Source organism: Anomaloglossus baeobatrachus, chromosome 2 (assembly GCF_048569485.1).
Source record: "Anomaloglossus baeobatrachus isolate aAnoBae1 chromosome 2, aAnoBae1.hap1, whole genome shotgun sequence".
Lineage (NCBI taxonomy): Eukaryota > Metazoa > Chordata > Amphibia > Anura > Aromobatidae > Anomaloglossus > Anomaloglossus baeobatrachus.
Genome location: NC_134354.1, coordinates 636,580,466 through 636,652,554, shown reverse-complemented (window position 1 = coordinate 636,652,554; position 72,089 = coordinate 636,580,466). Strand labels below are relative to the sequence as shown.

Genomic DNA, 72,089 nt, shown 5'->3' with positions numbered 1-72,089 from the left:
TTTTGCGGCACATTCAACCCTTTACAATTAAGGGAGCCAAAATTAAGTTGCGTCATGCCGAGCACTGGGGTCCCACACCTAAGGATAGGGGTGAAGAAGGGGAAAGAGAGATGACCAGAGTAAGGAGCAAGAAATGCAGCAAGAATCAAGAAAAGATTAGGCTGTGAAATAGAGAAAAAGAAAAGGGAAAACAAAGATTACAAACTGTAAGCCCAACAAATGCGGTAATTCCTGGGTATTGCTTTCAAGCGTCACTCAATCCGCGACGCGTAAACCCAAAACAGGCGTGTACTTTCCAGGACGGAAGCCCCCCCCCTCCCAGGCCTCATTATAAAACCCAAACCACAGACAAACCCCAGCTCATATGCGCACCCTGCAATCCCCCCCCCCATGACCCACCCCCCTCAGGGGAAGGAAGGGAGGGAGAAGCGAGAGGTAGAAAGAAAAGAGAAAAGAAAAAAAAAAACAGGGGGAAAGGAAAAAAGGGGGGAGGAAGGGGGGGAAGTAGAGGAAAAAAAAAAAGGGGGGGGACGGGGACAGGGGGGGGACAGAGGGCCACAGGGGGCAAGAAGAAAGGGGGAAGAGAGAGGTCGTGGAGCACGGGCCCGAAAAGAGGCGATAAAAGGCCAAAGGGGACACAGAAGGAGGAAGCGGAAGGAAACATGAAAAACGGGGGGGGGGTGTTAATCATAACCATACATGTCCTATATGAAACTGCTAGGAATTCTGTAAAAGCATGAAACTACAAGAATCGGGGGCAGGAGGGCAAAATTGTAGCGGCAGAGAGAGGGAACCGTTTCGACTCACGTCAGTTATTATATCTAGCGTTAAACCTCTCCCATGACTTCATTAACTTAAACGTAGCCCCTCAATCAGCCCTCCGCATCCAACCCCCAAATAACAATACTACTCAAGTACAGTATAAAGAGTGAGAAGCATACAAGCCCCGTCTTGACGAATATCAGTCCTTGGTAGATGGACGACCTCCTACTCCCGTCTTCCTCTCCCCGCGATTACTTCTTGGAGGACGCTGAGGAAGCCCCCGCGAGAATTCTCTTGGAATAGAAGGCCAGTCCTCGATTTCAACTCTGGGGAGATTCAAGGCCTCCGAAAAGGGTGTCAGATCCTCTGGTGAATGAAGAACGTGCATTCGGCTGTCACTGCGGACTTGAAGGCGAAAAGGGAAGCCCCAGCTGTACACCAAGTCCCGTGACCGAAGGAGCTCCAACAGAGGCCGTAGTGCTCTCCTCCTCTGGAGAGTAAGACAAGAGAGGTCGGGTAGGATCTGCAACTTAATCTTTTGGAAAAGGATCGGTACCCCTTCCCGGAGCTTCAGCAGAATAGACTCCTTTTGTAAATAATGGTGGACCCGACAGATCACGTCCCGCGGGAACACCGAGTCCGCTGGTTTGGGCACCAAGGATCTGTGTGCTCTATCAAGTTCAATCTCCGTGGCTGGAGGGAGCCCCAATATCTTGTTGAAGATTCTTTGGAGGACACGTGGGAGTTCCCTGGAATCAACGGACTCTGGCAGATCCCGTACTCTTAAGTTGTTGCGTCGTCCTCTGTTCTCTGCATCGCCCAGTGCTTCAGTCAGGTAGTGGAGCTGGCGAGATTGGGTCTCTAGCAACTCTTTATGAGAGGATAAGTCCTTCTGCATTTCTTGTAATTGGGTCTCCTGAGACAGGACCCTTGCATCTATATTCTGCACACTGGAACGCACTTCTGTCAGCTCTGACCTGCACGCCTTCTCCAATCTGGAGATATAGCCTTCCATGTCCTCTCTGGATGGGATGCTGATGATTCTTGCTCTGAGCTCCCTTAGGTCCCTCAGGACACCGGAACCTTCCTGTCCCAGCCCCAGAGTGCTGACATGCTGAGAAATCTGGCTGGTGGAGTGCTCCATACTCTCCATATCTTCTATATTAGCTCTGACCTCTGTGCCTGTCACAGCAGCTGCAGAGGCACTGAGTAGCAATGGGCTGGAGGTCCAGGGAGCCCCATCCTCCTGTCCCTCCTGGAGCTCCATTGACAGTGAAGGGCTCAGGGGCAAAGTCAGATCCCTCTCCCCTCTTCCAGAAGCTGCAGAGTCTGCAAGGCCCAGGCCTCTCACCTGCCGCCCGTCCACCTCCTCTCCCTCTGCCAGGACCTGCTCCCCATGCTGTGAAGACACCAGAGCCTGCTCCCTCCGAGTACCTGGCTCCTCAAACCCCACTTCTCCAGCTGCACAGGGTCTGTCACCATCTGGATTCCTGCCTCCACCTTCTGCTCCTCGGGCTGTTCTCTGCTGTGGGCCTCTGACAGGTACTCTGTGCGCCCCCTCCCCCGCTGCCACTGCTGCATAGCTGACAAGGCCAGCGGCCATCTTACTTCCCTCCTGCTCCATCTGTGCCACTCTTGGTTTAGCCAGAAATCGCTGGATGCTGCCTCGATTCTGCCTGGAAAGGTGTCCCTGAGCTCCCCTCTGCCTCCTTGTGCTCATAGTCCGGGATAGAGGGCCGAAAAAATTAATGTAGTAGCTGATTTCCTGGGAGATAAGGGGGAGCTGAGGCAAAAGCACAACCTCACTCCCTCATGGCCAGGACACGCCCTCTATTTTATTTATTTTTACTGTATGATATAGACCCACAGACCGTGCCTGTGATTGGTTGCAGGCAGATGCTGTCACACAGACTGCAGCCAATCACAGATGTCAGGATGGCCGGTGGGCGGGGAAAGCAGTGCATATGCAATGAAGGTAATGAGCAGCCCTGAAAGTGAATAGGTGGCCAAGGGAGCAGCTACAGCCACGCTGGAACCTCGGTAAGTATGAAGCACTTGCTTTACTCTTATTTTCTTTTTTTTTTTTTCCTTTATTTTTTTTTTATTTCCTGAGTTCCCGGATTCAGATTAACTCCCAGAATCCCGGGCCCGGCACTCGAGTAAGTTTGAAACCGCGCGGATCCAGACTTTTACAATCCGAGTCTACCCATCACTAGTCATGAACACTGACCTTAACATAGACAAGTGAGGTCTGCTGTTCTTTAGATGTTGTTGTGGGGTCTTTTGAGACCTCTTTGATGAGTCGTCGCTGCGCTTTTAGGGTCATTTTGGTCGGCCGGCTACTTCTGGGAAGGTTCACCACTGCTCAATGTTTTCACCATTTCTGGATAATGGCTGTCCCAAAGCTTGCCAAAGGTGTGATAAACTACAGTTAATTTATGTTACAAGTAGGGCGTGGAAATCACTTTTTTACACAGCTATAGCATCGCTCTGATCAAGATAAATGCTGATCTCCTGTGAGTGCCAGCGCTCTGCCGCCATTCAAAGGAAACACGTCAGGGCAGTGACAGGGGTCATCATCTGATCCTATGCTGTCATGGCAACACATTTGTGTCCTATGATTGCTTCACGGGTCTGCCAATGGTGGTGGGGAACAGCGCGATCCCTGCCAGAGCACGTTATATCGCTCTATCAGAGTTTGACAGCACACTCTAAGACATTAACAGGCGTGCGTGGATCGGAGATCGACCCGCGCCTGTTAGCTGCAGATCAGCAGAGATGTGCAGGGAATAATATGTCTTGCCGCTCAAGCCCATATTAAAGCGACAAACATGGCCAAGGACATATATAGTGTATACGAGCTGTACGTGCTTGGTCATGACAGGGTTAATACTAGAGACAGGGTAGGACCATCCGCTTTGGGTACTCCTTGTTGCAGTGGAATAGCTTTTATGCTTTTTTTTTTTTATTATTATCAAAATAGTGTTAGCCGAGTACCCTAGGGTTTATGCTCATTTTTTTTTCTTGGGTTTTATCTGTGAAATGGCCACAGTGTGAACGTACTCTTACACATTGCACGTATAGCAACGTATGCTGCAGCTCATTTCTTTGGGTTTAATTTGCCCTTTACGTCGCTGATTTATTCGCAATGCTGGAGAGTAAGGCTGTTTTCACACCTCTGGTTTTAGCAGAGCCGGCCAATCCGGCTCTAAAACCTATGCAACGGATGCGGCGACAAAACCGCATCCTTTGCATAAGTTTTTGACATGCGGCCCGTCCGGTTTTTGTCGCTTGCGGCAGGCTACTGAGCATGCGCAGTGGAAAAAAACGCATGCGGCGGCCGGATGCGGAGTTTGCCACAGGACGCCGCATGTGGTGTCCATAGGCATGCATTGCAAATCGGATGCGGCGCAATGCGTTTTTTTTTTTGCTGGACAAAAAAATGTGCCAGGCAACGTTCCATCCGGCCGCCGCATCGGCTAAATCTGCTGCATGCGGCAAAAACCGGACGGAACGCAAGCCCATGTGGCACAATACAGCACTAATGTAAGTCTATGCAAAAAAAAACGCAACCGGCGGCAAAAAAAACCGGTTGCGTTTTTTCTGGAAAGCGCCGGATTGTGCCGCACAGGAAAAACTGGATCTGCAGGTTAAGGAACATATTGTCTTATTTTCTGGATACTCGTTCTGTGTATTTTCAACAAAAGTCAACATTGTACCATGTGTTTGCTAGATATAGTATTCTGTTTTGCAATAGATACATCATCACACCAGGCCAGCCACGTAGAGCAATATATGCAATTTGTCTGAAACTTGTAACATCCAAGTATGATGCAACAATAGCAATTAGACTGGTAATATTTGCAGTGTTAACAGCCGGGCTTCTTTACTGGAGTGATTTGTAGCTATTGTCTCAGCACTTACTGCCAATTCACACTTCTTACCATGTAAAAGCTCATAATCCCTTCATATCTCCAGATTAGATTTTTAAATCTTTCAGTTAAACCCCCTGAAAAATGGCTCTTCACACTGCTACAAACCTTTAATATATATATATATATATATAATTAATAAAAAATATATAAATAATATATTTAAAATATTAAGCTGTAAATAATTCTAAGAACTTGTTCTCAAAACATATTCATTAATAATAGTATACAGTATACACTGCTCAACATTGAAATTGCGACACCGAAGTGTAGTGGAAATATGGAAATCACAGGATAGATCGGCATGATCTGGATATGCAAATGATGAAAAAAAAAACCAAACAACATTTTCATAATATTTTGATTTACTCTGTATTATGAGTGCCACATCACGTGCAGACACACACAAACTTGCACAGTTTGGCAAGCTATCAGTGAGGGTATTCATGGTTGTTCTGCCACGCTGAATGCACTTGGGCACGCAAATTGTCAAGATCCACTGCTGGCAGCTCCTTTGTAATTGCTGAGCAATGACATTCCATATGTGCTCGATGAAAGACAAGTGCATAGACGCTGCAAGCAATAGTGACATGTTTAGACCACGCTGGCTACTTACAGTGGCATGTGCAACAAGCAGGCATGTACAAGTGCATCTCAATAAATTGAATATCATCAAAAAGTTAATTTATATCAGTAATTCAATACAAAAAGGGAAACACATATTATATAGAGTCATTACACACAGAGTGATCTATTTCAAATGTTTTATTTCTGTTAATGTTGATGATTATGGCTACAGCCAATGAAAACCCAAAAGTCATTATCTCAGTAAATTAGAATATAATATAAGACCAAGTGAAAAAATTATTTTAAACTCAGAAATGTTGGCTACTGAAAAGTATGTAGAGTAAATGCACTCAATACTTGGTTGGGGTTCATTGCATGAATTCCTGCATCAATGCGGCGTGGCATGGAGGCGATCAGCCTGTGACACTGTTGAGGTGTTATGGAAGCCCAGGTTGCTTTGATAGCAACCTTAAGCTCATCTGCATTATTGGGTCTGGTGTCTATTAGGGCGCTCTCACACATCCGGCTTTTCGCCGGTTTGACGGATGCGGGTCACATGCTCCGGTCACATGACAGTACGTGACCAGCGCTTGTTGCACTGCCAGTGTACTGTATACACTGTACTGGCGTGCGCCGCATCCGTCAAACCGGCGAAAAGCCGGATGTGTGAGAGCCCCCTTATTTTCCTCTTACGATACCTCATAGATTCTCCATGGGGTCAGGCGAGTTTGCTGGCCCATCAAGCACAGTGAGATACTGTGGTTGTTAAACCAGGTATTGATACTTTTGGCAGTGTGGACAGGAGCCAAGTCCTGCTGGAAAATGACATTTCCATCTCCAAAAAAAGCTTTTCAGCAGAGGGAAGCATAAAGCACTCTAACATTTCCTGGTAGATGGCTGCGCAGACTTTGGTCTTGATAAAGCACAATAGACCTACACCAGCAGATGACATGGCTCCCTAAACGATCACTGATTGTGGAAACTTCACACTAGACCTCAAGCAGCTTGGATTGTGGCCCCTCCACTCTTCCTCCAGACTCTGGGACCAAGATTTCCAAATGAAATGCAAAATTTACTTTCATCTGAAAACAACACCTTGGACCACTGAGCAACAGTCCAGTTCTTTTTCTCCTTGGCCCAGGTAAGACACTTCTGGTGTTGTCTATTGGTCATGAGTGGCTTGACACAAGGAATGCGACAGTTGTACCCCATGTCCTGGATACGTCTGTGAGTGGTGGCTCTTGAAGCACTGACTCCAACAGCAGTCTTCTTTAGCAATGACCTTTTGTGGCTTACCCTCCTTGTGGAGTGTCAATGACTGCCTTTTGGACATCTGTCAAGTCAGCAGTCTGCCCCATGATTGTAAAAGGAGAAGAGTTGGATCCAGCACCAATTCCAATACCATAAAAAAAATCTTTATTGAACCATATTCTTAAAATAGAGGAAAATCCATAACGCAAAACAGAGAGCATGAGTAAACTTGACGTGTTACGGACCCTACAGATTAAAAACAAAAGTCCTTAATCATAATTAAGTCTTAATCTTTTTTTAATATGTAGGGTCCAAAACGCGTCAAGTTTACTTACCGCCACTGGAATCCTCTTCCATCCTCTAAGACAGGGTTCCCCAACTCGTCCTCGAGGGCCGCCAACAGTGCATGTTTTCAGGATTTCCTTAGCATTGCATGGGTGTTAGAATCATCAACTGTGCAGGTGATTAAATTATCACATGTGCAATACTAAGGAAATCCTGAAAACATGCACTGTTGGCAGCCCTTGAGGACTGGAATTGGGGACCCATGCTCTAAGACAACATCATGGAGCTGGTGGATGTTAGAGACCTTGCTCCTCCACCTTACATTTAAGGATACTCGACAAATGCTCAATAGGGTTTAAGTCTGGAGACATGCTTGGCCAGTCCAGCACCTTTAGTCTTAGTTTCTTTAGCAAGGCAGTGGCAGTCTTGGAGGTGTGTTTGGGGTCGTTATGTTGGAATACTGCCCTGCAACCCAGGTTATGAAGAGAGAGGATCATGCTGATCGTGCTATGCTTCCGTATGTCACAGTACATGTTGGCATTCGTGGTTCCCTCTATGAACTATATCTCCTCACAGCCAGCAACACTCATACATTCTCAAACCATGACACTCCCACCACCATGTTTGACTGTGTGAAAGACACATTTGTCCTTGTACTCCTCACCTGTTTGCTCCCAAACACGTTTGACACCATCTGAACCAAATAGGTTTATCTTGGTCTCATCAGATCACAGGACATGGTTCCAGTAATCAGTGTCTTTAACAAACATTTTGCAGGCTTTCTCATCATCTTTACAAGAGGCTTCCTTCTGGGTCAACAGGTATGCAGACCAATTTGAAGCAGTGGGCGGTGTATGGTCTGAGCACCGACAGTCTGACACCCCCCATTTAACCTCTGCAGCAATGCTGGCAGCACTCATTCATCTATTTTGTAAAGAAAACCTGCGGATGACACTGAGCACGTGCGCTTAACCATGGTGAGGCTTGTTCTGAGTGGAACCTGTCTTATTGACCCACTGCATGGTCTTGTGCACCATGCTGCAGCTCAGCTTCAGGATTTTGGTGAGTGAGACTACATTGTAGCAAAGTGTCATATCTTCAGTGTTGTCCCATGAAGATATAATAGTGATGGGTGTACTCACTCTTGTGAGCACACACATACACCAGGGCTGAGCGTGCATGTATAGTGCATATAGCAATGTGTATGCTACAGCCGGTGTGGATTAATAAAGAACTAGACACCTGTTTTGTACCTATCCATGAAGTTTCCCATCTACTTGAAAATAGAGGACTGTGAATATAAGTCAAGTTGCACATTTCATTATTTTACAACATTAGAGGGGAATACATGTAATAGCAGAAACTGCTGTGTGAATACTGACATGAAAAATCCAATAGCTATATGTAAGATTTTTCATGTCAGTATTCACACAGCAGTTTCTGCTATTACATGTATTCCCCTTGCATAGTCACTGGTGTGCATACCTTATCTCCATATAGTAGAGTCAGTCAGTATAGTCTGTATAATTATCCTTTCTACAACACTTTCTTAAATAATCTAATATATTAGTTCAGGAAACTTAAGTGATTATTTTTTTCCATCTATTGAAGAAAAAAAACTTCACTTGTATTAATTTATTTATTGTATTTCTAGTTTATCATTAATTTACACACTTTACGAACATCAACATAAGGGTCTTCATTGGGTGTCTATGGAGTTTGGGAGGAAACCCACACAACCACAGGGAGAACAAACTTATTTTGCATACTTTCTTTGGTGGGATTTGAGCACAGGACCCCAGTATTGCAAAGCAACAATGCAAACTACAGTATTTCCATGCAAGCTTATTATACAACTAGTATTGAGCGAGCACTTCCATGCTCGGTTACTCGGTACCCCTTAAGAGCAGTTGGATGCTCGGATGGGCATGAATCGAGCATCTGAGTATAATGGAAGTCAATGGGGGACTCGAGCATTTTTCCAGAAGATTTCCCAGAAAAATTCTTAAGTCCCCTATTGACTTCCATTATACTGGAGTACTCGAGTCGGGCCCATCTGAGTAACCAACTGCTGTTAAGTTACGAGCACGGTAGTGCTCACTCATCACTACATAGAACTTCTTTAAGAAAGTCACCATCTCCATAACAGGTTTCCTTTTTCAGAAAAGTTTCTTCTAGAAACTAGAGTAGTAAAAAAACAAAACCAAAATAACATCCTACCTGGCACCAACACTGTCTTGCTTTCTATGCAGTGCTGAAAATCACATTGATTGACTGCAGCGCTGCAGTCAGTAAGGTCAGCAAATCTGTCTGTGTAGATCGTATGAGCCACTGAGCACACCGATTGGCTATAGCACTGTCAATGTCACATCAGGACTACAGACGAACAACAGACCTGGACTGCAGCAGAAAGCGAGCGCTGGAATCAGGTAGAGTAAGGCTGCTTTCACATCTCCGGTTTTAGCAGAGCCGGCCAATCCGGCTCTAAAACCTATGCAACGGATGCGGCGACAAAACCGCATCCTTTGCATACGTTTTTTTACATGCGGCCCGTCCGGTTTTTGACGCTTGCGGCAGGCTACTGAGCATGCACAGTGGGAAAAAAAACGCATGTGGTGTCCGGATGCGTTTTTTTGCTGCAGGATGCCGCATGCGGTATCCATAGGCATGCATTGCAAATCGTGCCGCCTCGGCTGGATGCAGCGCGATGCGGTTTTTTTTGCCAGACAAAAAAAAACAGCGCCAGGCAACGTTCCATCTAGCCACCGCATCGGCTAAATCTGCCGCATGCGGCAAAAAACGGACGGAACGCAAGCCCATGCGGCACAATACGGCACTAATGTAAGTCTGGAAAAAAAACCGCAACCGGCGGCAAAAAAAAACGGTTGCGTTTTTTTCTGCAAAGCGCCGGATTGTGCCGCACAGGAAAAACCGGATGTGTGAAAGCAGCCCAAGTAAGGCTATGTGCGCACTTACCGGATTTTGCCGCAGATTTTTCGCGGATTTGCTGCATGTTTCGCTGCAGAAAATGTTCATAACATCTCTGCAGTGAATCACCAGCAAATCCTATGGAGAAAAAAAATCCTGTGCGCACTGGGCGGAATTTGACAGCTGCATGTTTTGCTGCGGGAATCCCGCAGCAAAAACAAGTGCATGTCACTTCTTTTCCGCATATCGCTGCGGGATTTCACTCCATTGACTCAATGTTAATCATGAAATCCCGCAGGGAATAACGCAGGCAGCAAATTCTGTGCGGTTCACTGCGTTTTCCTGCGTTATTCCCTGCGGTATTTTGCGGTTTACCTCCGGTAATGTACATCACTTGCTTGCGGTTTTGCAGGGAAGTGATGTCATTACAGGAAGAGAAAGCCGTGCAGAGTAAACACACACAGATCACACACACAGACATCACAGACATAGAACACAGACACAGACACATAGAACACACATAGAAAGAAAACGGAAATATAGAAAAAGAAAAAAAAAAAAAAAAAAAGAACGTGGTCTCCGCTGTATATTCACCTTCCAGCCGAGGTAAGCACACAGCGGCGGGCCGGTATTCTCAGGCTGGGGAGGGAGAGGGGCAGGGATAATGTCCCCCGCCTCACTCCCCCTCCCGCAGCCGAGAATATCAGCCGCAGCTGCCCCGGGACTGTCGCATGCATTATGCGGCAGCACCGGGAGTGTCCTCGGCTCTTCCTGCCGCCGTGTAGCAGTGGCGGTCAGGGTAATATAACAAGGGGTTAATGGTGATGGGGGACCACCGCCATTAACCCCAGGCTTGATCATGGCAGCGTCTATGTGACAGCTGACATGATCAACCCGTAAGTAAAGTGAAAAAAAACACAGACACCGAAAAATCCTTTATTTTAAATAAAACCAACAAGCCTCGTTCACCATTTTATTAACCCCTCCCAAACAAAGCTCCGGCGTAATCCACAGCTCCGGCTCCTGCGTCCTGCACTGCTGACATCCAGCCGCGACTGTCACAGACACAGGCTGAATGCAGCAGACAGCAGAGGTAATTACCGGTCATTTCCCACGGCCGGTAATGTGAACTCACTGCCGACCGTGGGAAATGCAGCTATCTATCCCTCTATCTATTCTTCTGTCTCTTTATCTATCTATCTACTATCTCAGAATTAAATGACTTTTTTTTTTTTTCAATGTGCTTTATTGCATTGAATGCAATAAAGCACATCCCAACCCGCACGCGGCAAAACCGCGGCAATACCGCGAATAATACCGCGGTAAAACCGCAGCAAACCGCATGCGGTTTTCGGGTGCGGTTTCCCGCGGTTTTTTACCGCGGGTGCGGTAATCTTTGAGAGCATGCGGAATTTTCTCAAGGAAATTTCATTTCCCAGTGCGCACAGAGCCTAATACTGTTTTTTTTCCACCCACAAACTTTGCAAAATATAGAGTAGCATTTTCTAAAATAAAAACCGCTCTAAATTCAAGGGAGGAGGGTCATTAGATCACATGACCCATAAAAAAAAAAAGGAATCCATGAAATTTCAAACCGAAGAGGAACAAAGTAAGGAAATACTGGCCAAATTATATACACTAGGGAACTAGTTACAGGATAAAGTTTCAATACCACATAATGTTGTTAAAAGGACCAGTCACATATCCTAAATGTTTGTTTTGTTTTTTTTAACCTGGTGTAAATGTCACTGTTCTCTCGAATCTCTGTTCTAGAGATAAGACCCTTTTTTACCTGTATAAACATCTAGTCTTATCAATTAAGAAGGCAAGGTACCAAAAAGATGCCCACAGAGAGAAGTTGAGGATCACACGCCCTTACTTGAGAAATCTAGTTACATATATCGAGGTGGACCATATAAACAAAGTCAGATTTAGAAGAACTTTGGCATTTGCACAAAGTAAAAAAAAATCCTACATATTTAAAAAGGCAGGTGAACGGTTTTCCTTAAATGAGCACCTAAATTCTCAGTTTAAATGAGTACACCCAAACTTTGAAAAGTAAGATTTTAGTTAATATCTCACTGAGCACAAAAACAAACTTCCAAAATTGCGTTTAATAGAACTTTTTTTTTTTTTTTTTTAACCCATAACAGTAAAAGTTAAGAATTTAAACTTTCATTACAAAACCTTCTGGTTTTACTCAAATTTTTTTTTTTTTTTTTTAAATCAGATAACTTCCGCATAACAAAACAAACCCCCTCCCGACCCCCTCCCAAACAGAATCCACTATTCACTCAACAATCAGTATATTCATTTGTATATTTTACATTCAAAAATACATTTAGGCATAAATCGGTAACCAAACAGCAACTAATAGAATATCTGACTGGAACATCTGCAATCAGACCCAACATTTTGATCCACTCCCATGCAGCCGGGCTACAAGAGGTTCGCCATCAGGGCTCTAGCCCAGGTCAACGTCGCCGGAGCCAGATTTGGGGTATCAAGCCACGGCGCCCACATATCCTCAAATTTCTTGTACTTATCTTTTCTATCTTTTGATAAACATATTTCTCAAGCCGAACGGTGTGATTTACCCTGTAAATTAACTCTTTAATATCGAGGACCTTGCTATATTTCCAGTACCGTGCAATGACCTTCTGTGCCTGGTATAGTATATGCGCGATAGCAATCTTATGGCTCTCCTGGATAGGGAGTTCCGCAGAATACATGTCAGAGATCCACGGTCCATACGGCAGTCATACACGAAATCAATAAGGTCAAGCACCCCCACCCAGTATCTACTCAAACAATTCCACATGAAATGAATCAGGTCAGCAACCGGAACTCCACACTTCCAGCAGCATGAGTCTGGGCTAGCGCCTACTTTGAATAAAAAGGCTGAGGTCCTATATTTCCGATGTACTAAGAACACTTGTGACAGCCTTTGACTCACTGACCGACAATAGCGGAATATTTTGCAGTACCTACTCCCATACTTCCTCCAAAAAATTCCCTAGGTCTCTCTGCCACCTATCCCTAAGGCCGCAGGTCATCACCCTGAATTTGGCATCTTGGAGATACATGTAATACCAGAAGATCGCACTCTTAGTGTCCTCAGTCGCCACCGAGACATCTAATACTGGCGTCCGATTCACCGGTGACAAACTCATAGATACCGATTGTACCTCACACACATGCCGCACCTGAAGGTATTGGAAGAACCTGTTGTTCGGGATATCAAATTCCCTTCTGAGCATTACTCAAACTTTTGATGTAAAAATAACATCCTATGCTTTTTAGGGTTTGCAAAATAAATCTTGTTTGCAATCAATGGCACAGATTTGTGGGAGTATTTTGTAGTTTATCATCCATTTAAAGAAAAAGAAAAAAAACAAAAACCTTATTCTGTAAGAACACGGAAAGGTTTTCTGACAAAATCTGTTGTGGTGTACTCATTTATGCTGAGCTGACCACTGTATACCGTTAAATTGTATCTGCCTAATTTTATGGCTTAAACACCATTTAGTATTCTCATGTTATTAAATTGATTAACTCAGACAGCATGAACATAGATTGCAATTGACTTGTTTTTCCATCTGCTGTCATTCTTCTGCAATAAGAGCTGTTATCTTACATCATGTAAAGCTTGTTTTCATGGAGCTTGGTCACTAGTGCCTGACTCAGTGTGCGCAGTAATTACATTCCATGAGAGGAGTTAACTGCTAAGGCTAGAGTCACACTTGCGAGTGCCTCGTGCGAGTCTCTCATTGACTCATCCGGCACGGACTCGCACTCTCCTGACAGGAGTGGGTCGGTTGCATGTATGTCTATGTAGCTGAGATGCTCCTGTCCTGAGAGTACGAGTCCATGTCGGGTGATTCAATGAGAGACTCGCAAGTGTGACTCTGGCCTAAGGGGTACTTCTCACATAGCGATATCACTGCTGAGTCACGGTTTTTGTGACTCACCAGTGACCTCATTAGCGATCTCGCTGTGTGTGACACTGAGCAGTGATCTGGCCCCTGCTGTGAAATCGCTGCTCGTTACACACCGTGCTGGTTCATTTTTTAGATGTTGCTCTCCCGCTGTGAAGCACACATCGCTGTGTTTGACAGCGAGAGAGCAACGATCTGAATGTGCAGGGAGCCGGCGTCTGGCAGCCTGTGGTAAGCTGTAACCAAGGTAAATATCGGGTAACCAAGCAAAGTGATTTGCTTGGTTACCCGATATTTACCTTGGTTACTAGCGTCCACCGCTCTCAGGCTGCCAGTGCCGGCTCCCTGCATACGTAGCCAGAGTACACATCGGGTAACTAAGCAAAGCGGGATGCGCTGGTAACCAAGGTAAATATCGGGTAATCAAGCGCTTGGTTACCTGATATTTACCTTAGTTACCAAGCGCAGCATCGCTTCCACGCGTCGCTGGGGGCTGGTCGCTGGTGAGATCTTCCTGATTGACAGCTCTCCAGCGACCATGTAGCGACGCACCAGCGATCCTGACCAGGTCAGATTGCTGGTGGGATCGCTAAAGTGTGACGATACCCCAAGATCCCAGCCACCTTTCTACAGACCATTGCTCTCTATAAGGCATTGTGCGCACACTATTTTTTGCTGCATTTTTTTGCGTTTTTTGGGTGCAGTTTTGGTCCCAAACTGCATGCATTTCCTTCCCCCAGCAAAGTCTGAGATTTCATTTTTTGCTGTCCGCACGTTGCGGTTTTTTTTTTTTAACTGCATCTTTATGGTGACCACTAAGATGCAGAATGTCAATTCTTTCTGCGTTTTTGCCAGCATTTTTTGAGCCCTTCCAGGCAATAGATTTGACTTAAAAACGCACTGGGCAAAAACGCTGTAAAACGCAGAAAGAAATGCATGCCAAGGGAGGGTTTTTTTTGGGACCAAAAACATGCATCTTTGTGGTCACCACAAATCTGCAACGTGCGCACATAGCCTAAAGCAGTTACCTACTCACCTCTTTCCCCATCCCTCAGCTGCTCTAATCACTACTCTCACTTTCCTGAATTGTGTGCCTAGTCAAATGCCCAGTAATTTATATGTACAGTGATAACATTGTAGACTCAGAACAAACTGAAAGACCATTAACCCCTTCACGACTGGCCGATTTTTCGCTTTCCGTTTTTTTTTTCACCATTCTTCTTCCGAGAGACGTAACTTTTTTTATTTTTCAGTCAATATGGTCATGCGAGGGCTAATTTTTTGCGGAACGAGCTGTACTTTTAAATTAAACCATATGTTTTACCATATACTGTACTGGAAAACGGCAAAAAAATTCCAAATGCGGAAAAATTGCAAAAAAAAAAAAAAAAGTGTGATAGCACTATTGTTTTTGAGATATTTTACTCACTGTGTTCACTATGTGGTAAACTGATGTGTGGGTGAACTTGCACTGACCTGAGGCATCACAGACACCAAACATGTATAGGTTTACTTTTATATAAAGGGGTTAAAAAAAAATAAAAATCTGAAGTTTGTCTGAAAAAAGTGGCGCACGTTTTACGCCATATTCCATGACCAGACACGTTCTCATTTTTCGGGATCTATGGCTCAGTGACTGCTTATTTTTTGCGTCTCAGGCTGCCGTTTTTGTAACTACCATTTTTTTGCAGATGCTACATTTTGATCACCTGTTATTGCTTTTGCGCAAAATTCATGGCGACCAAAATCTGTAATTTTGGCGTTTGGAGTTTTTTTTACGCCATTTACTGATCAGATTAATTTTATATTTTGATAGATCAGGAGTTTCTGAAAGCGGCAATACCAAATGTGTTTATTTTTTAACCCTTTAATTTTCAATGGGGCAAAAAGGGGGGTAATTTTAACTTTTACGATATTTTTTGAGGTTTTTTTTTTTAACTTTTTTAATTTTACTAGTCCCCCTAGGGGGCTATATGGAGCAACAATCCAATCGCTCTGCCATATCTGCAGATCACAACTATACAGCTGTAAACAGCAGATATGCTCATTTTCTGCATCACCCAGCTCCGGGCCGGGTAAAATCGAAAGTAATTCATGTGAGCTACAGGAGTTATCACATGACCCTGTGCTACCATGACAACCACCAGATGTCACGTGATCACGTCATGTGACTTCCGGTATCGGCCGGTAAGTACATGTTTACCTCCGATGCCGTTATAATGGCGTTGAGACACATTAACAGCGCCATTTAAGGGGTTAAACGGTACAAGCAGATAACTATTCTGCTTGTGCCTGGCAGGCACACATCTCAGCTGTGAAAATCATCTGAGATGTGCTCCGATCGCAGCAAGCTGCCGGCAGCAGACCGCGGGCAGTAACACAATGACCGCTAGGACGTAATATAACTGCCTGCTGTGGTTGTTAAGGGCTTAATATGTCATAGCATAAAACGGCTCACCAGAATCAGTCACCAAAAGTGGAAAACCCACCCCCAAATCAAACTTGGAAAAAATAAACAAACAACAGACTTCTATTCAATAAAGATGACGCGTGAGGAGTTCAGTAATTTTTATTTTAGTACTTTTAAGAATTTGTACAAATTAATCCATAGTTTGGTATATTAATCAAAAAGTTCCACTGTGTTCACAGTCAGAGTTATGTCAAATCACTGCACTAGAAAATAAAGTTATTTTGAAAACATGTTATACATTTTCACATAGAATTTTCTTCTTTATTCAACGAACTTCTTGGCACTGTTTCTAAAGCAGCTTACCGTATCCCTAAAAGCATGCAGGGGTGAGGACAAAGGTTGGGTAGGGACAGCAGAGGAAAGTAACACTTTAATCCAACCTCCTGCACAAAGTCTTAGACCTTAAACTGCTAACTGGTTACACCTTTGAAAAGTCATAAGAAATGCTTTGAAGTGGATTACCTTGATGACAATATGAGGGTGACTGAACGTACTGTAATGCCATCACCGCAGTATGTACTGACAAATTCTATCTCCTTACCCAATGAGTATTCTCTCAAATGGAGGATCATTATTAAAAAGGATGGAAAACAAGGAGAGAAGAGAGGTTGCCATATTCCATTCACGGCAAAGATGGAACTTGCAGAAATCCAGCCAATAGGCCTGAGGAAAAGCTTGGCCAGATCTGTCATTTCATCAAAGAGAATGAATTTCCAAATCAGAACCCCGTCACTTTTGGATAAAATGTGAAGATCTGGGCAAGTACTGCGAGCTTACAGATCCAGACAGTAGAGGATGGACTTCATCTATACAATACACTTACACTGAAACAGTTGTTACCTACTACTCCTAAAGCCTGTCTACGAAACCTAAGACTACATGGAATTACAGCTTATCAATACTTTTTGTGCAGGGGTTTCATTTGGATTTGCCTTCTTACATAATAAGCGAGGACACAAATGGGTTTTGTGTCTTGAGATCTTCAATGTTAGGACACGTGATCCCGGCAAGCTGGCAATGCCTAGATATCAATGATGTCAAGGGGAGGAGGGACTGTACAGATCTTTTAGCTCTAATATTTATACAGTGCTTAAATCATTCCTACTTCCTTCATGGGATGGCACCTTAATTGTTGAATAAACACAAGATTTGGCAGAAAGCAGAGGAGTAAATACAGCTTTTACAAAATCAGGTTTGAACGACTGTTTCAGCCAAGAACGCACACAGCGAAGTGACAGATCCTTTACCAGACCCATTTTTAATTTTTTTTAGAAGGGAGCACCAAAATTATCGACTGTTAGTGCAAGTGGTTAAAAAGCTAGTAGCACAAAGGGTTAAACTAAGTCCAAAAGAGACTGCTCTCAGCAAAAAGAAATCATTCAATTCCAGTAAAGTTGTAATACCCTGCACATGTCTGTGGTCCTGGTGGGAAATCCTTACTTGTCTGATCATTGAAAGCGCAAGAGAACAGTAGTGCACAACTGGAAAAGCTAAACCCACCTCGGTCAAAACTCATGAGTATTCAATGTGCCATATGTGAAGCTCTATGTCAGATACAATAGGGATTTAGAACAGCAACTTACAGATGATGCATAAATTCCAGCAAAAACGGGTCAATTTTGCCTTCCAATGAGACTTGCTGAGAAATATTGTGCCTCAAATATGCATTTAAAAAAACCAATGTCATCTGTTATATTCCAATTTTTGTGCATCATGACAATAAAACTGATATGAAGCTTTAAGCACAAGAAAAAACAAAAACAATGGAAATAAATCTCATAAGACAGGCAAATATTAAAAAGAACTAAGAAAGAGGGAAAAAAAAAAAGGAAGTACAAAAACATACACAGGCGTTTATCCTAAGCGTTTCATTACACCATGGAACACAGAGCCAACAAAAAAAGACGAAAAGAAAAAAAGTAAAAGAAAAAAAAATGGCATCAGTAAGTTAATGGGTTCCCGGCTGCTTATTTTCTCTCCTTCTTCTTATCCTAGAAAAAGAGAATCAATAACCATTATTACACTAGCTATCCACAACAAGGTCTAGGGTTTCCCACGAACAAAGAGTATTATTCCAAGATCTATTGATTAAAATGATAAGTTCCATAACTGGATATGCCAAAAAAATATGTAATAAAAAAAAATAAGTTCCTGTGCTGATAAAAACTTCTATATGTGCCTCTGCCATGTACTGTGTAATGGCTGTGTCTGACCGTACAAGGACATGATCTGATCATAGCACATCTCCTGGGCAGGGAAGTTAAAAAAAAAAAAAGAAGAAGTATGCAGACATAATTCTTTGAAGTAAAACAAAAAACAAAGGCAGTTTTACCTCACAGGAAGAATCAGCTATGATACCGTGCTGTAATGTCTTTATACTCTTTTGCATCCTCCCTGGCCCAGGAGATGTGGTATGATCAGACCATGTCCCTGTACGGTCAGACACGGCCATTACACAGTACACAACAGGGACACATGTATAAGATCTCAGCACAGGAATTTTTTATTTTTAAAACATCCAATGGTCGAAATTATTATTTCAAGATCTATTGGGTAAATTTAAAATTAACTTTGATCGTGGGGAAACCCCTTTAATTATTTCTAGGCCCAAAAAAAGACTAGATTTAAAAAAAAAAAAACAAAAAAAAAAAAAACAACACACCAAGTGTTAAAAACTTCTCTTTTTTAAATAATGCCATACTAAAAATGTTTAAAGGAATATTACCACCACTAGATAGGTTATCATTTTATGGTAAATGGTGGTCTGCCTTCCGGGCCTTCACAGCACCTCCTTAACAACAGACTTTCCAAAAAATGAAGGAGAGGGTGGATGTGAACCATCGCTGCAAGCAGTGCAGAAAGGCCCGGAAGACATGCGGTTTATTGGAAACAATTATGTACTATACAACATTTTGCACAAAATTATAGCTAATCCAAATTAAGTAATGGCACGGGTGCAGCTCTAGAGGGTAGACACGGGACAGACAACGCAGCTCTACCTCACCCCTTTATTCATAGGACTCATCAGGGCCTCAGATCAGAGCCTACCAATATGCAATCACTATTTAAGATGGCAATAACCCTTTAAGCTAATAAGTGAGAACTGCTAAAGACTCCATACCTTCTCATTCATAGCCAAGATTATCATGAGTTTCCTGAAGATGGTGATGAAATCAAGAAACAGGTCTACACAGTGCCTTTAAAGAGGGAAAAAAACAAAACAATTAAAAACACACAATACCCATATTCTCTTTAAAAACTATATGTTACAATAACAATAGTAGAGTACAGCTGTTAAAGTGAATCTGTTGAGTGTGTACAAGAGGAATAGCAGTATTTCTGGACATTATATGGCTTTAATTGCCTTTACTTGAATTTTGTACCAATTTTGCCCTTTGCAACCTCTAATTTTCTGTTGTCTGAGCTGCTGGGTAGATATTAGCTGCTATATCTCGCTCACTTATCTCTTAGTGCAGTGAAATAAAAGCTTACTATAAATACCATCTGTTTGCCCATCTCACTGATTCACCCTCCCTCTCCATAGACTCAAATAGACCTTATAGAGCAGGGGTGGGCAACCACCGGCCCGCGACTACCTTTTCTGCGGCCCCCTGGTCAGATTCCCAGGAACCACAGTGCTCAGGCGGCAGCCACATCTTGCTGACTGCTGGCCCTTTAAATCCTGTACGGCGCATTCAATGCTGAATGCTGAGACGCATCTACGGTTGAGCCTAGAATGTATGGGCTCCTTCCAGGATTACGTCCTTAGGCTGGCCAATGCCAGTGTGAGGATCTACTTTGTGGGTGGGGTCTCCTGTGAGGTCTATGCCCCCCCCAGCCCCTCCTGTGACGTACATGCCCCCCCCAGCCCCTCCTGTGACGTACATGCCCCCCCCAGCCCCTCCTGTGACGTACATGCCCCCCCCAGCCCCTCCTGTGACGTACATGCCCCCCCCAGCCCCTCCTGTGACGTACATGCCCCCCCCAGCCCCTCCTGTGACGTACATGCCCCCCCCAGCCCCTCCTGTGACGTACATGCCCCCCTAGCCCCTCCTGTGACGTACATGCCCCCCCTAGCCCCTCCTGTGACGTACATGCCCCCCAGCCCCTCCTGTGACGTACATGCCCCCCAGCCCCTCCTGTGACGTACATGCCCCCCCAGCCCCTCCTGTGACGTACATGCCCCCCCAGCCCCTCCTGTGACGTACATGCCCCCCCAGCCCCTCCTGTGACGTACATGCCCCCCCAGCCCCTCCTGTGACGTACATGCCCCCCCAGCCCCTCCTGTGACGTACATGCCCCCCCAGCCCCTCCTGTGACGTACATGCCCCCCCAGTCCCTCCTGTGACGTACATGCCCCCCCAGTCCCTCCTGTGACGTACATGCCCCCCCAGCCCCTCCTGTGACATACATGCCCCCCCCAGCCCCTCCTGTGACGTACATGCCCCCCAGCCCCTCCTGTGACGTACATGCCACCCCAGCCCCTCCTGTGACGTACATGCCCCCCCAGCCCCTCCTGTGACGTACATGCCCCCCCAGCCCCTCCTGTGACGTACATGCCCCCCCCAGCCCCTCCTGTGACGTACATGCCCCCCCAGTCCCTCCTGTGACGTACATGCCCCCCCCCAGCCCCTCCTGTGACGTACATGCCCCCCCAGTCCCTCCTGTGACGTACATGCCCCCCCCAGCCCCTCCTGTGACGTACATGCCCCCCCAGCTCCTCCTGTGACGTACGTGCCCCCCCAGCTCCTCCTGTGACGTACGTGCCCCCCCAGCCCCTCCTGTGACGTACATGCCCCCCCCAGCCCCTCCTGTGACGTACATGCCCCCCCAGCCCCTCCTGTGACGTGCATGCCCCCCCCAGCCCCTCCTGTGACGTACATGCCCCCCCAGCCCTTCCTGTGACGTACATGCCCCCCCCAGCCCCTCCTGTGACGTACATGCCCCCCCCCAGCCCCTCCTGTGACGTAGTTCCCCACCCTTGTTAGAGAGCAAGTCCATTACGGATCATATGAAATTAATTTACTATTATCAGACCCTCTGAACCTGATTAAAGCCATACTAAAGACTATTTGCCCAATTTTATTGTAAAGAAACGGTTAGTGACATGTAAATAGGGTCATGTCTTACCATACATAATCTTTATCTCCCTTCTCAGCTTTATCGATAATGAGTTGAGTGTCAAATAGAACAAATCCACACATAACCAGCAAACCAACGTACATGTGCATCTGAAATAAACATATGGAGTGTATTTATAGAATTAGTATTTGCATTCTGGCAAAGCTATAAATTGTAATGGTTACAACTCATTTAACTAACGGGCAGGTTTCAGTATTAACAAGCAAAGTACTTTTCCACCATGAATAATAGATAATCTATCCAGACAAGACTGTACCATCCCACTAGGTCAAATATGATCTCTCAGCAATAGTGTTACTTACTTTGAACAGAAAAACTGATCCAATGAAGATATTCACCAAGGAAGAGATGGTAAGGAGGCTCAGAGCAGACATCAGAATACCTGAGGAGAGGTCAATAAGGCATGGCGTGTAAATTTACTACAGAACAGTCTCGACATTCAACAGATATATATACAACCTGGGCGGCACGGTGGCTCAGTGGGTAGCACTGCAGTCTTGCAGCGCTGGAGTCCTGGGTTCAAATCCCACCAAGGACACCATCTGCAAGGAGTTTGTATGTTCTCCCCGTGTTTGCGTGGGTTTCCTCCGGGTACTCCGGTTTCCTCCCACACTCCAAAGACATACAGATAGGGACTCTAGATTGTGAGCCCCAATGGGGACAGTGTTGCCAATGTATGTGAAGCGCTGTGGAATTAATAGCGCTATATAAATGAATAAAATTATTATTATTATTATTATTATAACCAACACTAGGTTCTTAAAGGGGTTATCAAGTGTTGAAAAAAAAAATAAAGTTCAAATGCTCCGTTAGAAAATTCTGAGTATAGGGGGTCCCCTGCTCCAGATGCTCATCTCTTGGCCAGAGACTGGTTACATATAGGACCTGCCCTGTCCTGCATTACAGAGACAGCAAATATGAATCTTCTACAGGACAATTAGACCCCTCCAGCAAACTGTGTGGTAGTGTTCAGATGGTGAAGAAAGAAAAAATAAATCAATAAATAAAATAAAAAAGAAGGATCAGACCATAGCAATATTTATATGCATATGACCAGCTTAAAGGGAACCTGAAATGTAACAACACTATTAACTTGAACAGTTGGATTAATCTAAACGTTAATAGCGTTCTAAAAGGATGCCGCACTGTGCTCCACTGCCAGGAGGAAATTAACCTTATTACTCCTGGCAGCCAGGAGCTTTCAGTCATAGGGACACGTCTGGCATGGTTTCAGTCACTCAGCATAGCGAGGGGCCACTGTAACCACGGCCCAGCACTGACAGCTGTAGAGAGCGGGCTGTCTGACGGTACCGGGAGCCAAGTTACAGCAACCACTCACTATGCGCAGAGCAGTGACTGAACCAGCCACGTTCCTATGAATAAAACCTAGGTTGCTGGGAGGAAAAAAAGTTAGCTTCCACATGGCAGCGGGGCTCAGTGCGACGGCCGCACATTGTCAGACCCCAATAAACCTGCAGATTAACCCTTTTTTACATGGCAGGTTAGCCTTTAACAGCAAATGAATTCTCATAGTTAACATTAACACAGAAGGTCTCAAAAGAGAGACTGTTTGTGTTTTGCATATGGTCTAATAAGTGTTAGTTGTCCCAAGTGAACAACCCCTACCATCTACTTCACTGAGGTGCCACAGAAGAATAACACTTACCTCCCAGGAAAAGGAAGCTGCGATTTCTGGAATACAGGGCACTTAGTGTGAAGCAGGTGAAGATCACGGCTGTGCCCAAGAAAGCGGTAGGAATGATGCTGTGGGGAGACCAGATTGTATGATCACATGAGTGGAGCATTTTATTGACCAATATAGCATTTTAAACTGCACTGTCAGGCTCAAATGCACCATGTATCCCAAAATATATCAGTTTTAGAAGGGTACTTAATCTTCAAAGTAACAGTGTTAACCCCTGAACGTCTTAAAACTAGTCAGAGCCACAATGTTACATGCTTATCAGCATATCATAGCATTATAAAAAAAATTTGGGGGGGGGGTTTGCTCTAGATTACAGTGCGATAGGAGATGTCGCAGAATAGGAACATCTCGCTACCAATGTAAAAAGAAAATAAAAAACGGAAACACCATTGAGTGACCCCGGCTTTGAAAATGTAGATTTGTCCCAAACCAAAGAATATTTTTTCATCAACTGGAAATCTAAACACTAAGCAACAACAACCTGCAAACAAGGATGATGAGGAGATCTGCTTATGGGCCACACGTAGAAACGAGGGGATCTTGGGGTCAGACACTTTAATCTAAATGTGCGTCATCTGATCAGCCTTCATTGCAGAAACTACAAGCGGCTGTTAAATGCGCACACCCAATATTACTGCTTTACTTACTAATGGAAATGTGAAAATAAAGTGGAGCACACCCGCTTCCCCCGCCTACTAAAATAAGAATTTCAAAAAACACTACTTTTTAACATGCCAATACCTGGGGTTAACTGCAATACATAGGTTTAAGATGGGACCCAAGCCACAACCTGGAAGACAAAATGGACATTAACATCATGAATTTCCATTAAGGTATATTTTTAAAAAAGGTTAAAAGATAAACATAATGCAGGAGAGGCTGTGCCGACACCACTGGAATGGACCCAGAGGTGATTACAAGCGCTATTATTTTACAATGGGAAACAGACTGATTGAAAAGGGGTTATCAGAGTATTAGAAAACCCCTTTAAATGAGACATCTTAAAAAGGGACTGTCACCAGGTTTTTGCCACCTAACCTTAGAGCAGCAAAATGTAGTGACAGAGATCCTGATTCCAGCGATGTGTCGCTTACTGGGCTGCTTAGCGTAGTTTTGATAAAAATCACTGTTTAATCAGCAGTAGATCATCATTAGAGGACTACTTGGTGTCCAGCATATTCATGAGCTCTGTATAACTGCTAGATCTGCAGCAGAAAAAACATTGATTTTTATTAAAATGGCAGCAAACAGCTCAGTGAGTGACACATCACTGGAATCAGGGTCTCTGTATTATGCTGCTCTCAGATGAGGGAGCAAAAACCTGCTGAATGATTCCTTTTAAAAGGGAAGTAAGTATCAGACACCAGCTGTATGACCTCAGCTGTGTATGTTTGCCGCAGTGTTTCAGAGTCAAACAAACATGCCTGAATTCACATAGCCAGTGCCCAATTCAGGAAGCCATGGCTCGAGCAGCATGTAACAGCTATGCGATTCCCTTTAAGAATAGGCAATCAATATCTAATGTACTAGACATCCTTCTAATAAAAAAATAAAAAAAATTATATATTTTTGGATGATACATTCTTTTTAAATCAAAAGGTTTATTTGAGCTATCATTATCACTTAGCAAAATGAGCCTGAGCTTTAGTTGATTAATGGAAATGTCATTTATCAAATTTATGAGAGGCTAAATGTGTGACAAGAATGTGCTGGGTAGAGGTTACATTCTGGCATTAATTCAGGCATGCTGATGCTAGGACTCCAAGCGAAGCTGCTGCACCTTCCATCAGTGGACTCGGCTGGAAATCTGTGCTAGAAATGCTCACCAGAGAAAAAGGCAAAAGCAGATAAGATTCCCAGGCGCTTCTTCTCATTCTCATAGCTGTGAGGGGTAAACATCAGCCATAGCATGGTGCCCAGTGTGCCCGCAAAGGTCAGGAAGTTGCCCTGTATTGAAAGATTAAATGTGATATATAACACTTCACCATTACACAAATGCAGTCAAAGTGTGACCATATATGAAGCTGCTGATCATCTCTAGAAGCACCATGTACCCCACTGTGCCCCCCACTATGTCTGCGCATTTTGTCCATCTTCACTTTGTCTACCCTTCAGAGTATTAAAATGATTATACCTTTCCTTCAATCAACAACTCAAAATGAAGCCATGTACTAACATGTGGCCCACGCAGCAGCCGTGCGCTGGATACAGGTCACCTGGCCATGCTGCTGCTGGAAATATCAGCTTTGTGATGTCTGGGATCCTGACAATGTGCCCTCCCCCCACCCCAGCTCTCCACCCAGAGAATACAGGCTGTCATTATTAGCGTTCCCCTTGCAATAAGGGGGCAGAGAGGGAGTAACAGAGAATCGCGGCACAACTTGTTTATAGAACTAAGAACAGCGGCAAAAGTGGGCAGAAACGGCAGCGCTAAGATTACACCAGGCTTTACACAGCAGACACAGAACCCAACACATCAGCTGCATGAGTATGTGTCCATGCCATACATGTTCTGGGTTTTTTTTTTTTTTTTTAAATTGTGCAAAACCTATATGGACCCTTTTATAAATCCACTTGAATGCACCCTCAGCAAAATAAAACAATAAATCTTTATTTTTAGATAGCGCTAACATATTCCACAGCGCTTTACATACATCAGGAACACTGTCCCCATTGGGGCTCAATCTAAATCCCCCATCACTAGGTCTTTGGGGTGTGGGAGGAAACCGGAGTACCCAGAGGAAACCCACGCAAACACGGGGAGAACATACAAACTCCTTGCAGATGTTGTCCTTGGTGGGATTCTAACCCAGGACCCCAGCGCTGCAAGGCTACAGTGCTAACCACTGAGCCACCGTGCTGCCCAAAGCAAACACCCCCCCAAAAAATAATGCTGTCAGCAGCACTTTATACTGTACTGCAACAAGTGACATAGGATTTCCTCCTGTCTCCTTGTATATGTGCAATGGTATGAAACGATAATTTATTGCTATCACCCACCTGCAGGAACCCGAACACCACATTTGCATAAGCACCGGCGGCAGCTACCAGCATGCACAGGGCAAAGCTGCTGTACACTCGCTTCAAGTGCTGCTGTGTGGAATGGGAACTGCAATGAAACAGACGGAACAAAAGGGTTAAATTGGGAATTAATCACAATAATCAGTAACATATTTCCTATGTTCAGGAAAGCCTGAACAAGGCGTTTTCCCAGTTTCAACTTTCTATCTAAAATACTTGTCCACATATTAAAAATAAAAGAAGCCAGTTCTCACCCTCCCCAGGTCCAGGGCTGCATTTCCACCACTGCTCCAGTAATTGCTGCAACAGTCAGTGATGGCACGTCAGCAATGCTGCAGTCAATCACTAGTCTGTGCTGTCTACATGGGACAGACCTGCAGACCTGAGTTGTGAGCGATTTGATTAGGAAAATCCCTTTTAATGTGCCCATACACAGTTAAGAACAAACATTTCAACATGGTGAATTATTTGTCAGCACAAGAGATAAACCGATGTGTGGTCGGAGCGTACTGCCGCTCTTCCATGGATTTCACACATAGGCTCTGCAGTGTGGTGGTAAGAATGGCGAGAGATAGAGGTGTATGGGCATCTTCATATGTGGGCAGCCACCGGCTTACTGACTGGCTGAGAACCCTCACATGGCTTCCATATTAAAGGGAACTTTAAAGACTAAAGGCTGCTTTACAAGCAACGACGTATCTAACGATATGTCGTCAGAATCACGGAATTTGTGACGCACATCCGGCGTTGTTAGCGAGGTCGTTGCGTGTGACACCTACGAACGAGTGCCAACGATCAGAAATACTCACCTAATCGTTGACACGTCGTTCATTTTCAAAATCTCGTTGGTCATTCTGGACATAGGTTGCTCATCGTTCCCGAGGCAGCACACATCGCTACGTGTGACACCCCGGGAACGATGAACAACAACGCTCCTGCGTCCTCCGGCAGCGATGTTGCAGCGTGTAAAGCGGCCTTAAGAATCAGACATGCTCCCATGAGTATTCCGCTTTGTCGTTTAAAAAAAAAACAAAAAAAAAAAAACAAAAAAAAAAAACTGCCGTAGGCCGTGTCCGCACGCTGCAGTTGTGTTCACCGCAAAACTGCACCCTGTGGCCACAAAAATGCATCTTGTGGCAAAAACCCCCAAAAACATTAAACAAGCATGCGTTTCTGATCAATGCGTTTTGCTTTTTAACACCAATGGATGAAGAACGCAAAAAGAATTGACATGCTGCAGCATTGTGATTGTGATCAGCACAAAACTACAGCTAAAGAAAAAAAAAAAAAGCAACGTGTGTAGCAAATCTGAAATCCCAGACTTTGCTGGGGAAGGAAAAACGTGCCGTTTAGTCACCACAAAACTGCACCAAGAACTGCAGCATGCGCATGGGGCCATATGGTTCCAGAGATTTGTGAATATTTATTTTGTGCTAGGTTTTCTGGGTTTTTAGGTTGCTTTGAATTATAAACCTGTGAGTAACACATTTTATAAATTGTGTTTTTTGGCAAAAATCATAAAAATTAGCACTGAATTAAAAAAAACAAAAAAACAAAAACCCCATATATTTGGATGACAAGGTGGATTTGAAAAGAACACAGAGCAGAATACTCAAGGAAGCAAAAACTGCCCACTTTTCCTGTAGTGACAAGTCCTCTAACTTGGCGGATGACAGTTTCAGGGGCCCAGGATGGACATTTCAAACTTGACCCGTCTAGAAACAAGAGCTCGAGCACTTTAATACGGCGCCATGCTAATACACTTTTTAAAGAAAATTACAGGATTACCGTATTTATACCAGTATACCGACCACATTATATAATGGCCAATCCCTGCTCACAAATAGCCTGGGGCCACATGAGCACAACTGCGAGTGCATCGCATGATACTCTGCTCCCGCTCTGCTGGAATGTAAGCCGAGTGCAATGCCACTGAGATAAGATTCTGCGATCGGAGCACAGCTGTGGAGGAGAGGGAGGGATTAATCCCCCCCCCCCTATCTCCATTATCAGCCGATGCGTATATCGCACTGCACTCCGCTGTAATGTGAGTATAATGTGATGATTCTCTAGCACCCATAGACTTGTATGGGTGCGTGTGAAAATTAATCAGCTTCTACCCGCAGCATGCTGATTGTTTTTTCGGTCCGATTAGGTGTGCCCTTACTAATATGCTGTATAACAGCTACTTATATTACGGTGATTGCATAAAAATCAAATTGCATTGTATTCATAAACATTGTGCAATACATTGCAATCACTGTTACAAAATCAGGTTTTACAGGCAATGATTAACTGAATAAACCGGGTTGAACTTTTCTCTCTTTTGTAGGAGTAAAAAAAAATACAGATATGGACTTTATCTACAACCACCAGCTCACAATCATTTTAAAAGTATCTGCGTTTTGTTTTCACCGCTGGAGTGCTTCTTTAAATCTAAGCCGCCTTCCTCATCTAATACTTACAGCATTTTCATCAATTTTTCAGTGTAGCTCTGGACCTGCAAAGCCATCTCGAGCCGTAACTTCTGACTGACTGGAAGTCAGACGTTACATCACAAGTTCTCAATACAAGTCTATGAGAGCCAGAACGAGGCTCTCATAGACTTGTATAGAGTTATGACCTGCGGCGCACTCCATGACACATTGGAGAAGCCGACACGTCACAAATTGCCAGAAACAGACCAGAGTGGCGGCAATAATAGAAGAAGGCGGCAGCAGGTGAGTATAAGATGGTGCAGGGGAGTTCAATTTAAAGCTCCACTCCAGAGGTGAAATAAAGAAATGCTGGAGTGGTGCTTTAACTCAATGACTAACCTAATATTGAATGCCATGCAAGAGCACTCAATTTCTGATTTAGTAAACCTTTCTAAAATAAAAAAAAAAAAAAAAAAAAAAGTAAATTAAAAAGGAGTTGTGTCAGGGCCTGCTGGAATAACCATGCCAGAGTGGATCAAAGCAAAAAAATAAATTGTGCCACAAACGCCTTAAAGGACTAAAGACTTGTAGAAGCCCAAATTGTAGCAAGACACGGAAAATATTACACCCCTGTATAGCGTGATGTAATGCCCCACAGCAGGTGATGTAACACTCCCGTCACTGCAACCTGATATCAATCCTTAAATCGCCTTCAAAAGACAAAGAATAAAGCAGGAATCCAGCTCTAAACACACGAGGAGTCTTCCTTAATGAATCGATATAGATGGCATTGCAGACAAAATTTCACGCGTGGGTACACATCCCTCAGACACTAGACTATCTCCATCTCGCAACGCATTTCACGTGCGTATAGTACTCTTAATCGTGATGCAGAGGAGACAACATTTTTTCAAATACACCCCCCAAACTTCTGCGATACAAACCCAATGATAGCAAAGCAAAATACTTACATGTGTGAGAACTTTAGGAGGGCATCTAAGTTGATATTCCGGTCAAGAAAATCCATGTTGGAAAAGGTTGAGGGCCTTCCGCCTGAACGCCTGTGGAGTTGAGAATAAATGGAGTTAAAGAGGGCAGTGGCTGGATATAAAGGTGCGCGGTGCCCGGCGAGGGGAGAGGGCGTCCTGCACACCCGCTGTACGAGGAGAGCCTGGGCTAATGATCGCACTGGACTGTCTTCCAGGTGACTCACAGACTTCTGCAGGCCCAGGGGGATCTCGTGATTTAGATGGTGCAATTATTGCAGACTGTTACAAGAAAGCTATAGGCTCAGGCTTTTCCAAAGAGAATAGACATCACTCTCGGCTGTAAAGTCCCGCCCCGTGACAGTCATTAATGCTGCTAATGATTTCCCTTGGCAACAACAATGCACACGTGTAGCTAAGGAATGGTAAATTAATACTTGTCATTTATAATCAAATCCGCGTGTAAATCTCAGAATTATCAAATACGGAGGTCACCGATTCCTTATATCAGGAAGAGTCAGGGTGTAATAAGCAGGCTGGTGGAGATGCTGAATATCAAAGACTAACTATACATCAAGGAGACCCTGGAGCCGGAACATAGAATAAAAAAGCTAAAATTTATCAGGAACCCGACATTTATACAGACCACAGTGCGGAGATACAAGTGTGGAAACATCGGCCCCAATTCATTGTATACGAGCTTTCTTAAAGGGAATTGTCACCAGATGTTTGCTTCCTCATTTGAGAGCAGCATAATGTAGGGACAGAGCCTGATTCCAGCGATGTGTCACTTACTGAGCTGTTTACTGTCATTTTAATAAAAACAAAATGTTCTCGCTGCTGGAGATCCAGAAGTTATACAGAGCTCATGAATATGGTGGACTACCTAGCAGCAGACCAGGTAGTCCTGTAATGATAATCAACTGCTGATTAAACAGTGATTTTTCCAAAACTACATAAACTAGCCCAGTAAGTGAAACACCACTGGAATCAGGGTCTCTGCCCCTACATTATGCTGCTCTCAGATTAGGTGGCAAAAACCTGGAGACACTACTTTTAAAGAGAGATTGTACACCACTTTTAAAAATTATGGCCTTTTCTTAGAATAGGTCATCAACAGCTGATGGGCCGAGGTCCAACACCCAGCACCCACACAGATCAGCTGTTCTTGATGTCGCCGGCAGCAGCAGGAAAGGTTCAGTTCCGGAGCTGCCCCATCTTCTGATGGTGGCTGGGTAGTGCACATCCACATCCCATTCAAAGCCATAGGAGGCAGATGTGCAGTACCGGCCGCTATCAGTTGATGCGGCAGCTCCGGAACTGAGCATTTCCAGACGCTTCTTGCCGCCAGCACTGACCAGCTGAATGGTGGAGGAGCCGAGTGTTGGACTCCGACTGATCAGACATTTTTATGACCTATAGTATGAATAAGCCATCAATGTAAAAGCAGTGGAAAACCTCCAAGGCGGGCTTTGCACACTACGACATCGCAGGTGCAATGTCGGTGGGGTCAAATTGAAAATGACGTACTTCTGGCATCGCATGCGACATCGTAGTGTGTAAAGGCTCGATGATACGATTACGACGCTTTTGCGCTCGTTAATCGTATCATCGGTGCAGAGTCGGCGTAATCCATAATTACGCTGATGCGACGGTCCTATGTTGTTCCTCGCTACTGCGGCAGCACACATCGCTGTGTGTGAAGTCGCAGGAGCGAGGAACATCTCCTACTGGCGTCACCGCGGCTTCCGTAGGATATGCAGAAGGAAGGAGGTGGGCGGGATGTTTACATCCCGCTCATCTTCGCCCCTCCGCTCCTATTGGCCGCCTGCCGTCGCAGTGACGCCGCACGACCCGCCCCCTTAATAAGGAGGCGGGTCGCCGGCCAGAGCGACGTCGCAGGGCGGGTGAGTCCATGTGAAGCTGCCGTAGCGATAATGTTCGCTACGGCAGCTATCACAAGGATATCGCTGCTGCGACGGGGGCAGGGACTATCGCGCTCGGCATCACAGCATCGGCTTGCGATGTCGCAACGTGCAAAGCCCGCCTAAGGCTATGTTCACATTTCCGTTGTTTATGATCAGTCAAAATCCGCCACTTGATAAACAACACAATCCTTTAGTGATTCCGTTGTTACCCATAGACTTGTATAAGCGGCGGATTGCGAATGATGCCCTTGCGCTGCATTTGCCACCTGACTGATCAGTCGTGGAACGTTGGACCATCGGGCGACAGGAACGCAGAGTGTAATGTCAGCTGATCGTTCTCACAAGCCGGCCGCCGTCTTTTGAGCGATCAGCTAATCTCCCGGCGGCCGACTTTTGAGAGCGATCAGCTGATTGTTCTCTCTCTCGTTTTACAACGGACTCCACTTTCTCATGACAATGAATTCCATTTCTTTGTCACACGTTGTACAACGCATCAGTCACAAGCGTCAAGCAACGCAGGTGACTGATGCAAAAAAGCAGAAATGTCAACATAGCCCAAGTCACTTTTCTTTTCTTCTGTTATTTGCTGCTAGGTTTTTTCCCCACAAAATTCTTCAAAGTTGCACACTGTTCCTGAATTTTGTGCAAAGAAAAAAAAAAAAAAAAAAACTTTTTTTGTCTTTGACTGCTTGTGACTTCATTGGAAAAAGTCAAGTTTTCCAAAATGGATAACTAGTGTACATAACAACTGGCACACGTGTCAAAGGCCTTAAAAAGTGCAATTGATAAATCAGCTGAAAACACTGAACGCCAAACAAAATGGTGAAAAAAAACCCCCATCAACCAGGGCTGTGGAGTCGGTAAGCCAAACCTTCGACTCCGACTCCTCAAATTCTCTTGCTCCGACTCCGACTCCTACATATATTGCTTATAGTTAGGTGAAAAATTTATTGTAGTACATGAATATGTGTATGTGAACATCAGACATTTAATAATTTTTATGATACAATAATCAAGATATTTGGATAGAACATAAAATATATTTATTGGAATACAACTTTAGAACACAAAAAACTGTAATAAATTGTAAATATGTAATACACTATGTAATATACAGTAGATTACATATATATCTTGTGTGTGTGTATATACACTGTATATATATATATATATATATATATATATATATATTATATATATATTACATATTTACAATTTATTAGTTTTTTTGTGTTCTAAAGTTGTATTCCAATAAATATTTTATGTTCTATCCAAATATCTTGATTATTGTATCATAAAAACAATTAAATGTCTGATGTTCACCTGGCAGCCAGACTGGCTTGCAAAGTCTCCTTAAGGAGAATAGTGTTCCCCCGTGGAATTTTAGGGGCATTGCAGCTATAAGTCCCCTTACCTGGCAGCCAGACTGGCTTGCAAAGTCTCCTTAAGGAGAATAGTGTTCCCCCGTGGTCCCCACATAGCTTTCTCATGAGCCAGATCAGACACCCCCATACTTTGCACTGACGAGGGGCAAGCACCCCGAAACACCGTGTCTGCAAATTGGGATTCTGATCTGGCTTATATATCCTGAGTCATATTGCAATGGATTGTTGAAAATCCACTTGTGACTTTTAGGATCGCTACTTCCAATAGGTGGCGCTGTGCTAGAGTTTGTCTCCTTTACTGGAGAGACAATTTGAATATTTCCCAGAGGGGCATTGCAGCTATAAGTCCCCTTACCTGGCAGCCAGACTGGCTTGCAAAGTCTCCTTAAGGAGAATAGTGTTCCCCCGTGGAATTTTAGGGGCATTGCAGCTATAAGTCCCCTTACCTGGCAGCCAGACTGGCTTGCAAAGTCTCCTTAAGGAGAATAGTGTTCCCCCGTGGAATTTTAGGGGCATTGCAGCTATAAGTCCCCTTACCTGGCAGCCAGACTGGCTTGCAAAGTCTCCTTAAGGAGAATAGTGTTCCCCCGTGGTCCCCACATAGCTTTCTCATGAGCCAGATCAGACACCCCCATACTTTGCACTGACGAGGGGCAAGCACCCCGAAACACCGTGTCTGCAAATTGGGATTCTGATCTGGCTTATATATCCTGAGTCATATTGCAATGGATTGTTGAAAATCCACTTGTGACTTTTAGGATCGCTACTTCCAATAGGTGGCGCTGTGCTAGAGTTTGTCTCCTTTACTGGAGAGACAATTTGAATATTTCCCAGAGGGGCATTGCAGCTATAAGTCCCCTTACCTGGCAGCCAGACTGGCTTGCAAAGTCTCCTTAAGGAGAATAGTGTTCCCCCGTGGAATTTTAGGGGCATTGCAGCTATAAGTCCCCTTACCTGGCAGCCAGACTGGCTTGCAAAGTCTCCTTAAGGAGAATAGTGTTCCCCCGTGGTCCCCACATAGCTTTCTCATGAGCCAGATCAGACACCCCCATACTTTGCACTGACGAGGGGCAAGCACCCCGAAACACCGTGTCTGCAAATTGGGATTCTGATCTGGCTTATATATCCTGAGTCATATTGCAATGGATTGTTGAAAATCCACTTGTGACTTTTAGGATCGCTACTTCCAATAGGTGGCGCTGTGCTAGAGTTTGTCTCCTTTACTGGAGAGACAATTTGAATATTTCCCAGAGGGGCATTGCAGCTATAAGTCCCCTTACCTGGCAGCCAGACTGGCTTGCAAAGTCTCCTTAAGGAGAATAGTGTTCCCCCGTGGAATTTTAGGGGCATTGCAGCTATAAGTCCCCTTACCTGGCAGCCAGACTGGCTTGCAAAGTCTCCTTAAGGAGAATAGTGTTCCCCCGTGGTCCCCACATAGCTTTCTCATGAGCCAGATCAGACACCCCCATACTTTGCACTGACGAGGGGCAAGCACCCCGAAACACCGTGTCTGCAAATTGGGATTCTGATCTGGCTTATATATCCTGAGTCATATTGCAATGGATTGTTGAAAATCCACTTGTGACTTTTAGGATCGCTACTTCCAATAGGTGGCGCTGTGCTAGAGTTTGTCTCCTTTACTGGAGAGACAATTTGAATATTTCCCAGAGGGGCATTGCAGCTATAAGTCCCCTTACCTGGCAGCCAGACTGGCTTGCAAAGTCTCCTTAAGGAGAATAGTGTTCCCCCGTGGAATTTTAGGGGCATTGCAGCTATAAGTCCCCTTACCTGGCAGCCAGACTGGCTTGCAAAGTCTCCTTAAGGAGAATAGTGTTCCCCCGTGGTCCCCACATAGCTTTCTCATGAGCCAGATCAGACACCCCCATACTTTGCACTGACGAGGGGCAAGCACCCCGAAACACCGTGTCTGCAAATTGGGATTCTGATCTGGCTTATATATCCTGAGTCATATTGCAATGGATTGTTGAAAATCCACTTGTGACTTTTAGGATCGCTACTTCCAATAGGTGGCGCTGTGCTAGAGTTTGTCTCCTTTACTGGAGAGACAATTTGAATATTTCCCAGAGGGGCATTGCAGCTATAAGTCCCCTTACCTGGCAGCCAGACTGGCTTGCAAAGTCTCCTTAAGGAGAATAGTGTTCCCCCGTGGAATTTTAGGGGCATTGCAGCTATAAGTCCCCTTACCTGGCAGCCAGACTGGCTTGCAAAGTCTCCTTAAGGAGAATAGTGTTCCCCCGTGGTCCCCACATAGCTTTCTCATGAGCCAGATCAGACACCCCCATACTTTGCACTGACGAGGGGCAAGCACCCCGAAACACCGTGTCTGCAAATTGGGATTCTGATCTGGCTTATATATCCTGAGTCATATTGCAATGGATTGTTGAAAATCCACTTGTGACTTTTAGGATCGCTACTTCCAATAGGTGGCGCTGTGCTAGAGTTTGTCTCCTTTACTGGAGAGACAATTTGAATATTTCCCAGAGGGGCATTGCAGCTATAAGTCCCCTTACCTGGCAGCCAGACTGGCTTGCAAAGTCTCCTTAAGGAGAATAGTGTTCCCCCGTGGAATTTTAGGGGCATTGCAGCTATAAGTCCCCTTACCTGGCAGCCAGACTGGCTTGCAAAGTCTCCTTAAGGAGAATAGTGTTCCCCCGTGGTCCCCACATAGCTTTCTCATGAGCCAGATCAGACACCCCCATACTTTGCACTGACGAGGGGCAAGCACCCCGAAACACCGTGTCTGCAAATTGGGATTCTGATCTGGCTTATATATCCTGAGTCATATTGCAATGGATTGTTGAAAATCCACTTGTGACTTTTAGGATCGCTACTTCCAATAGGTGGCGCTGTGCTAGAGTTTGTCTCCTTTACTGGAGAGACAATTTGAATATTTCCCAGAGGGGCATTGCAGCTATAAGTCCCCTTACCTGGCAGCCAGACTGGCTTGCAAAGTCTCCTTAAGGAGAATAGTGTTCCCCCGTGGAATTTTAGGGGCATTGCAGCTATAAGTCCCCTTACCTGGCAGCCAGACTGGCTTGCAAAGTCTCCTTAAGGAGAATAGTGTTCCCCCGTGGTCCCCACATAGCTTTCTCATGAGCCAGATCAGACACCCCCATACTTTGCACTGACGAGGGGCAAGCACCCCGAAACACCGTGTCTGCAAATTGGGATTCTGATCTGGCTTATATATCCTGAGTCATATTGCAATGGATTGTTGAAAATCCACTTGTGACTTTTAGGATCGCTACTTCCAATAGGTGGCGCTGTGCTAGAGTTTGTCTCCTTTACTGGAGAGACAATTTGAATATTTCCCAGAGGGGCATTGCAGCTATAAGTCCCCTTACCTGGCAGCCAGACTGGCTTGCAAAGTCTCCTTAAGGAGAATAGTGTTCCCCCGTGGAATTTTAGGGGCATTGCAGCTATAAGTCCCCTTACCTGGCAGCCAGACTGGCTTGCAAAGTCTCCTTAAGGAGAATAGTGTTCCCCCGTGGTCCCCACATAGCTTTCTCATGAGCCAGATCAGACACCCCCATACTTTGCACTGACGAGGGGCAAGCACCCCGAAACACCGTGTCTGCAAATTGGGATTCTGATCTGGCTTATATATCCTGAGTCATATTGCAATGGATTGTTGAAAATCCACTTGTGACTTTTAGGATCGCTACTTCCAATAGGTGGCGCTGTGCTAGAGTTTGTCTCCTTTACTGGAGAGACAATTTGAATATTTCCCAGAGGGGCATTGCAGCTATAAGTCCCCTTACCTGGCAGCCAGACTGGCTTGCAAAGTCTCCTTAAGGAGAATAGTGTTCCCCCGTGGAATTTTAGGGGCATTGCAGCTATAAGTCCCCTTACCTGGCAGCCAGACTGGCTTGCAAAGTCTCCTTAAGGAGAATAGTGTTCCCCCGTGGTCCCCACATAGCTTTCTCATGAGCCAGATCAGACACCCCCATACTTTGCACTGACGAGGGGCAAGCACCCCGAAACACCGTGTCTGCAAATTGGGATTCTGATCTGGCTTATATATCCTGAGTCATATTGCAATGGATTGTTGAAAATCCACTTGTGACTTTTAGGATCGCTACTTCCAATAGGTGGCGCTGTGCTAGAGTTTGTCTCCTTTACTGGAGAGACAATTTGAATATTTCCCAGAGGGGCATTGCAGCTATAAGTCCCCTTACCTGGCAGCCAGACTGGCTTGCAAAGTCTCCTTAAGGAGAATAGTGTTCCCCCGTGGAATTTTAGGGGCATTGCAGCTATAAGTCCCCTTACCTGGCAGCCAGACTGGCTTGCAAAGTCTCCTTAAGGAGAATAGTGTTCCCCCGTGGTCCCCACATAGCTTTCTCATGAGCCAGATCAGACACCCCCATACTTTGCACTGACGAGGGGCAAGCACCCCGAAACACCGTGTCTGCAAATTGGGATTCTGATCTGGCTTATATATCCTGAGTCATATTGCAATGGATTGTTGAAAATCCACTTGTGACTTTTAGGATCGCTACTTCCAATAGGTGGCGCTGTGCTAGAGTTTGTCTCCTTTACTGGAGAGACAATTTGAATATTTCCCAGAGGGGCATTGCAGCTATAAGTCCCCTTACCTGGCAGCCAGACTGGCTTGCAAAGTCTCCTTAAGGAGAATAGTGTTCCCCCGTGGAATTTTAGGGGCATTGCAGCTATAAGTCCCCTTACCTGGCAGCCAGACTGGCTTGCAAAGTCTCCTTAAGGAGAATAGTGTTCCCCCGTGGTCCCCACATAGCTTTCTCATGAGCCAGATCAGACACCCCCATACTTTGCACTGACGAGGGGCAAGCACCCCGAAACACCGTGTCTGCAAATTGGGATTCTGATCTGGCTTATATATCCTGAGTCATATTGCAATGGATTGTTGAAAATCCACTTGTGACTTTTAGGATCGCTACTTCCAATAGGTGGCGCTGTGCTAGAGTTTGTCTCCTTTACTGGAGAGACAATTTGAATATTTCCCAGAGGGGCATTGCAGCTATAAGTCCCCTTACCTGGCAGCCAGACTGGCTTGCAAAGTCTCCTTAAGGAGAATAGTGTTCCCCCGTGGAATTTTAGGGGCATTGCAGCTATAAGTCCCCTTACCTGGCAGCCAGACTGGCTTGCAAAGTCTCCTTAAGGAGAATAGTGTTCCCCCGTGGTCCCCACATAGCTTTCTCATGAGCCAGATCAGACACCCCCATACTTTGCACTGACGAGGGGCAAGCACCCCGAAACACCGTGTCTGCAAATTGGGATTCTGATCTGGCTTATATATCCTGAGTCATATTGCAATGGATTGTTGAAAATCCACTTGTGACTTTTAGGATCGCTACTTCCAATAGGTGGCGCTGTGCTAGAGTTTGTCTCCTTTACTGGAGAGACAATTTGAATATTTCCCAGAGGGGCATTGCAGCTATAAGTCCCCTTACCTGGCAGCCAGACTGGCTTGCAAAGTCTCCTTAAGGAGAATAGTGTTCCCCCGTGGAATTTTAGGGGCATTGCAGCTATAAGTCCCCTTACCTGGCAGCCAGACTGGCTTGCAAAGTCTCCTTAAGGAGAATAGTGTTCCCCCGTGGTCCCCACATAGCTTTCTCATGAGCCAGATCAGACACCCCCATACTTTGCACTGACGAGGGGCAAGCACCCCGAAACACCGTGTCTGCAAATTGGGATTCTGATCTGGCTTATATATCCTGAGTCATATTGCAATGGATTGTTGAAAATCCACTTGTGACTTTTAGGATCGCTACTTCCAATAGGTGGCGCTGTGCTAGAGTTTGTCTCCTTTACTGGAGAGACAATTTGAATATTTCCCAGAGGGGCATTGCAGCTATAAGTCCCCTTACCTGGCAGCCAGACTGGCTTGCAAAGTCTCCTTAAGGAGAATAGTGTTCCCCCGTGGAATTTTAGGGGCATTGCAGCTATAAGTCCCCTTACCTGGCAGCCAGACTGGCTTGCAAAGTCTCCTTAAGGAGAATAGTGTTCCCCCGTGGTCCCCACATAGCTTTCTCATGAGCCAGATCAGACACCCCCATACTTTGCACTGACGAGGGGCAAGCACCCCGAAACACCGTGTCTGCAAATTGGGATTCTGATCTGGCTTATATATCCTGAGTCATATTGCAATGGATTGTTGAAAATCCACTTGTGACTTTTAGGATCGCTACTTCCAATAGGTGGCGCTGTGCTAGAGTTTGTCTCCTTTACTGGAGAGACAATTTGAATATTTCCCAGAGGGGCATTGCAGCTATAAGTCCCCTTACCTGGCAGCCAGACTGGCTTGCAAAGTCTCCTTAAGGAGAATAGTGTTCCCCCGTGGAATTTTAGGGGCATTGCAGCTATAAGTCCCCTTACCTGGCAGCCAGACTGGCTTGCAAAGTCTCCTTAAGGAGAATAGTGTTCCCCCGTGGTCCCCACATAGCTTTCTCATGAGCCAGATCAGACACCCCCATACTTTGCACTGACGAGGGGCAAGCACCCCGAAACACCGTGTCTGCAAATTGGGATTCTGATCTGGCTTATATATCCTGAGTCATATTGCAATGGATTGTTGAAAATCCACTTGTGACTTTTAGGATCGCTACTTCCAATAGGTGGCGCTGTGCTAGAGTTTGTCTCCTTTACTGGAGAGACAATTTGAATATTTCCCAGAGGGGCATTGCAGCTATAAGTCCCCTTACCTGGCAGCCAGACTGGCTTGCAAAGTCTCCTTAAGGAGAATAGTGTTCCCCCGTGGAATTTTAGGGGCATTGCAGCTATAAGTCCCCTTACCTGGCAGCCAGACTGGCTTGCAAAGTCTCCTTAAGGAGAATAGTGTTCCCCCGTGGTCCCCACATAGCTTTCTCATGAGCCAGATCAGACACCCCCATACTTTGCACTGACGAGGGGCAAGCACCCCGAAACACCGTGTCTGCAAATTGGGATTCTGATCTGGCTTATATATCCTGAGTCATATTGCAATGGATTGTTGAAAATCCACTTGTGACTTTTAGGATCGCTACTTCCAATAGGTGGCGCTGTGCTAGAGTTTGTCTCCTTTACTGGAGAGACAATTTGAATATTTCCCAGAGGGGCATTGCAGCTATAAGTCCCCTTACCTGGCAGCCAGACTGGCTTGCAAAGTCTCCTTAAGGAGAATAGTGTTCCCCCGTGGAATTTTAGGGGCATTGCAGCTATAAGTCCCCTTACCTGGCAGCCAGACTGGCTTGCAAAGTCTCCTTAAGGAGAATAGTGTTCCCCCGTGGTCCCCACATAGCTTTCTCATGAGCCAGATCAGACACCCCCATACTTTGCACTGACGAGGGGCAAGCACCCCGAAACACCGTGTCTGCAAATTGGGATTCTGATCTGGCTTATATATCCTGAGTCATATTGCAATGGATTGTTGAAAATCCACTTGTGACTTTTAGGATCGCTACTTCCAATAGGTGGCGCTGTGCTAGAGTTTGTCTCCTTTACTGGAGAGACAATTTGAATATTTCCCAGAGGGGCATTGCAGCTATAAGTCCCCTTACCTGGCAGCCAGACTGGCTTGCAAAGTCTCCTTAAGGAGAATAGTGTTCCCCCGTGGAATTTTAGGGGCATTGCAGCTATAAGTCCCCTTACCTGGCAGCCAGACTGGCTTGCAAAGTCTCCTTAAGGAGAATAGTGTTCCCCCGTGGTCCCCACATAGCTTTCTCATGAGCCAGATCAGACACCCCCATACTTTGCACTGACGAGGGGCAAGCACCCCGAAACACCGTGTCTGCAAATTGGGATTCTGATCTGGCTTATATATCCTGAGTCATATTGCAATGGATTGTTGAAAATCCACTTGTGACTTTTAGGATCGCTACTTCCAATAGGTGGCGCTGTGCTAGAGTTTGTCTCCTTTACTGGAGAGACAATTTGAATATTTCCCAGAGGGGCATTGCAGCTATAAGTCCCCTTACCTGGCAGCCAGACTGGCTTGCAAAGTCTCCTTAAGGAGAATAGTGTTCCCCCGTGGAATTTTAGGGGCATTGCAGCTATAAGTCCCCTTACCTGGCAGCCAGACTGGCTTGCAAAGTCTCCTTAAGGAGAATAGTGTTCCCCCGTGGTCCCCACATAGCTTTCTCATGAGCCAGATCAGACACCCCCATACTTTGCACTGACGAGGGGCAAGCACCCCGAAACACCGTGTCTGCAAATTGGGATTCTGATCTGGCTTATATATCCTGAGTCATATTGCAATGGATTGTTGAAAATCCACTTGTGACTTTTAGGATCGCTACTTCCAATAGGTGGCGCTGTGCTAGAGTTTGTCTCCTTTACTGGAGAGACAATTTGAATATTTCCCAGAGGGGCATTGCAGCTATAAGTCCCCTTACCTGGCAGCCAGACTGGCTTGCAAAGTCTCCTTAAGGAGAATAGTGTTCCCCCGTGGAATTTTAGGGGCATTGCAGCTATAAGTCCCCTTACCTGGCAGCCAGACTGGCTTGCAAAGTCTCCTTAAGGAGAATAGTGTTCCCCCGTGGTCCCCACATAGCTTTCTCATGAGCCAGATCAGACACCCCCATACTTTGCACTGACGAGGGGCAAGCACCCCGAAACACCGTGTCTGCAAATTGGGATTCTGATCTGGCTTATATATCCTGAGTCATATTGCAATGGATTGTTGAAAATCCACTTGTGACTTTTAGGATCGCTACTTCCAATAGGTGGCGCTGTGCTAGAGTTTGTCTCCTTTACTGGAGAGACAATTTGAATATTTCCCAGAGGGGCATTGCAGCTATAAGTCCCCTTACCTGGCAGCCAGACTGGCTTGCAAAGTCTCCTTAAGGAGAATAGTGTTCCCCCGTGGAATTTTAGGGGCATTGCAGCTATAAGTCCCCTTACCTGGCAGCCAGACTGGCTTGCAAAGTCTCCTTAAGGAGAATAGTGTTCCCCCGTGGTCCCCACATAGCTTTCTCATGAGCCAGATCAGACACCCCCATACTTTGCACTGACGAGGGGCAAGCACCCCGAAACACCGTGTCTGCAAATTGGGATTCTGATCTGGCTTATATATCCTGAGTCATATTGCAATGGATTGTTGAAAATCCACTTGTGACTTTTAGGATCGCTACTTCCAATAGGTGGCGCTGTGCTAGAGTTTGTCTCCTTTACTGGAGAGACAATTTGAATATTTCCCAGAGGGGCATTGCAGCTATAAGTCCCCTTACCTGGCAGCCAGACTGGCTTGCAAAGTCTCCTTAAGGAGAATAGTGTTCCCCCGTGGAATTTTAGGGGCATTGCAGCTATAAGTCCCCTTACCTGGCAGCCAGACTGGCTTGCAAAGTCTCCTTAAGGAGAATAGTGTTCCCCCGTGGTCCCCACATAGCTTTCTCATGAGCCAGATCAGACACCCCCATACTTTGCACTGACGAGGGGCAAGCACCCCGAAACACCGTGTCTGCAAATTGGGATTCTGATCTGGCTTATATATCCTGAGTCATATTGCAATGGATTGTTGAAAATCCACTTGTGACTTTTAGGATCGCTACTTCCAATAGGTGGCGCTGTGCTAGAGTTTGTCTCCTTTACTGGAGAGACAATTTGAATATTTCCCAGAGGGGCATTGCAGCTATAAGTCCCCTTACCTGGCAGCCAGACTGGCTTGCAAAGTCTCCTTAAGGAGAATAGTGTTCCCCCGTGGAATTTTAGGGGCATTGCAGCTATAAGTCCCCTTACCTGGCAGCCAGACTGGCTTGCAAAGTCTCCTTAAGGAGAATAGTGTTCCCCCGTGGTCCCCACATAGCTTTCTCATGAGCCAGATCAGACACCCCCATACTTTGCACTGACGAGGGGCAAGCACCCCGAAACACCGTGTCTGCAAATTGGGATTCTGATCTGGCTTATATATCCTGAGTCATATTGCAATGGATTGTTGAAAATCCACTTGTGACTTTTAGGATCGCTACTTCCAATAGGTGGCGCTGTGCTAGAGTTTGTCTCCTTTACTGGAGAGACAATTTGAATATTTCCCAGAGGGGCATTGCAGCTATAAGTCCCCTTACCTGGCAGCCAGACTGGCTTGCAAAGTCTCCTTAAGGAGAATAGTGTTCCCCCGTGGAATTTTAGGGGCATTGCAGCTATAAGTCCCCTTACCTGGCAGCCAGACTGGCTTGCAAAGTCTCCTTAAGGAGAATAGTGTTCCCCCGTGGTCCCCACATAGCTTTCTCATGAGCCAGATCAGACACCCCCATACTTTGCACTGACGAGGGGCAAGCACCCCGAAACACCGTGTCTGCAAATTGGGATTCTGATCTGGCTTATATATCCTGAGTCATATTGCAATGGATTGTTGAAAATCCACTTGTGACTTTTAGGATCGCTACTTCCAATAGGTGGCACTGTGCTAGAGTTTGTCTCCTTTACTGGAGAGACAATTTGAATATTTCCCAGAGGGGCATTGCAGCTATAAGTCCCCTTACCTGGCAGCCAGACTGGCTTGCAAAGTCTCCTTAAGGAGAATAGTGTTCCCCCGTGGAATTTTAGGGGCATTGCAGCTATAAGTCCCCTTACCTGGCAGCCAGACTGGCTTGCAAAGTCTCCTTAAGGAGAATAGTGTTCCCCCGTGGTCCCCACATAGCTTTCTCATGAGCCAGATCAGACACCCCCATACTTTGCACTGACGAGGGGCAAGCACCCCGAAACACCGTGTCTGCAAATTGGGATTCTGATCTGGCTTATATATCCTGAGTCATATTGCAATGGATTGTTGAAAATCCACTTGTGACTTTTAGGATCGCTACTTCCAATAGGTGGCGCTGTGCTAGAGTTTGTCTCCTTTACTGGAGAGACAATTTGAATATTTCCCAGAGGGGCATTGCAGCTATAAGTCCCCTTACCTGGCAGCCAGACTGGCTTGCAAAGTCTCCTTAAGGAGAATAGTGTTCCCCCGTGGAATTTTAGGGGCATTGCAGCTATAAGTCCCCTTACCTGGCAGCCAGACTGGCTTGCAAAGTCTCCTTAAGGAGAATAGTGTTCCCCCGTGGTCCCCACATAGCTTTCTCATGAGCCAGATCAGACACCCCCATACTTTGCACTGACGAGGGGCAAGCACCCCGAAACACCGTGTCTGCAAATTGGGATTCTGATCTGGCTTATATATCCTGAGTCATATTGCAATGGATTGTTGAAAATCCACTTGTGACTTTTAGGATCGCTACTTCCAATAGGTGGCGCTGTGCTAGAGTTTGTCTCCTTTACTGGAGAGACAATTTGAATATTTCCCAGAGGGGCATTGCAGCTATAAGTCCCCTTACCTGGCAGCCAGACTGGCTTGCAAAGTCTCCTTAAGGAGAATAGTGTTCCCCCGTGGAATTTTAGGGGCATTGCAGCTATAAGTCCCCTTACCTGGCAGCCAGACTGGCTTGCAAAGTCTCCTTAAGGAGAATAGTGTTCCCCCGTGGTCCCCACATAGCTTTCTCATGAGCCAGATCAGACACCCCCATACTTTGCACTGACGAGGGGCAAGCACCCCGAAACACCGTGTCTGCAAATTGGGATTCTGATCTGGCTTATATATCCTGAGTCATATTGCAATGGATTGTTGAAAATCCACTTGTGACTTTTAGGATCGCTACTTCCAATAGGTGGCGCTGTGCTAGAGTTTGTCTCCTTTACTGGAGAGACAATTTGAATATTTCCCAGAGGGGCATTGCAGCTATAAGTCCCCTTACCTGGCAGCCAGACTGGCTTGCAAAGTCTCCTTAAGGAGAATAGTGTTCCCCCGTGGAATTTTAGGGGCATTGCAGCTATAAGTCCCCTTACCTGGCAGCCAGACTGGCTTGCAAAGTCTCCTTAAGGAGAATAGTGTTCCCCCGTGGTCCCCACATAGCTTTCTCATGAGCCAGATCAGACACCCCCATACTTTGCACTGACGAGGGGCAAGCACCCCGAAACACCGTGTCTGCAAATTGGGATTCTGATCTGGCTTATATATCCTGAGTCATATTGCAATGGATTGTTGAAAATCCACTTGTGACTTTTAGGATCGCTACTTCCAATAGGTGGCGCTGTGCTAGAGTTTGTCTCCTTTACTGGAGAGACAATTTGAATATTTCCCAGAGGGGCATTGCAGCTATAAGTCCCCTTACCTGGCAGCCAGACTGGCTTGCAAAGTCTCCTTAAGGAGAATAGTGTTCCCCCGTGGAATTTTAGGGGCATTGCAGCTATAAGTCCCCTTACCTGGCAGCCAGACTGGCTTGCAAAGTCTCCTTAAGGAGAATAGTGTTCCCCCGTGGTCCCCACATAGCTTTCTCATGAGCCAGATCAGACACCCCCATACTTTGCACTGACGAGGGGCAAGCACCCCGAAACACCGTGTCTGCAAATTGGGATTCTGATCTGGCTTATATATCCTGAGTCATATTGCAATGGATTGTTGAAAATCCACTTGTGACTTTTAGGATCGCTACTTCCAATAGGTGGCGCTGTGCTAGAGTTTGTCTCCTTTACTGGAGAGACAATTTGAATATTTCCCAGAGGGGCATTGCAGCTATAAGTCCCCTTACCTGGCAGCCAGACTGGCTTGCAAAGTCTCCTTAAGGAGAATAGTGTTCCCCCGTGGAATTTTAGGGGCATTGCAGCTATAAGTCCCCTTACCTGGCAGCCAGACTGGCTTGCAAAGTCTCCTTAAGGAGAATAGTGTTCCCCCGTGGTCCCCACATAGCTTTCTCATGAGCCAGATCAGACACCCCCATACTTTGCACTGACGAGGGGCAAGCACCCCGAAACACCGTGTCTGCAAATTGGGATTCTGATCTGGCTTATATATCCTGAGTCATATTGCAATGGATTGTTGAAAATCCACTTGTGACTTTTAGGATCGCTACTTCCAATAGGTGGCGCTGTGCTAGAGTTTGTCTCCTTTACTGGAGAGACAATTTGAATATTTCCCAGAGGGGCATTGCAGCTATAAGTCCCCTTACCTGGCAGCCAGACTGGCTTGCAAAGTCTCCTTAAGGAGAATAGTGTTCCCCCGTGGAATTTTAGGGGCATTGCAGCTATAAGTCCCCTTACCTGGCAGCCAGACTGGCTTGCAAAGTCTCCTTAAGGAGAATAGTGTTCCCCCGTGGTCCCCACATAGCTTTCTCATGAGCCAGATCAGACACCCCCATACTTTGCACTGACGAGGGGCAAGCACCCCGAAACACCGTGTCTGCAAATTGGGATTCTGATCTGGCTTATATATCCTGAGTCATATTGCAATGGATTGTTGAAAATCCACTTGTGACTTTTAGGATCGCTACTTCCAATAGGTGGCGCTGTGCTAGAGTTTGTCTCCTTTACTGGAGAGACAATTTGAATATTTCCCAGAGGGGCATTGCAGCTATAAGTCCCCTTACCTGGCAGCCAGACTGGCTTGCAAAGTCTCCTTAAGGAGAATAGTGTTCCCCCGTGGAATTTTAGGGGCATTGCAGCTATAAGTCCCCTTACCTGGCAGCCAGACTGGCTTGCAAAGTCTCCTTAAGGAGAATAGTGTTCCCCCGTGGTCCCCACATAGCTTTCTCATGAGCCAGATCAGACACCCCCATACTTTGCACTGACGAGGGGCAAGCACCCCGAAACACCGTGTCTGCAAATTGGGATTCTGATCTGGCTTATATATCCTGAGTCATATTGCAATGGATTGTTGAAAATCCACTTGTGACTTTTAGGATCGCTACTTCCAATAGGTGGCGCTGTGCTAGAGTTTGTCTCCTTTACTGGAGAGACAATTTGAATATTTCCCAGAGGGGCATTGCAGCTATAAGTCCCCTTACCTGGCAGCCAGACTGGCTTGCAAAGTCTCCTTAAGGAGAATAGTGTTCCCCCGTGGAATTTTAGGGGCATTGCAGCTATAAGTCCCCTTACCTGGCAGCCAGACTGGCTTGCAAAGTCTCCTTAAGGAGAATAGTGTTCCCCCGTGGTCCCCACATAGCTTTCTCATGAGCCAGATCAGACACCCCCATACTTTGCACTGACGAGGGGCAAGCACCCCGAAACACCGTGTCTGCAAATTGGGATTCTGATCTGGCTTATATATCCTGAGTCATATTGCAATGGATTGTTGAAAATCCACTTGTGACTTTTAGGATCGCTACTTCCAATAGGTGGCGCTGTGCTAGAGTTTGTCTCCTTTACTGGAGAGACAATTTGAATATTTCCCAGAGGGGCATTGCAGCTATAAGTCCCCTTACCTGGCAGCCAGACTGGCTTGCAAAGTCTCCTTAAGGAGAATAGTGTTCCCCCGTGGAATTTTAGGGGCATTGCAGCTATAAGTCCCCTTACCTGGCAGCCAGACTGGCTTGCAAAGTCTCCTTAAGGAGAATAGTGTTCCCCCGTGGTCCCCACATAGCTTTCTCATGAGCCAGATCAGACACCCCCATACTTTGCACTGACGAGGGGCAAGCACCCCGAAACACCGTGTCTGCAAATTGGGATTCTGATCTGGCTTATATATCCTGAGTCATATTGCAATGGATTGTTGAAAATCCACTTGTGACTTTTAGGATCGCTACTTCCAATAGGTGGCGCTGTGCTAGAGTTTGTCTCCTTTACTGGAGAGACAATTTGAATATTTCCCAGAGGGGCATTGCAGCTATAAGTCCCCTTACCTGGCAGCCAGACTGGCTTGCAAAGTCTCCTTAAGGAGAATAGTGTTCCCCCGTGGAATTTTAGGGGCATTGCAGCTATAAGTCCCCTTACCTGGCAGCCAGACTGGCTTGCAAAGTCTCCTTAAGGAGAATAGTGTTCCCCCGTGGTCCCCACATAGCTTTCTCATGAGCCAGATCAGACACCCCCATACTTTGCACTGACGAGGGGCAAGCACCCCGAAACACCGTGTCTGCAAATTGGGATTCTGATCTGGCTTATATATCCTGAGTCATATTGCAATGGATTGTTGAAAATCCACTTGTGACTTTTAGGATCGCTACTTCCAATAGGTGGCGCTGTGCTAGAGTTTGTCTCCTTTACTGGAGAGACAATTTGAATATTTCCCAGAGGGGCATTGCAGCTATAAGTCCCCTTACCTGGCAGCCAGACTGGCTTGCAAAGTCTCCTTAAGGAGAATAGTGTTCCCCCGTGGTCCCCACATAGCTTTCTCATGAGCCAGATCAGACACCCCCATACTTTGCACTGACGAGGGGCAAGCACCCCGAAACACCGTGTCTGCAAATTGGGATTCTGATCTGGCTTATATATCCTGAGTCATATTGCAATGGATTGTTGAAAATCCACTTGTGACTTTTAGGATCGCTACTTCCAATAGGTGGCGCTGTGCTAGAGTTTGTCTCCTTTACTGGAGAGACAATTTGAATATTTCCCAGAGGGGCATTGCAGCTATAAGTCCCCTTACCTGGCAGCCAGACTGGCTTGCAAAGTCTCCTTAAGGAGAATAGTGTTCCCCCGTGGAATTTTAGGGGCATTGCAGCTATAAGTCCCCTTACCTGGCAGCCAGACTGGCTTGCAAAGTCTCCTTAAGGAGAATAGTGTTCCCCCGTGGTCCCCACATAGCTTTCTCATGAGCCAGATCAGACACCCCCATACTTTGCACTGACGAGGGGCAAGCACCCCGAAACACCGTGTCTGCAAATTGGGATTCTGATCTGGCTTATATATCCTGAGTCATATTGCAATGGATTGTTGAAAATCCACTTGTGACTTTTAGGATCGCTACTTCCAATAGGTGGCGCTGTGCTAGAGTTTGTCTCCTTTACTGGAGAGACAATTTGAATATTTCCCAGAGGGGCATTGCAGCTATAAGTCCCCTTACCTGGCAGCCAGACTGGCTTGCAAAGTCTCCTTAAGGAGAATAGTGTTCCCCCGTGGAATTTTAGGGGCATTGCAGCTATAAGTCCCCTTACCTGGCAGCCAGACTGGCTTGCAAAGTCTCCTTAAGGAGAATAGTGTTCCCCCGTGGTCCCCACATAGCTTTCTCATGAGCCAGATCAGACACCCCCATACTTTGCACTGACGAGGGGCAAGCACCCCGAAACACCGTGTCTGCAAATTGGGATTCTGATCTGGCTTATATATCCTGAGTCATATTGCAATGGATTGTTGAAAATCCACTTGTGACTTTTAGGATCGCTACTTCCAATAGGTGGCGCTGTGCTAGAGTTTGTCTCCTTTACTGGAGAGACAATTTGAATATTTCCCAGAGGGGCATTGCAGCTATAAGTCCCCTTACCTGGCAGCCAGACTGGCTTGCAAAGTCTCCTTAAGGAGAATAGTGTTCCCCCGTGGAATTTTAGGGGCATTGCAGCTATAAGTCCCCTTACCTGGCAGCCAGACTGGCTTGCAAAGTCTCCTTAAGGAGAATAGTGTTCCCCCGTGGTCCCCACATAGCTTTCTCATGAGCCAGATCAGACACCCCCATACTTTGCACTGACGAGGGGCAAGCACCCCGAAACACCGTGTCTGCAAATTGGGATTCTGATCTGGCTTATATATCCTGAGTCATATTGCAATGGATTGTTGAAAATCCACTTGTGACTTTTAGGATCGCTACTTCCAATAGGTGGCGCTGTGCTAGAGTTTGTCTCCTTTACTGGAGAGACAATTTGAATATTTCCCAGAGGGGCATTGCAGCTATAAGTCCCCTTACCTGGCAGCCAGACTGGCTTGCAAAGTCTCCTTAAGGAGAATAGTGTTCCCCCGTGGAATTTTAGGGGCATTGCAGCTATAAGTCCCCTTACCTGGCAGCCAGACTGGCTTGCAAAGTCTCCTTAAGGAGAATAGTGTTCCCCCGTGGTCCCCACATAGCTTTCTCATGAGCCAGATCAGACACCCCCATACTTTGCACTGACGAGGGGCAAGCACCCCGAAACACCGTGTCTGCAAATTGGGATTCTGATCTGGCTTATATATCCTGAGTCATATTGCAATGGATTGTTGAAAATCCACTTGTGACTTTTAGGATCGCTACTTCCAATAGGTGGCGCTGTGCTAGAGTTTGTCTCCTTTACTGGAGAGACAATTTGAATATTTCCCAGAGGGGCATTGCAGCTATAAGTCCCCTTACCTGGCAGCCAGACTGGCTTGCAAAGTCTCCTTAAGGAGAATAGTGTTCCCCCGTGGAATTTTAGGGGCATTGCAGCTATAAGTCCCCTTACCTGGCAGCCAGACTGGCTTGCAAAGTCTCCTTAAGGAGAATAGTGTTCCCCCGTGGTCCCCACATAGCTTTCTCATGAGCCAGATCAGACACCCCCATACTTTGCACTGACGAGGGGCAAGCACCCCGAAACACCGTGTCTGCAAATTGGGATTCTGATCTGGCTTATATATCCTGAGTCATATTGCAATGGATTGTTGAAAATCCACTTGTGACTTTTAGGATCGCTACTTCCAATAGGTGGCGCTGTGCTAGAGTTTGTCTCCTTTACTGGAGAGACAATTTGATGTTCACATTGTACTACAATAAATTTTTCACTTAAATATAAGCATTATACTAAATGTTGTTATTTAGTAAAATATTCAGCACATTCTGCATTGCACTCCTGTCCCCAATTTATTATATATTTTAGGAGTCGGAGTCGGTGCATTTTATACCGACTCCGACTCCACCAAAATGAGCTCCGACTCCGACTCAGACTCCACGACTCCGACTCCACAGCCCTGCCATCAACTAAACACAAATTTTATTTATTTTTTTTTTTTTTTAAAAAAGGAAGAAGAAGTTGGATAATTTAAAAGGGGTTATCCGGCTTCTTTGACTTTTTTTTTTATTTCCCTATTGGGCTACATTGGGGCAGGTAAGTAGATAGAGACCGGTTACCTGCCCTGCTGTCAGCCCCTCTCCCCCGGCTCAGAGTGATCATGTGACCGCTCCTGCTGCGATTTTGCTGCTTCCGGTCATTTCATGTCAACATGGGCAGGGCCATGTTGACATGCAAATCTGGAAACAGCTTGTCGCCTCCCTGCTGGGCTGTACAGTGCGATGAGTCCCCTTCCCCCTTCCCTCCCACACATTCCCCCGCACCTCTTACTCTCCAGTAACCTCCCACTGCACTGCTGTGGGGTCCGTGACCTGGGGGCGGGGCCTGTCGGCGGCTGACGTGGTGTCAGTGCCAGCACCGGGCCCCCTGCTCAGGATCACACATTCAAATGTACCGGCATCACAGATCACAGATGCCGGTACATATGAAAGTGCTGATGAGAAGCAGCGCAGCGCTGCTTCTCATCACTGTCCCTCCCGCTGTCTGTGCTCTCTTCAGCACAGCGGTGACGTCACTACTGTGCTGATATGGCCAGAGCACAGACAGCGCACGAACGTGCAGGAGCGGCGGGGACCGAGGACGGGTGAGTGTGTATTCCCTACAGGGGGGTGGGGGTGGTGCAGAGCCATATGTGTGCGTGTGCAGAGCCATATGTGTGCGTGTGCAGAGCCATATGTGTGCGTGTGTGGTACAGAGCCATATGTGTGCGTGTGCGGTACAGAGCCATATGTGTGCGTGTGCGGTACAGAGCCATATGTGTGCGGTGCAGAGCCATGTGTGCGTGTGCGGTGCAGAGCCATATGTGTGCGGTGCAGAGCCATATGTGTGCGGTGCAGAGCCATATGTGTGCGGTGCAGAGCCATATGTGTGCGGTGCAGAGCCATATGTGTGCGGTGCAGAGCCATATGTGTGCGGTGCAGAGCCATATGTGTGCGGTGCAGAGCCATATGTGTGCGGTGCAGAGCCATATGTGTGCTGAATAGCACTAGCAGAGGAGCCTGCAGCGGGGACAATCTTTGACTTTCTGGGCATTTCTCAAGTCACGCAATGCAGTTTCCCGCACTACAACCTTTTAGAAATGCATTATTGTAGAGGAAATTGTTGTCAGTGACGTGTGCCCTTTACCAGCAGGTATGAACCTGAACCAAAGCAGATCTAAAGATAACTCATCTATTCAGGCTGTGTGGTATTTGACTAGCAAATAGAAATAAGGAAAAATGTCTACAAGCAAAAACCTGGGGGAGGGGGAGTCATGGCATGGAAGCACTGACGAGACATAGTAGGACATGGTGCGATGCTGCATATGCATCACTGTTTTCTGAAGAATAATCCTCATTTCCATCAGAACTAATATACTACACTAGATTCTAGTACATATCCAAATGATACAATTCAGGCAACACAAAGATGCTGTATCACACATATGACATTCACGGTCTGCAATGCCCAATCAGACCAAAGGTCTAACCCAAACTCAATAGGCATATGAGACTTTTTTTTTGTTTTCAGTCTGGAGACTCATGGCCAGGATGGAAATTGTGGTCCGTACTTGGGCCTTGAATGTTGGATGTGAGAGACAGGTCTAACACTACGCTCACAAGAACATATGATAAGGTTTGTATATGGATCACAATGATCAGACCGACCTCTAGTTTCCTCACCAAAACAGCCTCATACACGCACATGAGGCTATTGGTTCAGGTCAGGAGAACCATGGTCGCACAGGCATTGCGGTTTCTACACTGACTAAATAATACACGTGTGAATGTAGCGCAAGGGCTCATTCATGTGAACGTATTTTAGCTCCAAATGGCGAACAAACCACAGATGGCTAGTACAAGGACAAGGACAAGTGAATGGGGTAATAAGATGAATGTCGGCTGTGTGTCAAGTTTATTAAAATCGGAGCATGTATAAGGTTGATCCATTTTTCGGATCAGGCCCGCCAATTAAACTCTAGATGTGCGATTCATAAAGTCCAGCGCTGTTCATGTGCGGGAGTCAAATGTTCCCGACTCATGAATCAGGAGCGTCAGATGAGCGGTGCGCGCCTCGACAAATCCTGCTCAACCCCCTGCTGGAGAAGATTTATGGCATATAAGTTGTCACTCATCATGAATTTTCTGAGCAGCAGAAGCCACTTTGTTGGAGCTGGGCGTAAGTGGTGCGAGCATGCCAAAAGTCACATCATTTTAGAGCAGCCTCGAATTGTACCAATATGTGACTTATCAAAGCTTTTTACCACTGAATTCTACAGTAAAAGTTTGATTAATCAGACCCAATGGGTGCAAAAAAAAGAAAAACAGAAGTCATACCGACACCATCTCTACGACATCTGTTTTACTAGAACATCATCGTCATCACATCACAATCATCATATCCCATACTGCTACCGATCAGATATCGCGAGTACAATAAAGAGCAGTAGCAGTCCGCTGATGGGCTAGGACGTCACTCATCGCGCATAATCTCAAGACAGCAGCAGAAACTACAGATTTCTTCAGTTGGCGATACTTGTCTACACAGCAGAGATTGTTGTTGGTGACTGATCGGAACATATGCTGGATATTAGCTTTATGTGCGAGAGGGAACCCCTCCTCCATAACAGGATAACAAAAAAAAAAAAAAGCATCATCACGCAGGAGTCCATTCACACCAGTGCAACTGGATACCAGTTATATAATCAGTAATCCTTTAAACCCTTTCTAATCCCTGGAGAGAGCCTGATAACCCAGTATTGAGCTCAGGTACTTTCAGTGCATTTTCCTATAAGTGATAAGGCAGTTTACTGGTAGGTTAAACCCTGAAGTTTTATTCAGCGGAGCCGGAAAATCAAGTTTAACCAGAACCATGTAAAGTAAGCCAGTTCTGTGCGCTTCCTTGTGTACTAAACACTAGTAAGAAGTGCGCAAGCTCAGCTACACTGCAGCCACATAACTGGGAAAATGGTAGCGAGGCAGCGAAGAGAGAACCATACATGTTACATATGTATCCTGTATAAACACACAAGAGAATGGTACATAAATCTAAGTAGGGAAAGGTGACTTATTAAATCCAGTATACGGACACACTGGCTCCTCAGGCTACTGAGCATGTGCAAGGATCACACCACCCGTTGTCGGTGACTGATACAAGGTGACTCAGCAGAACAGAGGTAAACGTTATCAACGGTAAGACTGGCGCTCAGTTCTCAGCATGGACGGCAGTCTTGTGCTGTACACCGCTATAGTCAGAGGTCTAGGACAGAACCAGTAGGTCTCAAATGATCAATGACAGATCAGAGTTTCTACCTTAGGCTATGTGCACACGTTGCGTGATTTCATGCGTTTACGCTGCGTTTAGCACTGCAACGTAAATGCATGCGTCCTGCGTCCCCAGCACAATCTATAAAGATTGTGCATAATCCGTGTGCACGATGCTTTTTTGAATGCAGCGTTTTCAGAGTCAAAAATATGACAAAATCTCTTAAAAAATGCAGCATGTCACTTATTCCGTGCACTTTTGAAGCTGCTCCCACTGTCTATGGGAGAGGCAGCATCCCGAGCGCATGAAATCAGCATCTATTCTGCAGACACACTGCATCCATAAGGCAGTGTTTCTGCAGCGATTTGAAGCGCACATGCACTGCCAAATCGCTGCAGATTTTGCAACATGGACACAACGCAACGTGCGCACATAGCCTTACAGTGAACCTGTCAGGTGCAATATGCACCCAGAACCATGAGCAGTTCTGGGTGCATACTGCGAATCCCTGCATCTAGTAGCATCGATAAAGAGATCTTTAGGCTATGTGCGCACTAGAAATGTGAAGTTTCTCAAGAAAATTTCTTGAGAAACTTCTGGGAGTGGAAGATTTCCGGACCTCCGGAAAAAATCCGCGGTAAATCCGCATGCGGATTTGCCGCGATTTTCCCGCAGGTTGTTCCCTGCGGATTTTGCAGGCTGTACTGCAGAAATCCACAGGTATCTGCGGAAAATAATTGACATGCTCATTTTCTCAAGAAATTTTCTCAAAAAAATCTTCAAGGAAATTTCTTGAGAAAAATCCGCAGCGTGCGCACAACTATTTTTTTTCTCATAGGATTTGCTGGGAAATGTCTGCACAAAGATTGCAGACATTTCTCAAGAAATTTCCGCAGCAAATCCACGGGTAAAACAGCCTAGTGCACACATAGCCTTAGAAAGAAGTATTTCTAAAGATCTTTTATCATATGCTAATGAGGCCAGGGACTAGTCGCAAGGGCGTGATTTCCCCTGGCTAGTCTGCCCCCTTAGCATGTTAGTACGTCCCTGTGGGTGTGCTAACATGCTAATGAAAGCGCAGCGTCTGAGGATGATCGCGCTCACCTCTCTGCTGTCATCGCGTCAGAGTCCTGGATTTTGGCTCAGTGCGCATGATCTCAGACTTTCAGTCATGCGCACTACATTGGTTTGAAGCCGTGATGCGACGTGACACCCGGCTTCATAGTGTGCATGACCCCATTACATTTGGTAAGGTAGTGTTGCAATGCAAAGCAGGGCTGTGGAGTCGGAGTCGTGGAGTCGGAGTCGGAGCTCATTTTGGTGGAGTCGGAGTCGGTATAAAATGCACCGACTCCGACTCCTAAAATATATAATAAATTGGGGACAGGAGTGCAATGCAGAATGTGCTGAATATTTTACTAAATAATAACATTTAGTATAATGCTTATATTTAAGTGAAAAATTTATTGTAGTACAATGTGAACATCAGACATTTAATTGTTTTTATGATACAATAATCAAGATATTTGGATAGAACATAAAATATTTATTGGAATACAACTTTAGAACACAAAAAACTAATAAATTGTAAATATGTAATATATATATATATATATATATATATATATATATATATATATATATATATATATATATATATATATACACACACACACACACACACACACACAGTGTATATACACACACAAGATATATATGTAATCTACTGTATATTACATAGTGTATTACATATTTACAATTTATTACAGTTTTTTGTGTTCTAAAGTTGTATCCAATAAATATATTTTATGTTCTATCCAAATATCTTGATTATCGTATCATAAAAATTATTAAATGTCTGATGTTCACATACACATATTCATGTACTACAATAAATTTTTCACCTAACTAAGCAATATATGTAGGAGTCGGAGTCGGAGCCGGAGTCGGAGTCGGAGCCGGAGTCGGAGTCGGTGCAAGAGAATTTGAGGAGTCGGAGTCGAAGGTTTGGCTTACCGACTCCACAGCCCTGATGCAAAGTACTGTAATGTGCAGGCATAGGGAAAGGTCAAAGACCGCCCGCACATGTGCACTACAATACTATGATCTGTCCTCAGCAAGTCAGAGCGGCATTTGCAGGGTCCCTAAAAATGTACCTATACAGCAGAAACCCCCCACAAGTGACTCCCATTTGGAAACTAGACCCCTTAAGGATTTTGTTCAGGGGTATAGTGAGCATTTTTAAATTCCCGGAGCATCACAAAAATGTTTCTGCAGCAGCAATTTTCTCACTTTTAGTCAGTCAATGTGCCCACGATCCAGTGACACAGAGTTTGCGGAGATGTGAGTGTTGTCCACGGAAGAACACAGCTCAGCTGCCCATGACCACAATCCAGGGTCTGGCCGCTGTTGACTTTAGCTCTATCCTCCCCATGAAGAACAATACTCTCCGCAGCATAAATTGATATTCTGCGGTGCCGGATTTCAGTTTATGCTGTGGAGAAAATAAGCACAGTGGGCAGGATATTTCTAAAACAAAAAAAAAAAAAACACTTCCACCACGCTTCAATTGTACAACGCAGCATTTTGGATGCAGCAAAAAATAGTGTTCAGAATGCTTGAAACCCTAATCGTGGGCATGCAGCCTAAACAGCTGGGATGGATGGATAGACAGACATTTTTGATAGCCAGCTAGGATAAAGCAGACAGCTGCAGTCTGCAGACCACAGCTGGCAGCTTTACCTTGGCTGGTGTTCCAATATGGAGGGCATCCCAGGCTGTTTATAATTATTTATACATAAAAAAAACCCAGAACTCGTGGGGTGCCCCCTAAATGGGATTACCAGCAAAGGTGAATCTGACAGCTGGGGGCTGGTATTCTCAGGGTGGGAAGAACCAAGGTCCTTCCCAGCCTAAAAATAGCAGACCGCAGTCGCCCCAGAAGTGTCACATCAATTAGATGAGCCAATCCTGGCGCTTCACACCTGCTCATCCCATTGCCCTAGTGCAGTGCCAAACGAGGTAATACAAGGAGTTTATAGCAGCTGTAATGTCACCTGGCATCAAGTCCTGAGGTTAGTGATGCCATGGCATCTATCAAGATGCCCAACATGACTGACCCAGTGAGTAATGGAAAAAAAAAATTTTAAAAAACGCTCCCCCCCCAACATTCACTCTTTCACCAATTTATTGGTAAAAAAAAAATAAAAAAAAATGGTCCACCGCAATCCATTTTGGAGGTCCCACAAAGACTATATATGTTCAAGGATATCGAAGCATGCTGAGGAAACGTATCCCCCATTTTCTGGAAGTGCAGACCCTCCATGTGAGGAGTGTAAGTACAGTGACCTGAGAATACTGCACTCACACTGCCCCGGTCCAACCGAAGGCAGTGTGATCTGCAGTAACATTACTGCTCACAGGGAGACGGCTGAGAGACAATCTGCGCATGCGGCCAGCATTTCTTCTGAAGACAAGGAGAAGGAGGGTTTGCGGGGGATCGTGGCTGCATCAGGTAACGGGAGACCGGAGTTGGATCGGAGGGGTGACAGCCTGACAGGGGGTGACCTGGGAGGACCTTTCTGTGCCATCTGACATATCAGATGGCACATAAATCGGAGGAGGATGAATGTGGTGGGCACACCACTCGTGCAGTGGCTATATAAGATCATTGGGAGGGGGCCGGGGAGAAGACTTTGGCCACATCGGGGAGACCGGAGAGGAGATTTTTCTCCTATCTGACATGTTTGATCATACCAGATGGAATATGAATCATTTTTTTACCAGCACTGCATTAATACATTAACTTTCACGTGGTCACTGTTATACAGTTTGTAACGGCAATCACGTGACCGGAAAAACCGACCTGGATCGTGATCGCCACGGTCTAAGCTACCCCCAGTAGCTGAAATCCCGGAGATTATCCAACGCTGTGTGTGTGTGTGTGTGTGTGTGTGTGTGTGTGTGTGTGTGGCTATACCCTTTTTCGTGAGCGCCGTTAAAAAGCGGTGCAAAGGAATAAGTACCCTCTTCTGCTGCCATTAAAGGGAACCAATCACCAGCATTTTCGTATATAACCTAAAGCCGGTGCTATACTGGCACTATCAGGCTGAGTCTATACATACCTGTAGTGGTCAGCTCGGGTGTTAAGGTTTTAAAATCCAAGAAAGTGATGTTTGTAATGAGCAGCTTGTTGAGTGACAGTTGCACTGGAGCAGATCATATATTCATAGTTATCCCCTCCCCCTGTTAGAATTAGCATAAGTATTATACAAACGATTCACTTTGGTTAGCAGGACCTGTGTGAGGTCATACCCATGTGACCAGAAGGGGCGGGGCCTCAGCCACCAAAGCTGGATACCAGGTCACATGGGTACTTCCCTCAAAATATGAATATAAGATACACAGTGCTGTTTCTGTACCTGTAATTCAGTGTGACAGGAGCTGCTCTTTTCTGCTCTCTGTGGCATCACACATCATGGGGCATAGCTGGCTTTCTGCTGTATCGGCCAGATTATAGCCGCTTATCTGCAGTTTGAAAGCAGTAGGTGTGGTCACACCCTGCCCCGCCTCATCAGCGGAGAATCCGCTGCGGTCCCATGTGGTAATATTTTCATATTCTTTTGCTTCCTCCCCGGCCCAGGAGCTGTGGTACTTCAGACACGGCCATTACACAGTACACAGCAGGGACACATAAGATCTCAGAACAGAGGTTTTTTTTTAAAAAAAACACATCAAATTGTGGAAATAATTATCCCAAGATCTATTCATTAAAATGAACTTGGTTTGCAGGAATCCCATTTTAATGTTTGGCCCCACCATAAAGAACCCGGCACCTGTACTTGGTGTGAGCAGTTATTTTGTGCTGACAGAGCCCCTGTAATATCTTCTTGTTCCCAGCTTTAACATATTACTTTCTAACCACAGGGAAAAAAAAAACAAAACAAAACTGCAACATACAGACCAAAGTTCAGAAAAAATGATAATCTCTTCCTGCACACAACTACCACATAGAAAATCTATTACCCATCCAGTCAAAGACCCATGATACTAATGTTATCTAAGGGGTACTTCTCACATAGCGAGATCGCTGCTGAGTGACAGGTTTTGTGACGTAATAGGGGTCTCACCAGCGATCTCATTATGTGTGACACTAAGCAGCGACCTGGCCCCTGCTGTGAAATCGCTGATCGCTACACACGGTTCTGGTTTATTTTCTTCAAAGGCGATGTTCTGCTGGGCAGGACACATCGCTGTGTTTGACGCTGTGTGACAGGCTCCCAATGACAGCAGAGATCATTATACAGGTCGCTACTACGACCTGTATCGTTCCTGAGTCGTTGGTAAGGTCTGACTGTGTGACATCTCACCAGCGACTTACCAGCGATCCCTATCATGTTGCATCGTTTTCGGGATCGCTGGTAAGTCGCTAAATGTGACGGGTGCTTAACAATAAACTAAACTTCCCAAAATAAAAGGTGTCTGAACCTGTTGATTTTAGGGGGCTTGGAAAACCATGTAATCAGATTATGTCAGGGGACATAAGGATTGGGAGGTTAGAATTCAGTCACACGATGCTTTTATTATGCCGGCAGATAAGGAACTTCCGGGTGAGTTTGGCAGCGGCTTATTCCATTCTCCCCAGAGAGAACAGGAATACCGAGCGAAGCTGAGAGATCCTGAGTGTGGGGACGTCTAACGAGACAGCCGTCAGTTATTGAAATGTGTATGTCTACCTGGGAGAGACAAACCTCTACATTGCCACAGGATCTGTACAAATATCTTCATATTTAATCCATCAAATTCTATAAGGATGAACTCACATGGGTTGTAATCTTGTATACATATAATGACGAGGTATTGCCAGGGAAGGACTAACGACCTCAGCCTGCCTGCAGGTTTTAGGCTATGTGCACACGTGTGCGCTCTGCACCGACCACAAAAGGTCCGCTTCAGAGCGCAGCTGAAAAGCTCCGTTCTGAAGCGCTGGGTGCCTGCAGAATTTGTGCGCTCTGCATGCTGCCTCTCCCTATAGACAGCATGCAAACCGCTCGGAAGAAGTGACATGTCACTTCTTAGAACGCACGCTTCGGGCAGCAGCCGAATCGCTGCGTTCTAATAGGCCACGTGCGCACGGCTCCTGCACAATCTCCATAGACTGTGCAGGGGACACAGGATGCATGCAGTTACACTGCGGTGCAGAGCGCAACATAACTGCATGCAATACGCACACGTGCGCACATAGCCTTAATGTTACATTTGTGGGTGGCCCAAAACAACAGTCTGGATGAATTTACCGTTATGGTGTATTCACATGGAGGGTGTAGGGAAGGAATAATATATTTCTGCTGTCCATCCTGTGACAGATGCAGCACAGCTGTGTGAACATAGACGTAAACCTAGACTGAGGCAAAACCTGATCTGGTGGCAGGAAATCTTTGAGTCATATGCGTTTTTGGTGCATTTTTTCTACAAAATGAATCAATGAAAAAACGCTGCAAAGAATTCACAGCAAAAACGCAGGTATTTGACAAAACTGTCAAGAAAAAAAAAAAATAAAAAAAATCAGCAGGTGTTTGTGTGTGCATGAGATTTCAGAAATCTCAGACTTTGCTGGGACTGTAAAAAGCAGCTTTTTATTTGCATGGATTTGCATAAAACCAAGGAAAATCTGCAGCTAAAAAAATGCAGAAAAAAACCCCAAAATAGCCTTATGTGAGCATACCCTTAATGGCATAAAGGATGACAAAATGTATTGCAGTCATTGTTGAATTAAAAAGTGTGATGAATTTGCCGGCCACACCTTCTCGCACCAAACCATACCTGACTTAAGACGTTGTTCAGGACTGGCACAAAACCGTTAAAATTTGCAATATTTTGGGATAATTGAGAGTAGAGATGAGCGAATCCGAGGTTCGGTTTTCGAACCGAACACCAACTTAATAAAACAGGGTTCGGAGTTCGGATGCTTTACGTGCAAACTTAACTCACTCGAGCATTGCTGTGCTCCGGTACGCTCGGTGCTCAGCCCTGTGTGAGCCGCTTGCAGTGTTTGAACGGCGCACACTGGGGGTAACAACAGCGTCATTGCATGTGGTGTGTAAAAAAATTTGAAAAAGCCCACTCCCCCTGCCGGAAGCTTTCTGCTTATGGCTACCTGTATGTGGGCGGAGACTCAACCTGCCAATCAGTGTTTCCGAACCTCCTTGGGACACATTCGGGAAGGTGGAGGTTCGGTTCCTTTGCCATCTGTGAACCGAACTTCCAAAGGTTCGCTCATCTTCAATTAAGAGTTACGCTAAAGCTTTGCTACATTTCATGCAGCCAGTTTCACGCTACAAAACGGAAAAAAAAAATTTAAAAAAAGGGACTGTCACCACATTTGACCTAAGTTATTAATATGTGCAAACTGGTTGTAGTATGGTGAAAAATGACCTTACCAGTCTGGGCATTACACAGTGTGATGGCCGCTCTATGCACACCTGTGTGTGATAACTGACTTCTGCAGGTTCCTCAGCTTCATCTTCCATCCCACAGGTAGAAAGTGTTGCAATGAAGCAGAGCCCAGGGGACTGCAAACAATGTGTTTGTAAGACGACAAATTTCCCTTCTGTTCTGTGTCAGTTACTGGTCTCACGCTGGTAACACCCCTTTTACTTAAAATAATTTCTGGAGGCGGAGTTATCTTCCAGGCAGCATCCGCCCCATAGCCTGGAAGAGCTCATTTACATAAAGTGATAAAAGAGGATTAATCTGTGCCGACCCCGTGCCAGCAGCCGAGCTGCTCGGATCCGGATTCTCAGTGGCACGAGGGTCTCCGGACCCGGGGGTCGTGCGGCCACTCAAATGAAGGCAGGGTATTTACAAGGGATGTTATAGAGTTTGTGACGCCACCCGTGGTATGTGGTAATTAAGAGTACCATCGCTGCAGTTGGGAGTACCCGGGAATGATGGAATGGGCAGCCAGGTGTTGTGACCCTCCAGGGGTGGGGGGGGGATACGCTGGGGCTCGGTGACGTTAGGGGAGTGCCGTTGGATGCAAGGTGGTCACTGTTGTACTCACTCAGTCCATTAAGCTGACACCGACAACTGGTAAAACAAGTCTCTGGACACCGCTGCCACTGAGGGGAGCTTAGTTCGGGTCCCATCCCCAATGGTGCTGCCTGGTGATCCGTGACCTGCCTCCTGGCACCAAGTTTACTTCTTTGGTGGTCCCGGTAGTGTGAAACTTGCTGGGTCCCGCTCCGCACTATGGCTAAGTGTGGGAGCTTGCTCTCAGGGCTCACGCGTGGGATTTTCTGGACTGTTTTGAATTGGAAAGTCCTATCCCCCTCGTTGCGCTAATGTCCCGATTTTGGAGTGGGTGGGAACGGCTTTTAAAGACTCCGTTCTCCTTGGGTAAATTATCGGGTTGCCTGAAACTACTCCCCGAGCTAGGGTCCACGCACCCGGTTGTGCCTTGATCCCAGCCCGGTGATTGTGCAAGGCCGCCGACTGTCCTCCTCGACAGATCCGTGCCCCTTGCCATAATCCCCTCCAACGGGGGTCCAGCTCCTCTAGGCCCAGACCACCGTCTGCCATCTAGATTGCTTCCCAGGAGCCCTGCTCCTGACCTCCTCTCACTTTCAATTCTCAGACCCAACTCTCTCCTCTAGACACTCCTGACCTCTCCTCTCCAACCCCCCAGGTGGGCGACTATTCAACTCAAGCCGTCCACTGGTGCGTTTGGTGGGTTTGGTGCAGAGTGTATCTAGGGTTTGATTAGCCGATGTAGGCAACACCATGTAGTTAGGGACCCTCAACCAAGAAGGAGGTGGATACTGCACGGGAGGGCAGATTGTGCAGTACCCTGTGACGACCCGATAGTCCAGGGCGTCACAAATACACAACAAAGCTTCTGATGTGAGACAGACAGGTATGACACTTTTCAGTATTCTATAATCTGTATGTCCATATTAATAAGATGGATCAAATGTGGCGACAGATTCCCTTTAATGAATTGGCAGGAATCTATCAATGCATAGCTGTGATAAAATATGTGACTTTGGACTTCTCTCATTTCTTTGAAGATTGCCAGTAAAGTGGGCAGGGGTAGGTAGGTGGCGACAACATTAGTGTAGCATGTGTCCACCTCTATAAAATAAAATAAAGTAAATAAACAGTAAAAATGTATAGGACCTTAGTCAGTTGGAAAATTACATGCTACACTAATACCCCTGTTGTTATTGTGAGTTGTTTTCCGTCTGACTGAGGTCCTCTGCAAAAAAATGGCAGATCCAGGCATCTATGAATTCTGCAGTTTAACTGCGACTGAGGATCGTCTGATCGAACAAACATCGCGACCGATAAATCAACGCCATATAGCACCCGGCACATTGATCAGACAAATGGGCCGCTTATCGGAACATTTCCACATGGCAAGGATTCAATTACATGCACGAAACGGTGAATCATCAACAAACTTTTATTGACCCTATCACGGGTGCAAACACGCAAAGGATCGAGTGCCACTGGGGTCACATTAAAACCAAAATATTGCGAAAAATGAAGGGTACATCGCCAAATTTATTCCCCGGTCACTTGGCTGAATATTGGTGGAAAAAGATACACAACAAAGCACCATTCAATGCCATCGCAGATGAAATAGCTGCGCAATTTCCGCTGATATAATCGCAATTTCTGGTAATTTTCCGACTGACTGAGGTCCTATGCATTTTTACAGTTTATTTACTTTGTTTCATTTTGTAGAGGTGGACACATTAAACTAATACCGGTGGCGACCACCGTTGGTCAACACCACAAGTAGGCTCATCTTGATTTCTGGGGAAAGTCCATGCACATTAATACATTTGGTGCATGTCACTTCGGTGTCTCACATTAAGGTCGTAATTATATATTCGTATTTTGCAGTCCGAGTACAGAGCGGTCTCAAGAGATTCACAGCTGGACCGCGATACACTAGTGGTGTATGATGCCATTTTTAAAGGGAACCTGTAAGGTCCAATATGCACCCAGAACTACATGCAGTTCTGGGTGTATATTGCTAATCCTTGCCTAACTGTCCCTGTATACACTACCATAGATAAAGGGATTAGCAATAAGCACCCAGAACTGCCCGTGGTTCTGGGTGCATATTGGACCTAACAGGTTCCCTTTAATAAACACCTCCAAACTGTTTCAGGATGATTTAATGACAATTCTATGTCCACTGTTACACACTGAACTACGGTAGCAACGAAAATGGATTTTTGGAGGTCAAGATTCCTATTTTGTAGGGAAACCGAAAGCTTCAAGAAAAGAAAATGTAGCATGTGCCCTTGTTAAATGCCCCAATGAAGGGGGCCGTTATGGAGACAAACGTCTATTACTTGACAAAACAGAGCTGTAACGGCTCACATTGCCGTGTGTGAGATATGTACTGTATTTCTTCATACCTCTAATCTAAGAGGAAAAAATAAGCAACGAGTGCATGAGATTTCAGGGCTCTCATCACTTTGCTGGCATCAGAAAACTCTAGCTTTTGTGACAAATCTGCAACATGTGCATAGGCTCTTAGGCTAGTTTCACACTTGCGTTGGACGGCTTCCGTAGCATTGCGTTGTGTGACGGATGCAACGGATGCGTTGCATATAGTGGCACAACGCAATGCTACGGATCGTACAAAATAACGGAAAGCGTTATTTTTTTTTTCTTTACAGTACCGGCAGCCGACTATTGTGAACGATCAGCTGATCGCTCTTAATAGCCGGCGGCCGAGCGCCCCGACATGCCGGCGGCCGAGCGCTCAGCTGAACATTCGGCCACCGAGAAATAAAATAAAGTTTGTGATTAAAAAAAAAAAAAAAAACAAAAAAAAAAAAAAAAAAGAAGCGCACGCGCAGTGAAAAGTACAGGTTTCCGCTGCTCAAAAAAACGTTACATGCACAGTTACATCCGCCCGGCGCAGCGTCAAAATAACGATGCTGCGTCGTCCAGCGGATGCAACGCTGACACTTGCGTTACAGTGCGTCGTCCATACACAAATCTATGGAGAATAGCGCAGTGCATTAACAGACTGCGCTATTCTCCATAGTGACGGACTGTGCTGAACGCAAGTGTGAAAGCAGCCTTAGGCTATGCGCGCACGTTGCGTATTTTCATGCAGTTACGCTGCGTATTGCACTGCAGCGTAACTGCATGCGTCCTCAGCACAATCTATGAAGATTGTGCCTAATCCATGCGCACGGTGCGTTTTAGAACGCAGCAATTTGCATGCTGCCAAATCTCTGCGTTCTAAAAAGCAACAGGTCACTTATTCCGTGCACTTTGGATGCAGCCCCCGCTCTGTCTATGGTGGGGGCTGCTTGCAGTGCGCATGAAATCGGTTTTTCACTGCATTCATTACGCAGTGTTTCTGCAGCGATTTGAAGTGCACGTGTGCTGTTCAAATCGCTGCAGAAATTTCTGCAGAGACACGACGCAACGTGCACACATAGCCTTAGGCTGCTTTCACACCTCCGGTTTCAGCAATGCGGCACTTTGCAGGAAAATCGCAACCGGTTTTTTTTGCTGCCGGTTGCGTTTTTTCTGCATAGACTTTAATTAGTGCCGCATTGTGCCGCATGGACTCCCGTTCGGTCCGGTTTTGCCGCATGCGGCAGATTTAGCCGATGCGGCGGCCGGATGGAACGTTGCCTGGCACGTTTTTTCGTGCGGCAAAAAAAACCGCATCGCGCCGCATTCGGCCGACGCATGCGGTTTTTGCCACTGCGCATGCTCAGTAGCATGCCGCAAGCAGCGAAAACCGGACTGGCCGCAAAGGAAAAACTTATGCAAAGGATGCGGTGTGTTCACCGCATCCGTTGCATAGCTTGCACAGCCGGATTGAGCCGCAGAGCTCAAGCCGGATGTGTGAAAGCAGCCTTACTGTGATACGCTGCACATCAGGCTTTTGCAGTGTTGCAGTTTTTTCAAGGGAATTTTGGAACAGAAAACACACCAAAAGCTACAAGAAATCCACCGCACTGTTTTCAATGGACAAGTAGTGTTAGGTTAAAAGTTGTTTTTTTGTTTTTTTTTAAATAAAGCGTGTCATCAGAGTGATGCAGATTCTTGAATCAGGATCAACATTTCATTCAAGCTATTGGAAAGCTGTAAAAATCTAAGCGGAGGGGAAAATAAAGGCTCAAAACCAGCCAGAATTTTCAACCCCAACCAAAAAAAAAAAAAAAAAAAAAAAAAAATGTAAACTATTTTTCATCCATATTGTCATCTGTATATCATCCGTTTTGATACACTTAAAAATTTTACCATGACCACGTTCTCGCCTGAACAAGCCCCATGGCACCAATGTGGCCACAATCTGCAGCACTATGTGCCGTTCTGCCAGCTGCTTCATCGTGAGGCCATTACAATCCGCTGTGTGGGTTTGTGGATCCTACCACTTTTGTGGAAAAATTGTGCATCCTTATAAAAACGACAAAAAATAAAATCATAGCAAGCCTCTGCGATTAGCTGCCACGTCGGTGCCACCTGTATGTGTCCAGCCACCAGGCGAGGTTTGATTGAAACGTGAATCATTTTAGAAATATAATGAAAAGCCCTTGATATAGGGACTGTGACCTGTTTGTGATCCATGGGAGAGTCTGCTGTAATATGTAGCACAAAGTGATGAAGGCTGCGACTTTCCCTCGCAGATGGTCGGTGTAGCAAGACGTTCATGTGACCGGCCCCAATGACTTGTATGTGAGCGCTATCAGTATACAGACATGTACCACACTCGTTCTGACAAGCCCTAACCCTGAGCACACGGGCACTTACTAATGGGAAGTATAACCAGGTGACCGTCATAATGTGTGTGTCACAATGACGGCCTATTTACGCTGTAGGTCTATAGAACTTTAATCCTTCCCTGACCTTTGCTCCCAGACGGATGGCCACAATACAGCAGAGTCACTGCCAACACTGGGAAGTGACAGCCGAACATCAGTACTGGCAGTGCCACCGTAGGCCAAGCACAAGGGTGCCACAGCACAGCATCGCACATACCACGGCTGGCACACACCATCACACATCGAACACAGCTGGTACAGTGTTGTACATAACGCACACACCACAGCTGGCACATATCACACACACATACCATCGCATGCACGCACCACAGCTGGTATACAATGTCACAATATCGCACGCACCACAGCGGGCACACAATATCGCACGCGCCACAGCTGGTATACAATATCGCACGCGCCACAGCGGGCACACAATGTCGCACACAATATCGCACGCGCCACAGCTGGTATACAATGTCGCACACAATATCGCACGCGCCACAGCTGGTATACATTGTCGCACACAATATCGCACGCGCCACAGCTGGTATACATTGTCGCACACAATATCGCACACGCCACAGCTGGTATACAATGTCGCACACGCCACAGCTGGTATACAATGTCGCACACGCCACAGCTGGTATACAATGTCGCACATGCCACAGCTGGTATACAATGTCGCACATGCCACAGCTGGTATACAATGTCGCACACTATCGCACACGCCACAGCTGGTATACAATGTCGCACATGCCACAGCGGGTACATATCACACACACACACACACACACCACAGCGGGCACATAATATCGCACGCACTACAGCTGGTATACAATGTCGCACATGCCACAGCGGGTACATATCACACACACACACACACACACACCACAGCGGGCACATAATATCGCACGCACTACAGCTGGTATACAATGTCGCACATAATATCGCACGCACTACAGCTGGTATACAATGTCGCACGTACTACAGCTGGTATACAGTGTCGCACACACCACAGCGGGTACATATCACACACACACACACACACCACAGCGGGCATATAATATCGCACGCACTACAGCTGGTATACAATGTCGCACGTACTACAGCTGGTATACAGTGTCGCACACACCACAGCGGGTACATATCACACACACACACACACACACACCACAGCGGGCATATAATATCGCACGCACTACAGCTGGTATACAATGTCGCACACAATATCGCACGCACTACAGCTGGTATACAATGTCGCACACACCACAGCGGGCACATAATATCGCACACAATGGCGCCGCACGCTCTTCCACTTTCGTATACACAGTCCCGTGTTGCCGCAGTGTTCCCAGCTGTCGTGCAGTCCAGGGTCTGTGGTCTCCGCCTGCCGTTACTGTGCGCAGCAGACAGACGCGCTGTGTACACACAGGCCAGGGGCTGAGTACGGGACTGCGGGCCCAGGCTTCCTGTACATTACACACACCAGGGAATGGCGGCCACCTCCCGCACCACGTCCTCCCGCAGCCCCGGCGGCTGAGCGGCTCCCGGTCAGCACTCACCTGTCTCCGGACTAGCTGCCTCGGGGTCGCCTTTCCGTTTGTCCCCTCGCTTCCGCCGTACGTGTCACAGCGCAGATCCCAGCACTGGACGCCCCGCCCCTCGACACTTTGTTCTGACTGCAGGAGGAGCGTCAGGTTACGTCTGCAGACTTCTAAACAGCGCACTGCTTCGCGCTACTATTGGCTAACAAATACGTCACTAACTGTCGCTCTATCCAATCAGAATCGCTTAAACTGACGTTACCTACTGTTTTGTTTTTAAACATCAACAGCGCTCCTGGTGGAGGTAATAGGCATTGCTTGCGTTGCTTTTTACCAGCCGCTCAATGGTTCTCAATGCTTTCGTTTTTTAGGCCTAGTGTAGAAGTGGAGCTGGAATCTGATTGGCCGCTCTGGACTAAATCCTTTTATTAGCTCTTGATTTTCTTTGTTTCAGTAGGCTGTCGTCGTTCACCACTTGGCCACAAGGTGGCGCTTACATTGTTCTGTCCACATCCACATTTACGTTGCGGAATGAGGACATTTTAACCCCTTAGTGACGGAGCTAATTTTCACCTTAATGACCAGACCAAATTTTGCAATTCTGACCAGTGTCACTTCATGAGGTTATAACTCTGGAACGCTTCAACCGATCCCGGTGATTCTGAGATTGTTTTTTCGTCACATATTGGACTTCATGTTAGTACCAAATTTAGGACAATATTTTTTGCGTTTATTTATGAAAAAAATTGAATTTTGGCAAACATTTTGAAAATTTAGCAATTTTCAACTTTTGAATTTTTATACCGTTAAACCAGAGATTTCTGTGACACAAAATAGTTAATAAATAACATTTCCCACATGTCTACTTTACATCAGCACAATTTTGGAAACAAATTTTTTTTTGTTAGGAAGTTAGAGGGGTTCAAAGTTTATCAGCGATTTCTCATTTTTACATCAAAATTTACAAAACCATTTTTTTAGGGACCACATCACATTTGAAGTGACTTCAATAGGCCTAGATGACAGAAAATACCCAAAAGTGACACCATTCTAAAAACTGCACCCCCCAAAGTACTCAAAACCACATTCAAGAAGTTTATTAACCCTTCAGGTGCTTCACATGAACAAAAGCAATGTGGAATGAAAAAAAGCAAAAATTAAATTTTACCTAAAAATGTTGCTCTAACCCAAATTTATTCACTTTTAGAAGAAATAACACAACAAAATGGACCACAAAACTTGTTCCTTACTTTCTTATGAACGCCCGGATACCCCACATGTGGTCAGAAACCTCTGTTTGGACAAATGGGAGGGCTCGGAACAGAAGGAGCAATATTTGAATTTTGGAAAGCAAATTTGGCTGAAATAGATTGCGGGCACCATGTTGCATTTACAGGTCCGCTAAGGTACCTAAACAGAAGAAACCCCTCACAAGTGATGCCATTTTAGAAACTAGACCCCTCAAGGCTTCTATCTAGGGGTATAGTGAGCATTTTAGATCCACAGGTACTTCACAGATTTTGATAACATTACTTTGTCATATTGAAAATTTTAATAATTTTCTCAAAAATGTTGCTTTAGCATCAATTTTCTCATTTTTTCAAGAGGTAATTCCAAAAATTTGACCTCAATGTTTGTTACCCACTTTTTTATGAGCGCGGTGATACCTCACATGTGGTCTGAAACCTTTGTTTGGACAAATGGGAGGGCTTGGAACGGAAGGAACAATAGTTGAATTTTGGAAAGGAAATTTGGCTGAAAAAGATTGCGGGCACCATGTCGCATTTGGAGGTCCCCTAAGGTGCCTAAACAGCAGAAACCCCGCACAAGTGACCCCATTTTGGAAACTAGGCCCCTCAAGGAATTTATCTAGATGTTTGGTGAGTACCCTGAACCCTCAAGTGCTTCACAGAATTTTATAACGTTGAGCCATGAAAATAAAAAAATAAAATGTTACCACAAAATTGTTATTTCAACCAGGTAGCTTTTTTTTTCACAAGGGTAACAGGAAAAAAATCACCATGAAATTCATTGTGCAATTTCTCCTGAGTTTGGTGATACCTTATATGTGGTGGAAATCAACTGTTTGGGCGCATGACAGGGCTCGGAAGGGAAGGAGTGCCATTTGACTGCAAAATTGTCTGGACTCAATAGCGGACGCCATGTTGCATTAGGAGAGCCCCTAAGGTGTCTATACAGTGAAGCTCCCCAACATGTGGCCCCATTTTGGAAAATAGACCCCTGAAGGAATTTATCTAGATGTTTGGTGAGTACCCTGAACCCTCAGGTGCTTCACAGAAGTTTATAATGTTGAGCTGTGAAAATAAAAAAATACATTTTTACCACAAAATTGTTACTTCATCCAGGTAGCTTTTTTTTTACAAGTGTAAAAGGAAAAAATTCAGCATAACATTTATTGTGCAATTTCTCCTGAGTATGCTGATACCTTATGTGTGATGAAAATCAACTGTTTGGGTGCACAGCAGGGCTCGGAAGGGAAAAAGTGCCATTTGACTGCACAATTGGCTGGAATCATTAGCGGACGCTATGTTGCATTTGGAAAGCCCCTGAGGTGCCTAAACAGTGAAGGTTTCCCACAAGTGACCCCATTCTGGAAACAAGACACCTCAAGGCTTTTATCTAGGTGTATAGTGAGCAGTTTGAATCCAAGAGTACTTCACAGAATTTGATAAGCTTAGATTGCCATATTGAAAATTTTCATTTTTTTCACAAAAATGTTGCTTTAGCATCATATTTCTTACTTTTTCAAGAGGCAACAACAAACCGTGGACCCCACAGGTTGTTATACAATGTCTTATGAGCACAGGGATACCCCACATGTGGCCAAAAACCTCTGTTTGTATAAATGGGAGGGCTTGGAATGGAAGGAGCACCATTTGAATTCTGGAAAAGTTGAAATAAATTGCGGGCACCATGTCACATTAGCAGGGCCCCTTGGGTACCTATACAGCAGAAACCCCCCACAAGTGACCCCATTTTGGAAACTGGATTTTATTCAGGAGTATAGTAAGCATTTTGAATCCACAGGTACTTCACAAAAATGTTGCTGTAGCAACAAATGTCTCACTTTTAGGCTATGTGGCCATGATCCAGCGACACGGCGTCTAGTACCCAGTGTCAGCCTTCCTGCAGAGATGTGAGTGTTGTCCACGGGAGAACGCAGCTGCCCATGCCCACGATTTGGGTTCAGGCTGCTGTGGACTTTAGCTCTATGCTACCTGCAGAGAACACTCATGTCTCCGCAGCATAAATTGACATGCTGAGGCTCGGGAAGCTGCACCACACGTCAGTGTATGCTGCGGAGAAAAGAAGCACATTGGGCATGGGATTTCTAAAAATCCTTCCACTGTGCTTCTACTGCACAACGCAGTGTTATGGACGCAGGGAAAACACTCTGCGCCCAAAACGCTGCAAACCCTGATTGTGGGCGCACAGCCTAAAATGCTACAATGGATGAATGGATAGATGTCAAACATATATAACGTCCCACCCCCCTGCATATTCTAAGCTGGCGCCCTTTAGTGCCTTTCATGTGGCACTAAAGGGTGCCTAGCCTTGTATTTAGCCCCCCCAAAAATTAATAATTAAAATAAACGACGTGGGGTCCCCCCTATTTTTGATAGCCAGCTAGGGTAAAGCAGACAGCTGTAGCCTGCAAACCACAGCTGACAGCTTCACCTTGGCTGGTGATCAATTTGGAGGGCTCCCCAGGCGGTTTTTTTAAAAAAAAAAACAAAAAAACAAACGTGGGGTCCCCCCCAAATTAGATCACCAGCCTAAAAATAGCAGGCCGCAGCCGCCCCAGAAGTGGCGCATCCATTAGATGCGCCAATCCTGGCGCTTCGCTCCAGCTCATCCCGCGCCCTGGTGCGGTGGCAAACGGGGTAATATACGTGGTTGATACCAGCTGTAATGTCACCTGGCATCAAGCCCTGGGGTTAGTGATGTCACGGCATCTAAACAGATACCCGACATCACTAACCCAGTCAGTAATAGAAAAAAATAAACACAAAAAAAAAAATTTAT

The 72,089-nt window shown here is 45.7% G+C and overlaps 1 protein-coding gene across 1 annotated transcript; it reads right to left on the bottom strand.

Annotated features, from left to right (window-relative positions):
- Window positions 1–16,216: 16,216 nt before the first annotated feature.
- On the bottom strand, window positions 16,217–68,182 carry TMBIM6 (transmembrane BAX inhibitor motif containing 6). The gene is made up of 10 exons (XM_075336913.1): window positions 68,061–68,182; window positions 29,390–29,479; window positions 25,981–26,089; window positions 24,807–24,927; window positions 23,722–23,770; window positions 22,942–23,039; window positions 21,578–21,657; window positions 21,264–21,364; window positions 19,255–19,330; window positions 16,217–18,124 (listed from the first exon to the last, which is right to left on the bottom strand). Exons 2-10 carry the CDS (start codon window positions 29,443–29,445, stop codon window positions 18,101–18,103), a joined length of 714 nt encoding a protein of 237 aa, XP_075193028.1. The 5' UTR covers window positions 29,446–29,479; window positions 68,061–68,182; the 3' UTR covers window positions 16,217–18,100.
- Between the last annotated feature and the right edge of the window lie 3,907 nt (window positions 68,183–72,089).

Excerpts from the sequence above, each read along its gene's own strand:
- TMBIM6 (XM_075336913.1), bottom strand. The coding sequence starts at position 29,445 with ATGGATTTTCTTGACCGGAATATCAACTTAGATGCCCTCCTAAAGTTC. Across the intron at positions 26,090-29,389 it reads CTCCTAAAGTTCTCACACAT|TTCCCATTCCACACAGCAGC; the intron begins GTAAGTATTTTG and ends GTTTCATTGCAG. Across the intron at positions 21,658-22,941 it reads CAGCTTCCTTTTCCTGGGAG|GTATTCTGATGTCTGCTCTG; the intron begins GTAAGTGTTATT and ends ACCTCTCCTCAG.